The sequence below is a fragment of the Crinia signifera genome, chromosome 4, assembly GCF_055691185.1.
Source record: "Crinia signifera chromosome 4, ASM5569118v1, whole genome shotgun sequence".
In the NCBI taxonomy this organism is placed as follows: Eukaryota; Metazoa; Chordata; class Amphibia; order Anura; family Myobatrachidae; genus Crinia; species Crinia signifera.
Window position 1 is genome coordinate 312056355 of NC_139220.1, and position 70877 is coordinate 312127231.

A 70877-nucleotide genomic window follows, 5' to 3' on the forward strand; every position below is an offset into this window, starting at 1 on the left:
TCTGACTGTATGTGTGTGAATAACTGTGTATGAGACATGTGTTTGTGTGCTTTTGTGTAACTATTTATTTAAATTGTATATATGTATGACTGTATATCATATGTGTGTGTGACACTATGTAAGTTTATATTTGTGTACCTATGGGCAGAATCAGATGAACCAATAGCAAAATGTAATATTGCCAAATTAACCTTTTGAAAATAGAACAAACCTTTTCTTTGTAGCCCCTTCCCAATCCACGGACCCACGGACTAACATGGCTGGCTAACATGGGGGTGGGGCTTGGTGACATCAGCCTCATCCCGCCCCGAAACTACATAATGTGTAATGCGCATTACGGTGTTTGGGATAATGTGCTTGTATTGATGCTCAGTAGGCGGTGATAGACACGCCCAGTAGGCGTGATAAACACAACCCTCAAATGTTGCACCCCCTAATAAAATGGGCTGCGCACGCCTATGATTATAGCAAAGGACAGCTCTTGCGTTAAGAGCTGTCCTTTGCGGTGAGAGTCGCCGGGTCCCAGCAGGTCCCGGCGGCTCCCCCCTCCCTCACACACCCGGCGCTGCTGCTGCGACGGGCTCTCCTCCTCCCTGCACCCGGAAGAGGATCAGTGCATGGAGGAGGTCACAGGTCTGGGCAGCACAGCTCTGTGCTGCCCAGACACAGGTGAGGGGGGAGGGGGCGGGGCGGCGGGGGGTCCGTGCGGGGCAGCGGGGGGGGGTCGTTGCGGGGCGGCGGTGGGATGCGGTAGAAGCCTATTGGCTTCTATGGGGCATCGCCAGAAAAATCTTTTTTGGCGATGCCCCCCGCCGCGGTAACCTGGTGAGGGATGCTTACAGCATCCCAAAATGCGGTAAAAACCCCGATAACGGGGTTTTTACCACATTTTTAGCTTAGAGAATCTCCCCCTCTGTCTGGGAGGCAAATATCTAATCTCAGGGCTCCGCAACTTCGCACAGCAGCGATCAGCTCTGAATCAGGCCCAGTGTTGCATATGATGTGTGTGCAGAGTTATATAGGCACACGCCAGCAGATGAGTCAAACTATTAACAGCCCAGTTACTTAATCAGTGGTGCTGTCCCATCGATAGACAGGCGCAGCCGTACTCACTGTTACATGCACACTGGTAATGGAGCTCGAGCTGAGTGGGGAATCATACAGGTCACCCGCCAGTGAGTGTATACTGCAAACGGGCTGCAGTGCAGGATGTTGAAACAGAGTTATATACAGGATTGAATCAGGGCTCTCATAGGAACTAAGCAGGAGGCACACTTTGGCAGCCATCTTGGGATAGGGCATGAAGCCTCCCAGGAGATCAGGATGACTGGAATCTGTGCAGAGGATGTAGATAGATAGATAGATAGATAGATAGATGCGTAAAAAAGAAGTATTGTAGGTACCACAGGTGCTCTCCAAGCTCACATTTATAAAAGAACAAATGTATTAAAATGACAATGATAGGACCACGTGTCCAATAGACAATGAACAATGATGAATGGCCATGAACAATAAATAGTCAATAAAATGGTGTACCAGGGGTGCCCCTTACCCAAGCCTGATGGTGGAGCCACAGGTGGAACAGCGCAGAGTGCCTCTGGATGCACCCTGCTTGGCTCCAAAAGGTTGAGGCTGGGAAGGTTCTGGGTCCAAGCCACACTGCAGTACCCAACGCGTTTCGAGGTTGAATCCTCTTCCTCAAGGCTATGTGGAAGAGAATTCAACCTCGAAACGCGTTGGTGCTTTGTCTATTGTTCATTGTCTATTGGACACGTGGTCCTATCATTGTCATTTTAATAAATGTGATATTGGAGAGCGTCTGTGGTACCGACAATACTTCTTTATGCAAATCAAATCTTTTGGTGTGAGGGACACCAAGAAGGACCCCGGGGAAGCTCAACCAAGTGGAGGTGACACAAAACACCCATCCAGATATATACGTCAGTACATTCATACATACATAGCTATACAGGAAAGGGCCAGGGGAGTAGCAGGGGGTGATGGTGAACAGCAGAGAGAGAGAGAACGGCTTTGACTCCACCAACCCCCACCTTGGGAATGGTGGCCGTTCTCATGGGAACGCCCATAAAACACTGGGTGTTCCCATACGCAAATGGCCTGGCCTGCCGCCCCACGCCCCCCACCCTCACTCCAGTGAACACCCTGTTCGCCATGGCCACATACGCAGAAATGACCCTGCACATACGCAGAAATGACCCTGCACATACGCCCACCATCGGATCCCCTGTGAATATTCTGCTCCATGCGAACGGACCAATATAAGGCCCATTATTTATGAATACTACCCCACATGCTCGCTGCCTAGGTGTCATTCTTGACTCTGAACTTTCCTTTGTTACCCACATTCAGTCTGTCTCAAAATCATGCCACATGCACCTATAAAACATATTCAAATTCGCCCTTACCTTACACAGGACCCAGCTAATACTCTAATCCATTCTCTCATCATCTCACGCATTGATTATTGCAATAGTCTCCTTATTGGCCTTCCCCAATACAGACTCTCACCACTACAATCCATCATGAATGCAGCTGCGAGGCTAATCTTCCTAGCCAGACGTTCATCGTCTGCAAAGCTGCTCTGTCAGTCACTTCATTGGTTACCTGTATTCTACCGTACTCAATACAAAATTATTTTACTTACACACAAAGGCCCTTATTCAGATCTGATTGCAGTACAAATTTGTTCTCAAAATGGGCAAAACCATGTGCACTGCAGGTGGGGCAGATGTAACATGTGCAGAGAGAGTCAAATATGGGTGGGGTGTGTTGAAACTGAAATCTAAATTGCAGTGTAAAAATAAAGCAGCCAGTATTTACCCTGCACAGAAACAAATTAACTCACACAAATCAAACTCTATCTATATACTGTATGTTACATCTGCCCCACCTGCAGTGCACATGGTTTTGACCATTTTTATAACAAATTTGAACTGCGATCAGATCTGAATAAGGGCCAAAGCCATAAACCAAACTACACCAACATACATATCTTCTCTTATCTCAAAATATCATCCAACACAACCTCTACGCTCCTCCCAAGATCTGCGTCTCTCATCCACACTCATTACTCGCTCCCAATCCCGACTGCAGGACTTTCTTCGGGCTGCACCCACTCTGTGGAATCCTCTCCCAAGCACAATAAGACTCTCCTCCCGTCTCCAGACCTAGAAGCGTTCCCTGAAAACTCATCTCTTCGGGCAGCTTATCAAATTCCAGAACCAGCCACTTAACCTTCATATACCGTTCCGATCTAATCACATCCCCACTGTACAGGACCGGTGCAAGCTATCGTAGCACCCCAGGTGTGGGGGGGGGCGCCCCGGTGCTCACCCGGCCCACGGGGGGGGGGGGGACGGGGGGGGGACTTTGCGATGGGGGGTAGGGTTGCCTGGTGCGATGGGTTGGGGCTCCACAGGGGGGGTGGGGAGGGAGAGGTGGGGTTGCCCACATACTCTCTCTTTCTTTTTCACATTTTCCATCCTGGCCAAACTGCTGGGTCACCGTATCTTACACAGCACACCAGGAACCTTGCATTCTGGTGGAATTAATAATAATTCTGGTGCAATAAAGAATACTGTATCCTCATGTATCAATCAGGGCCGGCGCCACCACTAAGCAGCTCTAGGCATTTGCCTAGGGCGCCGGCACCTGGAGGATGGCAGTTCGCCCCTCACCCCCAGCGAACTGTGTAAAAAATGGCTGCCCCGGCGTCCCTGCAGTGCTGGGGCGGTCAGGGGTGTCCGTGCCGTAGGGGTACCTGCGGCGCCGTCATGTGTATATAGCTGGCTGCGGCCGGCGGGGTCCCTGTAGTGAATAATAGCAAATAACTAGCGCTATGCGCGCGGCGGACACCCCTGACCGCCCCAGCACTGCAGGGACGCGGGGGCAGCAATTTTTGTTACACAGGTACCACCCTCCCCCCGGCACCGGGGCGCCCCCACTCCGACTCGCCTGGGGCGCTCCGGTGCCTTGCACCGGCCCTGGTATCAATGCCTATTCCCTATAGATTTTAAGCTTGTGAGCAGGGCCCTCCTACCTTTCACTGTCTGTAAATACCCCGTTTGTTGTATCACTGTCTCCTATTGTAAAGCGCAATGGAATATGCTGCGCTATATAAGAAACCGCTAATAAATAAATAAAAAACAATACAGTAGCATAGGGGAACAGAGTGGGGGGGATCTAGGTCAGTGGAAGGAAATAAGAGGGGGGTGCATAATACTGAGAGTTGTGGTCACAGAAATTGTGTCCGGCCTGTAGGAGAGCGCAGAGGAAATGCGAAATGAGGAAATCTGTGGTACAATGTTAGATTAGACAGCAGATATGTCTTATAGCTTGTATGTACAATACTGGGTAGATGGGCAACTCGTTTGCATGTATGGTGTGTGTGTGTGGGGGGTTGGGACTTCTAACAATTACAAGCACACAATGGAACATGCTTAGTAATACAGCAAAATGCAGAACAAGGTGATTGCAGAATAGTTTGTAGAAATGTATATTTTCCCCGATATATTTCTATATAATATTAGTAACAATCTATTTTGGGGAAATTTTGAAAGTATTGATACTAACGTTACCGCCTACTATATGGGGTTTCTTGTTTAAAACGGTATATTCGCTGTGATTTTTTTTTTCACTCGGCACAATATAGATGATTAATGTGATGCCCATGCAATAAATTCCAAATGCAATTTCACCTTGTGTGAATTCATCCCTAAGCATATACATATGTTATTGGTGTATTAAATGTTATTTTATTGTGATTACTAGCAAAAGTTCTTACCCTAAAGTTGCCCACACATGGGGCCTTATTCTAGGTCACTCTTTCTGACAAAATCCTTCTTAGATGGACAAAAACATGTGCACTGCAGGTGGGGCAGATGTTACTTGTGCAGAGAGAATTAGATTTGGGTGGGGTTTTACTTCAAAGTGAGATCTATATTGCAGTGCAGGGCCGCCACTAGTAATGTTGGGGCCCGGACTGACCCCCCCTCACGCGCCGGCACCACCACCACACCTCGTGCGCCTGTACCCCACCACCGCCCCCCCAATTACTTACCAGCGGTGGTGTCAGCAACGCAGCAGCATCTTCTCCCTCCCGAACTCGGGCTCGGAGCACTCACTGCACAGTGCAGCCTGCAGAGCGCAGAGCCCCACTGTAACCTAGGCTCGGCGCTCTGCAGTCTGCACTGTGTATTGTGCGCGACTGGCCGCCGGATGGGGGGATTTGTGCGGGTGCAGGGGGGGTGGTGCCGTGCCACTGTGGGCAGCTGCCTGGGCCCCTCCAGAGGCCGGGGCCCGGGACAGCTGTACCCCTGGCACCCCCCTGTCGGCGGCCCTGTTGCAGTGTAAAAATAAAGCAGCCAGTATTTGCCCTACACAGAAACAAAATAACTCACCCAAATCTAAGAAGGATTTTGTCAGAAAGAGTGAACTAGAATAAGGCCCCATGGTGAGATGTGTGCTAGGTACGATTTGAGCCTACACAATGTATGCTATGATATTGAACGTTATACCCTGTACTCTCTCTTTCAACTACATAAGATTTGGACTAGACCACAATATGTGATTTCAATATGTAAAATACATATCGCGAATGTGATTCCCTAAACAGGGTGCGATTTGAACTAAACACAATGCAATGTATCACAAAACTACCTGCCTGCACATACTATTTTGCCATTCTATATGGACTACACGGGAGCATGCATCCCAAGGAAAAATAAACACGGTGTTGAAATCGCATGGGACAATCGCACCGTGTGTGGGCACTATTAGTCACTTACTAGCAGCAGAAGCAGCAGCTTGCTATGGATGAGTGCACACCAGCACAGAAGACCCTGTGTGATCATGTGTCTCTCTCCTGTCAGAGGATCCCACAAGGGAAGGTCGATGCGAGTTGTCAGCAGGGATTCCTGAGCCACTACAGCAAATCACTGGCCTTGCAAAGAAACTCCTTAGTGGCATCCCAGGCAGAATCTGAAGGGAGCCTCCTGCAGGATGTGGAAGGGTTGGCAACTATGGTGTGGGCCCCATAGAAAAAGTTTGATTGGGAAACCTCCCCTTAGCAGCTCAGAGAGGAAGACACCAGTCAAATTCTCTACACCTCTGAGCAGAATCTACTTCTGATGAAGTTGTAGAGCTAGGACCCAGTACTAAGCACTCTCTGATAGTGGGTCCTCCACCTAGTGTGGATGATCCCCCAGCAGGGATCTCACGCTGCAGTTCCTGCTGATGGTGGACATCGCCTTGGTTTCCTGTAAGCAGTCTCTGGAGCAGCTGACAGGTCTGCATGGGCCTATGGAGCAGCTGAAGGGTCGACTGCAAGGCCCCAATAAAATTCATAGTTGCCGACCCTCCTGCATCCTTCGGGAGACTCCCAATACAGTCATAAATCTCCTGCTGCTCTGTATTGTACTTCTAATCTCCCGGAATCTTCAAATTCTGCCAGGGGTGCCACTGAGGATTTTTCTACAGTAAATTGCTGTAATCACTGTGATTTTGCTGTAGTTGCTCAGGAGTTCAATGGGATGGGAAACACGCTTACATGCAATGCTACCTTAGGGTGTAAAGTGCGTACACAATGGCCAATATATTGGTTGTTCGATGGAACAACAAATATATTGATGCACCATCAGCCAGTGTGTACGAGCAATATATCTGTGAATGGCATCGTTCAAAGATATATCGCATTGGCTGTGTTGCTGTCCAATATATCTAAATATATATCGGCGCATCCTGCTTTGTGTATGGGCAATCCGCCGCCCGCCCGTACAGCTGCGTGAGGAGCCACCAGGGATTGACAGCTCAGTGGGCAGGCTCATGCTAACGCGCCCATACATTTGTGATGTCAATCCTGACAGATTGGGCAGCATGCATGGAGAACACACAGCCTGATCAGTCTGTAGATATATCTGCAGATCGATTGAGTATCTAGCTTTGGTTGCCTTCAAAATATTGAACATTTTTATATTTAGTTGCCACATTTGCACAGAGTGACCACAAGGTGGCGCTGATAATACAGCAAATGGAAACGAGAAATTCTTAACAGCTATTCTGCAAAATGTTGCATTATAAGCCCTGTGTGTGTGTCAACAGTTCTACCCCAAGAACACTGCATAGCAGAGGCAACTGACTGCCGACATCCTTACTATGTTCATAGAATACAATTGTGCAAAACAAATGTATTTATTTATTAACAGCTATGTATACAGAGAATATATCCCGGGGGGGAGGTACAATGTATATTCCCTAACACATAGACACACATACTCACTAGGGTTCATTTAAAAATCAAAAGCCAATTAACCCACAATTGTGCTTTTAGAATGTGGAAGGAATGTCACACAACAGGGAGAACATATAAACTCCACACAATTAGTGAATTGGGCAATAATTAAAAAAGGCTGTGAAACATTAACGCCAACCACTATACCTTGTGTAAAATGCTAGGCCCCAACATACATGTAAAAGTTTCTTGTGGCTGTTCTTGATCGTGCCACTAGTGGCCGCTCTTTCGGCAGACAACACTAGTAGACCCCTTGATCCTCCTCTGCAGGTGTAGAGGGGCCACAAATGACATGTCCTACCCAGACCCATCAGCAAATGCACCCCAGACCACATCATGGTCATCTTAAATCCTTGAGGATTGTCTGTCCCTGGGGGGAAATTATCCCAACTTTAGATAATTGCTCAACCCATGTAAAGGCAGTTATACATCTTAAGGTGCCCATACACTAGTAAGATTTATCTTCAGATCTTGCTGGTTGGAACAAAAACCTGGTTATGGATGAGAGCAAATGACAGTTGACCATGTGCTTGGAAATGCTGGAAAACTGACAAACTGTCACTCATCCATAACCAGGTTTTTGTTCCAACCAGCCAGATCTGAAGATAAATTTTACTATTGTAAGGGCACCTTTAGTGTGATGCCTGGTAATAATCAGATAATTCTCTCCCACAGTGGTAACTGCGGTTAGAATGTGACACTTTACACTTACTGGTTACTGTGGGGGAGATCTATCAAGCCTTGGATGGAGTGCAATGGGTGCCTGAAACATCCAATCAGCTCCAAGCTGCGAGTTTATAAACTGCACTAGATAAATGACAGAAGCTGGTTGCTGGCTTTGGGCGACTCCTCCCTCTCACCCCTCCCCAAGACTTGGTAGATTACCCCTGGAGGGCTGGTTTAAGATGCGGTGGCCTTGATGCTGGATAAGATAGGCAGGCGGGCTGGATCAATTACCCATTGATCCAGTTGAATCGGGGCAAGAAAGGGGGAGGAGCAATACCATCAAAAAAACTCACTCCCACTGGAGGTCAACATGGCTAAGGTTGAAACATGAAATATGCCGACATGCACAAGGTCGACATTGGCTAGGTCGACGTGAGTTTTTCACAATTTTTATTTTTTATTAACCGGCTTGTTCATACTTTACCATCCCGATGGGCACAGAGGAAGAATATAATAATGTGACGGGCACACCGTGCCAGCGGCATGGCGAGGGGACGCGGTACACCAATACGGTGTCTATGTCCACATAGAGTTGCCATAGACGCCAGAAAAAAAACAAAAACGAAAAATGTCATGTCAAAATTTTCCAAGGTCGACATTTTTTTTGTGTTGACCTTTTCGACAAAGGAGAGGTCAACAGTCAAACGGTCGACATGCGGTTTTCACAGTCTTTTGACCCGAATGTCGACGCAGTCGACATAGACTCCGCCTCCCCTCGCATGGCTCGCTGCGCTCAGCACACTGTTTTATTCTCCCACCACGCCGTAGTGGATGTTAGGGCATAAAATACCGCCTGTCGGCACATGTCGGCTCAGAAAACCCTTGAAAAACTCATGTCGACATATTGACTGTCGACCTCCCCATTGTCAACCTAATGATCGTGTTGACCTTTAGACCCCCTCTACCTATTTCAGATGTCGACCTAAGACCTTTCAATCTTCAGTGGTCAACACAGGGTCAACATAATGGTCATATATACCGACAGTTTTAGGCACGGCTGTTCTATATGAAAGACATCTGATTACAGAATAGAAAGAGACTCTACCCAAATCACAATGAGTTTAGGAAAGTCAATTAAAGTCGATTTAATTAAGACAGGGACTAGTAGGGGTCATGGATGCTGTGGCTGGCGAGCTGCAACAAGTGGCTAACACTGTTACTACAACCAAGACCAGGCTTGCAGTATATTACTATATATTGTAGATATGTTTCCATCTTTGTGATAGACTGCAGAATACAGTAATACTACATTATCTGTCTCTTGCATCATCATATATTAATCCATAGGTAATATATGTACAGTACAGATGCATTTCAGTTGCAGGCAGAAGTCAAAAAGTTTGTCAAGACAAGGTGGATTGCTCGGGATATAATGGATAATTGTTTGGATGACAATCCGATTCCCATCCTTTCCCACTGTGATACATGGGGTTAGCGGTGGAGAACGGAGACTCCGGTGTCCTTGGGACACATAATCGGGAAGGTTGCAATGATGCCATTTTTTCGGGAGAGTAGGACGCGTCACCACAAAGCCATGGAGATGAGGATGATGAGCGGTCTGGGGGTATGAATGGCGGCTGGTCCGAAACTACGTAAGGTAACTGATCAGGACGATGCGGGCGATGAACTGTTGGCCCATGTTGGAGACTGTTAAAATGAGGTACTTTCCGGTAGGGCTTGTTCAGACGGTTGACATTGCTATATATCTGACTTGGTGTTTGTGGGATTTTGGGTATCACGTGGCTCCTCAGGGGAAGGGCAATATGATAGGTGGGATCCGCTGCAGACGAATCATCATCAAACCATTGATTCCTCAGGGGCGGGGCTACTCGATACTGCTGGTTTCTCAGGGGTGGAGCCTCAGGAGGTAGTTGGTGTCTTGGAAGTTTCTGGCGTGGATAGGTCATCGCTGGGGGCATCTCAGTATGTAGTGGAGGCTCGTATGCAAGGTTTATCGATGGGCCAGGTATTCCGTGTGGGACATGGGATCCTGGATTCCTACTCCACGCTTGGTGGTTAGTAGTGGTTACTTTGAGTGCACTTTAAGAAATAACAGAGAAACACATTTATGCATTATATAAACTTAACTATACCATGACAGTGGTATGTATACACAAGTATTGATCACAGCATCACGTACAATAACATTGAGGTTGGGCATCTTTGAGATTTTATCAACGGTCACTTTAAGGTTCCTAAAACATATCATACATAGGACCAGATGTACTAAGCTTGAAAAGTGATAAAATGGAGAGTGATAAACCACCAATCAGCACCTGCCATGTCCCAGGCTGGATTTGAAAAATGGGGTGTGGTGCGTCGTCATCATCATACTGGGGGTGTGCCTGCAAAATCAGGCATTGTGAGGCAGAGGGCGGAGCAATGATGACTCGACTTGTTGCAAATCGAGTCATCTGCTCCCCCTCCCCCACTGCAGAAGGGTTGTGTGAGGATGCCGGTGGGGGGGGGGGGGGGAGCCACATATTGTTCTGGAACCTCTTGGCCATTCCTACCCATCAACTAGCCATGTTAGAGGCTGTCTGGCTGTCATCCCCACTTTATCACTCTCCAATGCTTAGTAAATACCAACCAATCAGCTCCCGTCATTTTGCAGGCTTTGTTTGATAAATGACAGGAGCTGAATGGTTGGTAATTTATCTCTTCCAAGCTTTGATAACTTGCCCCCATATGTGATAATACTGCAGCCGGTGTGAGCAGGTACAGGGTACACAGGATATGGAAATCAGTCTGCAGAAAGACACAGCATGTGGTTAATGCTGTCATAACTTGTTATCTGACAAACAGCCGTGTACTTTCCATCGCTGGCCTTCACATATGCAAATGCTTTGCATGCCATACGCGTCAGACTGTAACACAGAGAGCTGGTCTTAGTCACTGGCAATGCCACCTCCGGCTGTAACACAGAGAGCCGGTCTCAGTCACTGGGAATGCCGCCTCAGGCTGTAACACTGAGTGCCCACCTCAGTCACTGGGAATGCCGCCTCAGGCTGTAACACAGAGTGCCCCTCTCAGTCACTGGGAATGCCGCCTCAGGCTGTAAAACAGAGTGCCCGTCTCAGTCACTGGGAATGTCGCCTCAGGCTGTAACACAGAGTGCCCGTCTCAGTCACTGAGAATGCAGCCTCAGGCTGTAACACAGAGTGCCTGTCTCAGTCACTGGGAATGCCGCCTCAGGCTGTAACACAGAGTGCCTGTCTCAGTCACTGGGAATGCCGCCTCAGGCTGTAACACAGAGTGCCCATCTTAGTCACTGGGAAGTGCCGCCTCAGGCTGTAACACAGAGTGCCCATCTTAGTCACTGGGAAGTGCCGCCTCAGGCTGTAACACAGAGTGCCCATCTTAGTCACTGGGAAGTGCCGCCTCAGGCTGTAAAACAGAGTGCCCGTCTCAGTCACTGGGAATGCCGCCTCAGGCTGTAAAACAGAGTGCCCGTCTCAGTCACTGGGAATGCCGCCTCAGGCTGTAAAACAGAGTGCCCGTCTCAGTCACTGGGAATGCCGCCTCAGGCTGTAAAACAGAGTGCCCGTCTCAGTCACTGGGAATGCCGCCTCAGGCTGTAACACAGAGTGCCCCTCTCAGTCACTGGGAATGCCGCCTCAGGCTGTAAAACAGAGTGCCCGTCTCAGTCACTGGGAATGCCGCCTCAGGCTGTAACACAGAGTGCCCCTCTCAGTCACTGGGAATGCCGCCTCAGGCTGTAAAACAGAGTGCCCGTCTCAGTCACTGGGAATGTCGCCTCAGGCTGTAACACAGAGTGCCCGTCTCAGTCACTGAGAATGCAGCCTCAGGCTGTAACACAGAGTGCCTGTCTCAGTCACTGGGAATGCCGCCTCAGGCTGTAACACAGAGTGCCCATCTTAGTCACTGGGAAGTGCCGCCTCAGGCTGTAACACAGAGTGCCCATCTTAGTCACTGGGAAGTGCCGCCTCAGGCTGTAAAACAGAGTGCCCGTCTCAGTCACTGGGAATGCCGCCTCAGGCTGTAAAACAGAGTGCCCGTCTCAGTCACTGGGAATGTCGCCTCAGGCTGTAACACAGAGTGCCCGTCTCAGTCACTGAGAATGCAGCCTCAGGCTGTAACACAGAGTGCCTGTCTCAGTCACTGGGAATGCCGCCTCAGGCTGTAACACAGAGTGCCCATCTTAGTCACTGGGAAGTGCCGCCTCAGGCTGTAACACAGAGTGCCCATCTTAGTCACTGGGAAGTGCCGCCTCAGGCTGTAACACAGAGTGCCCATCTTAGTCACTGGGAAGTGCCGCCTCAGGCTGTAACACAGAGTGCCCATCTTAGTCACTGGGAAGTGCCGCCTCAGGCTGTAAAACAGAGTGCCGGTCTCAGTCACTGGGAATGCTGCTTCAGGCTGTAACACAGAGTGCCAGTCTCAGTCACTGGGAATGCCGCCTCAGGCTGTAACACTGAGTGCCGGTCTCAGTCACTGGGAATGCCGCCTCAGGCTGTAACACTGAGTGCCGGTCTCAGTCACTGGGAATGCCGCCTCAGGCTGTAACACTGAGTGCCCACCTCAGTCACTGGAAATGCTGCCTCAGGCTGTAACACAGAGTGCCCGTCTCAGTCACTGGGAATGCCGCCTCAGGCTGTAAAACAGAGTGCCCGTCTCAGTCACTGGGAATGTCGCCTCAGGCTGTAACACAGAGTGCCCGTCTCAGTCACTGAGAATGCCGCCTCAGGCTGTAACACAGAGTGCCTGTCTCAGTCACTGGGAATGCTGCTTCAGGCTGTAACACAGAGTGCCGGTCTCAGTCACTGGGAATGCCGCCTCAGGCTGTAACACAGAGTGCCCGTCTGAGTTACTGGGAATGCCGCCTCAGGCTGTAACACAGAGTGCTTACCCCAGGACACTTGCGCTCACAATACAGGGAGGTGACATGTTACGTTCTGCAGACTCACAAGAGTCCGATGGACCATGTAACTCTATGGACAGGTGCCAACCCAGCAAGAGTGTACTCTACAGGTCTTACATTGTCCACATGAACCCTGATTACGTATGCAAGGCCGGATTACCCTTAGCAGCGGCCAAGTGCGCTGGGATCTGTGGGCATCACAGAGTTTGTACAAAATGAAAGATGTCTGAAAAAAAAAGTTACTTGTGTATTATAGCGGCGCCCATCGCATCGCATACCATAAGGCATACGATGGTATGCGATATCGTGCGATGTTGTACAATGGCATACAATTTTTAAATTGTATGACATTGTATATGGCATACAATGCCATACAATGCGATGGGATGCGATTCAAAATTTTATAAGCACCCTAATGGGTGCTTACAATGTTGAATGCACCCCCACGTCACCCCCCACTATAAACGTGAATCCAAAGCGTTGTCGAGCGCAGCGAGCCCGCGAGGGGCGGCGGTACGCGTCCTACGACCTTTTCATACCCCCACTATCCACGTCGGCGTGGAGTTGATCTTGTAAAGTGTGGCGAGCGGCCGCGCATAACTTCACGCAACGCTTCGGGCTCGGTGGCTCGCTGTGCTCGCCACACTATATATAATCAACTCCACGCCGACGTGGATAGTGGGGGTATGAAAAGGTCGTAGGACGCGGACTGCCGCCCCTCGCGGGCTCGCAGCGTGGGGCTGCATTTTACATTGTAAGCACCCATTAGGGTGCTTAAAACCACCCATTAGGGTGCTTGTACAATTTTTAATCGAATAGTGGTGTAAAATCGCGTTGCATTGCATCGCATGCCATCGGGTGTATGGCATGCGATGCAATGCGATAAAAACATCGCACGACCAACATCGGGGGCGCCGCTATAATACACAAGTACCAAAAAAAACATACTTGTTGTACTTAATGCAGGTGGTGGCTGTGGATGCCACCTCCACACTTTCACTGGAGAGGCTTGAAAGTGGGTATTGGTGGCAACTGTAATTACAACTCTAGCCTAACGGGCCATCTCTATGTGTCTGATTTCCATGACTCATACACAGGCCTGAAATCATTGATGGTTTATGGCTGATGTCAAATACTTTTTTTTTTGGGGGGGGGGGGGGGGGTAGTTACGCCACTGCCTAAGGGGCTCTACCTGGCACAGTGTGTCTAAGGGGCTCTACCTGGCACAGTGTGTCTAAGGGGCTCTACCTGGCACAGTGTGTCTAAGAGGCTCTACCTGGCGTAGTGTGTCTAAGGGGCTCTACCTGGCACAGTGTGTCTAAGGGGCTCTACCTGGCACAGTGTGTCTAAGGGGCTCTACCTGGCACAATGTGTCTAAGGGGCTCTACCCGGCACAATGTGTCTAAGGGGCTCTACCCGGCGTAGTGTGTCTAAGGGGCTCTACCCGGCACAGTGTGTCTAAGGGGCTCTACCCGGCGTAGTGTGTCTAAGGGGCTCTACCCGGCACAGTGTGTCTAAGGGGCTCTACCCGGCGTAGTGTGTCTAAGGGGCTCTACCCGGCACAGTGTGTCTAAGGGGCTCTACCCGGCGTAGTGTGCCTAAGGGGCTCTACCTGGCACAGTGTGTCTAAGGGGCTCTACCTGGCACAGTGTGTCTAAGGGGCTCTACCTGGCACAGTGTGTCTAAGGGGCTCTACCTGGCACAGTGTGTCTAAGGGGCTCTACCTGGCGTAGTGTGTCTAAGGGGCTCTACCCGGCACAGTGTGTCTAAGGGGATCTACCTGGCACAATGTGTCTAAGGGGATCTACCTGGCGTAGTGTGTCTAAGGGGATCTACCTGGCGTAGTGTGTCTAAGGTGCTCTACCTGGCACAGTGTGTCTAAGGGGCTCTACCTGGCACAGTGTGTCTAAGGGGCTCTACCTGGCACAGTGTGTCTAAGGGGCTCTACCTGGCACAGTGTGTCTAAGGGGCTCTACCTGGCACAGTGTGTCTAAGGGGCTCTACCTGGCACAGTGTGTCTAAGGGGATCTACCTGGCACAATGTGTCTAAGAGGCTCTACCTGGCACAATGTGTCTAAGGGGCTCTACCTGGCACAGTGTGTCTAAGGGGCTCTACCTGGCACAGTGTGTCTAAGGGGCTCTACCTGGCACAGTGTGTCTAAGGGGCTCTACCTGGCACAGTGTGTCTAAGGGGCTCTACCTGGCACAGTGTGTCTAAGGGGATCTACCTGGCACAGTGTGTCTAAGGGGATCTACCTGGTGTAGTGTGTCTAAGGGGATCTACCTGGTGTAGTGTGTCTAAGGCAGTGGTTCCCAAACTGTGTGCCGTGGCTCCCTGGGGTGCCTCGGGACACATGCAGGGGTGCCGCGGCTTGGTGGTCAGGACCAACTCAAACTAATAATGGTTAATTATTTAGGAGCAAAACCAGTGCTGGTGGCTGCCAATCATAGAATGTGTACAAACAGAAGCAAATCCTGCCCTTTACCACATAACTGCCTCTAAGAATCAAATTAATTTTTTTTGGACCTAGGGGTGCCGAGAAAAAAATTCGGTACTTGTTTCCTAGCACGGCCACAATCGTAACTAATCGTGTCCCTTAATTAAGGGACACGATTAGCCCGATGGACCCGATTTCCTTTGAAATCAGGTCCATTTTGCCGGCTAGGAAACAAAAATCGGGGGCATCGCGTCGGTCGGGACCATTAACATTGGTCCCGACGCGACCGACGCGATGCCCCCGATATTTGCATTGACTTCAATGTTAAAAAAAATTTTAACATTGAAATCTTGTCGGGAACTGTAAAATATCGGGGGCATCGCGTCGGTCGGGACCATTAACATTGGTCCCGACGCGATGCGACGCGATGCACCCGATTTTTACATAGGATTCAATGTTAAAAAAAATTTTAACATTGAAATGGTGTAAAAATGTTAAAAAATGTGAAATGGGTCAATATGACCCATTTCACATTAAAAATGTCCCCGTCGTCGCCCCACGATAGACGGCAACCCGAAGCGTGGCGAGCGCAGCGAGCCCGCGAGGGGCGGCGGTACGCGTCCTCCGACCTTTTCATGCCCTACTATCCACTAGGGCGTGGAGTGAGAATAGAATAGTGTGGCGAGCGCAGCGAGCCACCGAGCCCGAAGCGTGGCGAGCGCAGCGAGCCCCGCGAGGGGACGCGGATACCTTCACAGGTAAACGCGTCCCTTCGCGGGCTTCACAGGTGTCCGTGGCGACGCCGACAACTGTGAAGCCCGCGAAGGGACGCGATTACCTGTGAAGGTATCCGCGTCCCCTCGCGGGGCTCGCTGCGCTCGCCACGCTTCGGGCTCGGTGGCTCGCTGCGCTCGCCACACTATTCTATTCTCACTCCACGCCCTAGTGGATAGTAGGGCATGAAAAGGTCGGAGGACGCGTACCGCCGCCCCTCGCGGGCTCGCTGCGCTCGCCACGCTTCGGGTTGCCGTCTATCGTGGGGCGCTGTGTACACGCTTCAATTTGGGGGGGTTTGGAATTTTTTTCATTCAATCCAATGTAAAATTGGGTCCCAGGGACCCAATTTACATTGGATTTAATGAAAAAATCGGGTCAAAAATCGGTCGGATCGGTCGATCGCATCGCATGCGACCAAATCGCATGCGATGCGATCGACCGATTTTTTTCAGCACGACCACCCCGATCTTAATCGGTGTGGCCGTGCTAGGAAACAAGTACCAAAAATTCTGATTCTCTAGGGTGCCGTGAATCAAAAAAGATTGGGAACCTCTGGGATCTACCTGGCGTAGTGTGTCTAAGGGGATCTACCTGGAGTAGTGTGTATAGGGGGCTCTAACCGCATAGTGTGTCTAAGGGGCTCTACCTGGTGTAGTGTGTCTAAGGGGCTCTACCTGGCATAGTGTGTCTAAGGGCCTCTACCTGGCATAGTGTGTCTAAGGGGCTCTACCTGGCGTAGTATGTCTAAGGGTCTCTACCTGGCGTAGTGTGTCTAAGGGGCACTACCTGGCACAGTGTGTCTAAGGGGCTCTACCTGGCACAGTGTGTCTAAGGGGCTCTACTTGGCGTAGTGTGTCTAAGGGGCTCTACCTGGCACAGTGCATCTAAGGGGCTCTACCTGGCGTAGTTGTCTAAGGGGCTCTACCTGGCGTAGTGTGTCTAAGGGGCTCTACCTGGCGTAGTGTGTCTAAGGGGCTCTACCTGGCACAGTGCATCTAAGGGGCTCTACCTGGCGTAGTTGTCTAAGGGGCTCTACCTGGCACAGTGTGTCTAAGGGGCTCTACCTGGCACAGTTTGTACAAGTGGCACTACTGTGCGGTGTAATGTGAATTGGTACTATTATGTGAGCATGTCCCTTCCCCCACGAAGCCATGCCCTCAAATTTTGGCATGTGCCTTCAGTGCACACTGTTCCTATTTTGAGTATGGGCGTGTCTAGTTACGGCACTTCTCATACATGACTGCGTAACCTGCGTGCTTAGGGTTTAGGAGCGGTTGAAAGTTTAGTAGATGTTTGGAACACATTTGAAGAAATGTAGTTGGTGGGACCACAATATAGGACAGGCTGGATGGGTCACTTGGTCACCAACGAAAGTCTCACGTGTGCAAGTAGCCCCTACCAAGTCTTCTTCTTCATCCAGCAGATGTGGAACAGGAGGACGAATGAGGCAAGGATGAAGAATGCCCCAACGAGTAATAACCCCAGCACTGCGTTCTGGATCTTATCGTCGTCTGAGAGGGAGAAAGAACAGGAGACGGTGACCATGTATAATCAGTGTATAGGGGAGACACACTGCAGTATACAAACCACAGTCTAAGGCAGGGATGGGGAACCTTCATCCCTCCCGCTGTTGTTGAACTACACATCCCAGAATGCTTTACTATCATTTTAGCCAAATAGCAAAAATGTAGCAATGCATGCTCGGATGTGTAGTTCAGCAACAGCTGGAGGGCCAAAGGTCCTCAAGGGATCATACCCGGACCTAATAGATTCATCAGGGATCCCACCAGCCCTGCCAGAGTGTAGAGAGTAGATTTACAGGCATGTCCAAACTGTGGCCCTCCAGCTGTTGTGAAACTACACATCCCAGCATGCCTTGCCGTAGTTTTAGCATTCCCGAATAGCAAAACTGTGGCAAGGCATGATGGGACTTGTAGTTTCACAATAGCTGGAGGGGCATAGTTTGGACATGCTTGGCGTAGAAGGTAGGTAAGTAGTAAGTACATGGTCCACCTCACCTGAGTCTTCTTTGATGGTAAGGCATCTCTCGTGGATCTTTCCTGATGGATAAGTGACCACTTCACAACACACCACGTCCTCCACCACGGTCATCTCCACAGCGTAGGTTGTGGAGTCCATTTTGTGCAGTTTCACCACCTCACGGTAAGGGAGCTGCGTGGCGTTCCCCCAGTGCGGGTTCTGTACAGCGATGACACTGTAGGTACCATCGTTGTGTCGCGCCTTCCAGTGCACCTGTGTCACCTTTTCTTCTGGTACCTGGGTGTGGCAGGAGATGAGGTAGGAGTCGGGGGATCTTTGGGTGTAGTTCAGGACAAGCAGAGAAGATGGCAGCTGCACTGCAGAGGGAGCGGATGACGAGATACAATCAACTTTATTTTTGCATGAACATTTTCACTTCAATCTACTAAAAATCTCTTGCCAGGAGACGGACACCGAGCCTACTATGTAACAATCCCACAGTGCAATAGTGCAATAGTGCCAGCCTCTGAGTCAGCAGTCAGACAGTTACATCTGCCCCCCTGCAGCACAGCACAGTGTTGCCAAAGTGTAAAAGTTACTTGCTCATATTTGCTTTGCCTCAGAATCAGCCTCTGGGTGAAGAGCAGGAGGTCTGTATTACTGGGTTATTAGATCAAGGTAAATGGGTCACGCAATAATACAGTACGTCAGTTACATGGAAGTACCGCTGGCTTGTCGTTAGACTCGGAGCTAATTATACACTGACAGGAAACCACATGTCGGTTTGCGCTTGATATCGTGTGATGCTGAACGCATCCCAGCTACTGTCGTGCAGTATATCTCTTCTTAATTGTAAGGGGAATAATGAATATGAGGAGATTAGACCCCTCCGAGTCCTGTCACCAGGCAACAGTTTTGCCTCAAGGGAATGGGTCATAGGCTCGACATACATTGAGTTGACCACTTAAAAAGGTCGACATGATTTTTTTTAAAAAAAATGACACGAATGTCGACATAGACACCGCTCGCCATACTATTCTATTCTCCCACCAAGCTGTAGTGGTAGGGTGTGAAATACCACCTGTCGGCACGTCAGCTCAAAAAACCCAGTGAAATACTCATGTCGACCTTTTTGACTGTCAACCTTCCCACTGTCGACCTTATGCTTGTGTCGATCTTCCAACCCTGTCGACCTAAGCCCTGTGACCCTCAGGGGTCAACTTTCATAGAGTTAATGGCGATAATGCAAACAGTCATCGATGGTTTCATATTATGTGATGTATGACCATCGATGGTTTTACCTATCGATGGCCATTGCTTTTCTTTGGCTGACCTGGGGCATAGCTTCACAGGCGTAGGGGGTGGAGCTATGTTCCGTGTCCCGTCACCTTGAAGGGGGGGTAGGGGTGGAAACAACCACAACTATTCGGTTATGCTGAGCCATCGATGGAGGGAAACCATCTATTCCATTCAGTCATAAACCATCGATGATTACAAATCATTGATGGTCGATGGCTATCCCTACGATAATTCCCCTACAGTGTATAATGTCACAGTATTACAGTCACATATAGGTCACCTGACCCAGTGATTGGACAAAACAGACATATCAGAGGCGTGATGGGACTGTCGCAGTGCCGTCTTTCCCATTGGGCACGATGGGCAGTTGCCCAGGGGCCCTAGGACCTAGGGGCCCAGCCCAATGGGAAAGATGGTGGCCGGGGTCCGGGAATCCGCTCACCCTCGCTGGGGGATCCGGGCAGGGGGATCAGGGCGGTGGCGGTAGCTAGAAGCCTGATTCGGCGAAGCTCTATTTGCCGGCGGGGCGGGAAGCGCTGTTGCATTTGAATAGACTGGCCGGACGCTGATTGGCTGAATTCAGAAAATCAGCATCCGGCCAGTCTTTGAAAAGGCAACAGCGCTTCCCACCCCGCCGGCAAATAGCGCTTCACCTCCTAGCTAGCAGTGAATTTAATTTCGGGGGTCCGTGTGCCGGGGTTCTGATCACCCTCACTGGGTGATCCGGCAGGGGGATCAGGGCATCGGTGGCGGTAGCTAGGAGCCCGAAGCGGCGAAGCGCTATTTGCCGGCAGGGGGGGCGAGAAGCGCTGCTGCATTTAAAATGACTGGCTGAATGCTGATTGGCTGAATTCAGCCAATCAGCATCCGGCCAGTCTTTTCAAATTCAACAGCGCTTCCCGCCCCCGCCGACAAATAGTGCTTCGCCGCTTCGGGCTCCTAGCTACCGCCACCGCCGCCCTGATCCCCTTCCCCAGCGAGGATGGTCGGATCCCCGCCACCCGGCCACCATCTTTCCCATTAGCGCTATTCTGAATTCAGCCAATCAGCATCTGGCCAGTCTTTTCAAATGCAACAGCGCTTCCCGCCCCGCCAGTTAATAGCGCTTTGCCACTTCAGGGCAGGCTCCTAGCTACCGCCGCTGCCCTGATCCCGCTGCCCGGATCCCCCAGCGAAGATGATCGGATCCCCGGCCGCCGGAAGCTGACTGGCTGCCGCACGGAGCCAGAGAGGTGAGGGTTGGGGAGGTGACTGTGGGCTCCTGGGCAAACTAATTGGGGGGGTCAAGTGAACTAGGTTGCCCAGGGGCCCTTCCTAATGTTAAGACGGCCCTGGACTGTCGCGTCTGCAATGTGGGTCTATGGTTCCATAGCTGCTATTCCTATACTGCCCAAATATCCTCTGCCACCCAACCATCCATCCAACCAATGTCCGTCACTTACCTGGACAAGTACCTCCAAGAAGGAAGACAACCGTAATCAGCAGCCTCACCATGCTGAGGCAGAGGAGGTACGAGGTCCTGTGAGCTGGAGAGGAAGTGCTGAGACAAAGTACAGAAGAACAGGAAAGAGGGGGAGAGAACGAGAGACAGCGACAGAGAGAGATAGACAGCGACGGGGAGAGAGAGGTGAACGAGGCCGAGCAGTCAGAGCGCTGTGAGGTCTGAGCTGCTGGACGCCTCAGCCATGATGTACCCAGACGTGGTCCCGTCTTTCCTCTGTAGCTTGAGGACCGACGTTTGGTTGGACTCTCCCACAGCACAAGGGACGGACGCGGTGCCCAGTAGAGTGTCCCTCGCCCACCGAGACAGCCAGACCTGAAACACCGGCACAAACACAGACATTTAGGGACCTCCTTCGTTTTCTTTAAACTGGGGAATGGCTGTCGTATGACGTTCCCTCTGTCAATAATAAATCCAGCCACACCACTTAGGGGGACATATATCAAAGCTTGGAGGGAGATGAATTGGAGATAAAGTACCAGCCAATCATCTCCAAGGCTGTGTTAGCCAGAGGGTCTGTTAGGGTCAGATTGGTTGGCACTTTGGTGAGCTGTGGATATGCATTGTCTCCTAATGTTTTAAAAGGTACTGTGATCTCACATCCAAGATAAATATTGGCGCACCCCTCGCCCCATATACATATAAAAAGGAACAATCATGAAATTATTTCTATATATCTTGTTACGTTGCACATATTTAGATAATCAATTATTTGAAATATATATTGTTTAGCAGTTATACCCAGGATTTGAACCTGCGACCTGTCTCACTGGAGTCAGACACCTCACTGATAGAGCTATTTGCTCCTGCACAGTAAGCATGCAGATTCTGACTATGTATAATTAATTGATATTTCAAAACCATTAGCAATAGGCCGAGCTCTGTAGTGTAGTAACTTCATATAAATATACTCTGGGTCCTGTGCTGGAGCAAATAGCTCAATCAGTAAGGTGTCTGCTTCTAATGGAACAGGTCATGGGTTCTAATACAGGAAAAAATTATGTTTAGAATAAAGAATCAGCCACTGAAGCGATATTGACGGCTTCCAATTAACAGATTCACACTCGCAGGGGAGGAGAGGTGCCCCCTTGGGAGCAGGAGCCCGGCGTCAGATGAATCCATTGTCTTCCAGAGTTACTGCTCTGACCCCACTGTCCATTCTGACCTGTACAACGATTGGTCGACTTTGCCGCTTTCGGTAGAATACCGCCTTCAGGTCAAACTCTGGGTTCCGGCCCTTCACAGTCCGTGATCTCGCCTTATGTCCCTCACAGTGAACGGTCACGTAGACACTGGGATCTAGGAGAAAGGACGTCAGAGTAACTCCATTCTATGTATCATACAGCCAACAGATCTCACGGCCCAATCACTTACCGCTGTCATTGCTGGGCACCGCCAGGCCGGACGCTGCGTGAACAGTGATGGAAGTGATAAGTCTTGGGACGCCAAGGCAGAACGATAGGCAGGAGGGCTCAGGAACATCTCGTGACAGCTCACTATGGGTAACGCAATGACATTTTCGGTCACCACTATTATTGAGCAGAAAGGCGTTATTTTAAATGTAGCTGCTGGTGTGGGCAGATGTTTCTGCGGTCATGTGATCACTCAGAACCAATGTAGTGAAAGCTGACAGTCTGATAACATAAGGTGAGATTTATCAAAGTGTGTAGAGATTAAATGAGGAGAGATAAATTGCACCCCCTGGTGGAAATCTATGCACATGGCAGAGCAATGGCTGCCAAAGTACTGCAAAGCAGCAGTTATGCCCTTCATACATGACCGGCCCCTGATGTGACACTGTAAGACATCTCTTTTTGGGTTTATACTGTATGTTTATACTGTATACTGCACCTGAGGTGGCTGGCCCGGTCTGTATACACCCGCAGGAGGAAGGAGCCGGTCTGGCCAGGCTGGAAGGTGGTAGGTAGGATTACATAGCGCCCACCCTGCAGCTCAGTGTGCACTAAGACGCTGCGGGAATTGATGTATGTCGAGGAGGCAGCCTTGACGGCCATGCAGTGTAGCCGATATTTGCGATTCACTTCCACCTGTCAGTAAGAGGGGACAAGAATTAAATGATGTCACTGGTTCCTAATATTATTATTATATGGATATGCTGCACTCTCAGTGATGTCACTGGTTCCTAGCATATAGATAGGCTGCATTCTCAGTGATGTCACTGGCCCGTGCATGGGGGTATGGATAGGCTGTATTCTCAGTGATGTCACTGGCCCATGCATGGGATATAAATAGGTTGTATTCGTAGTGATGCCAATGGTTCCTAACATATGGATAGGCGGCACTCTCAGTGATGTCACTGTTTTCTAGCTTATGCATAGGCTGCATTCTCAGTGATGTCACTGGTCCATGTATGGTGTATGGATAGGCTGCATTCTCAGTGATGTCACTGGTCCACGTATGGGATATGGATAGGATGTATTCAGAGTGATGCCACTGGTTCCTTACATATGGATACACAGCATAGGTAATGGGAGGGAAGATATTCCATAGCATGATCCTACTCTCGGTCACCTTAAAGACAAAGAATCCAATGGGCAGGTTATCCCCACCACCAGCGCTGCGCTGAGTCCTATGGTCTTCTTGCTCGAGAGAGATGAGGACTGAGTCATGGTCTAACGTCACATCAAAGCAGAACTGCAATTGAAAAAGGGAAATCTATATATGTCTATAGGATGTGCGGATATACAACTGCTATTGTGAAGCCAAGGTACCTAGCCAGAGAGTAGGTAGGTGTGTACCTGAGGGTTGTGCAGGTAGGTGGCCTTGTTATTAGGACAACCACCACTCCTATCCTTCAGAGGGTCTGGATTTTGCCTCCAGGCTGAAAAAGCCGTCTCCTCTTTCCACGTCTTGTGAGAACTCAGAAGATGAGTATTCACTCGGCGGCACACAGTCATATCGGTAAAGTGAGTGCAGAAGTCATCCCAACTCATCCTAGCAGGAGAAAACAAAATGAGTGAAGGAGTGATGGGTGAGCAGAAGGGAGGAGATAGGCGGAATTCAGCGGAAGAGAAACAAGAAGTCTGGGCCTACAACATAAAAAGACATATCTAATAAGGGTTGGTCTGGAAGCAAATAAAGAGGAAAATAAATAAAATGGGTAGATACAACTGTCAAACATAGACTGGTGGAGGAAAAACACAAGACTCTTCCTCAGTTTATATTTACCAAAATTCTCCATCGTCGTTGACAGTGACCCCCATCTTCTCTTTCTGCCTTCGGCTTACCTTCTTCCACTCTTCGGACCTACAGAAATAGACTCATCATTCATGTCCCCTTTAATTCTTGAAAAAGAGAGAGGAGAACACAAAGATTCTTTGTATTATCTGCTTATTGTGTCGTTATATATCTTACCCATCGCTCCATGGCCCCTTCCACTCTCCACTGCCCCATGGATTCTGCAGGCGAACAAGGCGCAGCTTGTGCGTTCGAAAAAGCGATAAGAGCCCCGAGTGAAGAGTGATACTTTTGATGGAGGTGACACTGTAAGCATGGCCGGTAACCAGGCCACTGGAAAGGACCTCTTCAAAACCTTGACTTGAACTTGGCTAAGGAGAAGCATGATCTGTCTTTATGAGATGTTCTTTTTTTCAGTAGAACTAGGACCTGTTTTATCGGTCAGTGAAGGTATAGCAAATGTGAAGAGAAATTATAAATTTACCCTAATGGAGGAGCAGATGAGGGATGCTCGCGAGTGTGCCTTCAACACAGCCTTGAATAGCTTCTTCTTTTCTTCCTCTGAGCCACAGTTCTTTTCAAGAAGATCGATGGCCTCAGAAACTCCTCCAGTGAAGTCAATGAGGGCTTCTGCAGTACTTCCCCCATCCAAGGACTCATAACTTCCGATGAGCCTACAAGGGAAAGACGAATGGGTGGAAGCAGAAGATGATGTTAGTTTAGAGAAGAGACAGAAGCCCAGGTAGACACTGGAGGACACTCAGTAGACGTCAAATGAACCTCACTTGGCGTAAGCTTTTTCAAGCAGTGGACACCAGAACACGCTTCCATCCCGGCCAGGTCTGCAGAAGATCAACTCTCCACAAGATGTGGGCAGACGGTCATCAATCACAACTTCCAGCCAGCGGCCAAAGCGCCAGAAGCGAAACCTGAAGATCCCAAGGTGAGGGGCACCACCCGGGTGAGGCCAGTCCTGGTCCTGGGGAGAAGGTATCACCTGGGAGTACATTGAGAAAATCAGTCTTTGTAATAGGAAGGTGGATCTTGAAGGACAGTAAATTTGCATACAACATATGTTTGATGGATTTTGTTCCAAAATAGTTGCTCTTTGTTCCTGTGTTGCTTTCTAGGGTCAATATCACTAAAGTGCTTTAGATGGTCTCCACTATTTATGCTAAACTAATCTCTGAACCTAGGTAAGCTCATAGAACAACAGCCATTGTAGGATCTTCTGCAACTGCTGAATTCCCATGCCACCCCTCTAAGCCAGCCAAACCATTATGCAAAACTGGGAGAGCACAACACTAATGGTATGGTCCACACCCCTTAGTCACTTAGATCAGTTCTGTGGATATTTATTTATTTACAGTTTCTTATATAGAAACTGGATGTGGAATAACACCTACAATACCACGGAACTGCACTTGTGAACCACATTTTTTGATTCTGCTGTGTTGAGTGTTAATTGATAGCATTTTGTTATACATAAATTACTGTTCCTTCAGGTAAAGGTACTTACCTTCTTCCAAATTGATGGATCCCCAGCCAGACAGGAAACAGCTGCCACAAACCAGCAATTGCCCAGGCTGCCTTGCTGTAGGTCCCGTGGACTGATACCCGTATCAGCGAAAAGACGGGGTGACTGGACGAGCTCCTGGGAGGAAGATTGGTAGGATTACGGTCAGGGGAATTTAAAGTTTCTCTGCCTACTGCCACATCTACCTCCCTACTGCCACATTCCTCTGCCTACTGCCACATCTACCCTTACTGACAAATTCCTCTGCCTACTGCCACATCTTCCTCCCTACTGCCATGTTCCTCTGCCTACTGCCACATCTACCTCCTTACTGCCTCATTCCTCTGCCTACTGCCACATCTACCTCCTTACTGCCATGTTTCTCTGCCTACTGCCACATCTTCCTCTCTACTGCCACAGTCCTCTGCCTACTGCCACATCTCCCTCACCACTACCACGTTGCGCTGCCTAGTGCCATGTTCCTCTGCCTACTGCCATATCTTCCACCTTACTGCCACATTTATCTGCCTACTGCCAGGTCCCTCTACCTACTGCCACATCTTACTGCCTACTGTCACGTTCCTCCACCTACTGCCATATGCTGCCACATCTTACTGCCTACTGTCACGTTCCTCCACCTACTGCCCCATCTTCCTCCATACTGCCAAATCCCTCTACCTACTGTCACGTTCCTCCACCTACTGCCCCATCTTCCTCCATACTGCCATATCATACTGCCAAATCCCTCTACCTACTGCCACATCTTACTGCCTACTGTCACGTTCCACCACTACTGCCCCATCTTCCTCCCTACTGCCATTTCATACTGCCAAATCCCTCTACCTACTGTCACATCTTACAGCCTTAAGCTGGGTACACATATATACAATCCAACCGTTTGGCCGACTGTACTCCCGTCGGACCGTCCACAAACAACAGCCGATCACGCGCGTACACACCTGTACTATTTTACTTGCGACGTCCGATGTACTCCCGTCCAAACAGTCGCAAGAAAAAGATTGTACCACCGTACACACTCTCTCGATTTGGGCTTTTGACACGATATATATGAACAAAATTATCATAATGGGCTGGGTTAAGGGCATACCAAAACAAAGAGGCGTGAGTACAGAACCTAAACAATAGTGACGGGGTACGCGTCTACTAAACTTCAGTATAGAAATGCCGGTCTGGTCCCGCAGTTAAATTTGAGAGGCACAAGCAGACAGACAATAGCCCTTAAAATGGCCAAGGATAATACAAGGCACAGTTGCTAATATTTCAATATGCATTACATAATGTGACACACACGGAGCACCAAACTTCTATAAAGCCGGGTATGCGACTACAGGGTGACTACCGCAACTGTAACTATTGTAGTTCATTATTTCTATAAAGCCGGGTATGCGACTTGTCAGTTTGCGGTAGTCACCCTGCCAAACTGCTATAAAGCCGGGTATGCGACTACAGGGTGACTACCGCAAACTGACTATACTCGCATACCCGGCTTTATAGCAGTTTGATGCTCCGTGTGTGTCACATTATGTAATGCATATTGTTTTGTAATAGCCACATTAACATTCACCATTTTCAGACATTATATGTGCACATACCCTTTTATTTAACATTGTTACATGTGTTGCTTCCAATTGTTACCATCTAGACTTGTTTTGACAACATTGTAACATTGCACTATTACTGATAAAATAAACTGTGTTCAGTATATTCACCTCATAAATCTCCCCTTCTTTTTATTTCTGATATCATTTGCTGCTACACATTTACATCTAATATGCATGTTCGTCCAGCCATTACAACTTCATGAACGGAATCTATGTACTTATTATAGTGTAACTATTGTAGTTCATTATTTCTATAAAGCCGGGTATGCGACTTGTCAGTTTGCGGTAGTCACCCTGCCAAACTGCTATAAAGCCGGGTATGTGACTACAGGGTGACTACCACAAACTGACTATACTCGCATACCCGGCTTTATAGCAGTTTGGCAGGGTGACTACCGCAAACTGACTAGTCGCATACCCGGCTTTATAGAATTTTGGTGATCCGTGTGTGTCACATTATGTACTGCATATTGAAATATTAGCAACTGTGCCTGCCATTTTAACGGCTATTGTCGGTCTGCTTGTGCCTCTCAAATTCCTTTATGTTGTGACAGCCTGATATACTCATGAGCAGCGGAGCCGCGGCTCCGTGAACTACATTAACCCTGTCACCTCCACACATGATTTATTCATGTGTGCGTTCTGAATGCAATGTACTTATTATAGTGTAACTATATCTGTAGGAGAGATCATGTAGCTATGGAACGCCCACATGGGCGTTCCAGCTTTGGCAGCATAGTCGCAAGGGCGGCAGCATATCGATCCAACGTGCGTACACACTGCACTTTTGTTCCGATATGGGGCCGTCCTGTCGGGTGAAAATTAAACTGCAAAGAACCATCGACCATATGGACGGTCAAGACAGTTTTTTGCCGTTTATCGCTCGTACGGGACAGTGTACACACATATACAATTGAACGGCTGTTCGACCCAGAACGGAAGAACGGCCCGACAATTGTATATATGTGTACCCAGCTTTACTCACATTCCCCTGCCTAATGCCATCTTCCTCCCTACTGCCATATCATCAGAATCAGATTTATTGGCCAGGTATACTTGTGTATACTAGGAATTTGTTTTCGGTTTGCTGTGCAGCAGCCAGGTGGGTAACAAGTAAACAGCATAAACAATAAACAATATAAACAGGAACGTACACTGCCCGAGTGAGTCTATAGTCACGCAGGAGGAACAAGTGCAATGATTAATCTCTTTCCCACCTGTGTGTGCATATATGGGTGTGATTATCATATATAACCCAAAGGTTCAGTAACCAGAAGTGTACCGCCCTCAGCCTGGGCATCCCTGTGTAATCGATCCAGATGGTTCTTACACTGAATATCCTGATCACAGCAGTGATTACTAGTAATAAGGGGATTATTCAGTCAGGATTTGAAAAGCAAAATTTTTTCTCTCAAGAGAAAAACCATGCTGCACTGCAGGTGGGCAGATGTAACATGTGCAGAGATAGTAAGATTTGGGTTGCATTTGTTCAAACGAAATCTAAATTGCAGTGTAAAAAAAATACAGCAGCCAATATTTACCCTGCACAGAAACAAAATAACTCATCCAAATCTCTCTCTGCACATGTTACATCTGCCCCACCTGCAGCGCAGCATTGTTTTTCCCATTAAAGAAAGATCTTGCTTTTGAGATCCTTACTGAATTACCCCCTAAGCCTGCGAGGGGCATAGAGTGTGTGTATGAGGTTCTAGGCTGATATACTGTAGGTCACTAGGAACCGGTGCCTCTGTGAGGTCACACAATACATGCTCCCACTATATGTAGCCAGCAGGTCTACTTAAATGCATATTAAAAAGGTATAAGATCACTCATATTAAAGAAAATTAAGATGAAATGATCCGATTGGCCCAGGAGATGCTTAACCAGATGGCCATTGCAGAATTCTGAATGACACCACTGCAACCATGTTGCGTGTGTGTATCAAGAGCTCTGATTGGATGGTTGTGCCTAGATCCAGTTCTTTGTTATGACCAGGATGTGACGTTAGGTGTGGGCGGAAGTTGTTAGATTCCCCTTACCAGGGGCGGATCCAGGATAAAATGACAGGGGGGGCACCATGATAAAAGGGTTTGGGTGGGGGAGGAGCGGTGTTAGTGGTGCCAGTGTACATGCTAAGAGAGCGGCAGGAGAGGGTGGGAATGGAATTAAAAATAGGCCCTGGCATTTAAAGTACGCAGACCCACCATGGCGACAAAAGTGAAGGATGTAGTCGTGCGCGAGCCAAAGGTGCGTTTCGGAAAAGGGTGTGTGGCCACTCAACAGGGGGCGTGTCAACACCATATACAACTTCTACACATTATGCAACAAAATATACTTGCTCCTTACACATGATGCCAAATGGAATGAGCCAAAATTGACATAATGCCACATGGATAGAGCCAAAATTAAAATAGTGCCAAATGGATTGTGTCAAAATTCACATAATGCCACACGGATTGAGCCAAATGCATAAAATGCCATACGGATTGAGCCAAAATTCACATAATGCCACATGGATTGAGCCAAAATTCACATAATGCCACACGGATTGAGCCAAAATTCACATAATGCCACACGGATTGGGAAAAAAATTCACATAATGCCACATGGAATGAGCCAAAATTCCCATAATGCCACATGGATTGAGCCAAAATTCACATAATGCCACACGGATTGAGACAAAATTCACATAATGCCACATGGATTGAGCCAGAATTCACATAATGCCACACAGATTAAGCCAAAATTCACAATACACTTCATAAACAGGGACATTGTCCACCAAAGGCACGCATTAAACATTTACACCATAATGTCCATTACACGTTAGGGGCCTTATTTTGGTTCATTCTTTCTGACAAAATCCTTCTTAGATGGGCAAAACCATGTGCACTGCAGGTGGGGCAGGTGTTACTTGTGCAGAGAGAATTAGATTTGGGTGGGGTTTTACTTCAAAGTGAGATCTATATATCAGTGTAAAAATAAAGCAGTCAGTATTTTCCCTGCACAGAAACATAATTACTCACCCAAATCTAATTCTCTCTGCACATGTTACTCTGCCCCCCCTGCAGTGCACATGGTTTTGTCCATCTAAGAAGGATTTTGTCAGAAAGAATGAACCAAAATAAGGCCCTAAGTTACACGCCATTATGTCCATTATGTGTTATGCCAAACACCATAATGCCTATTAAAAATTATGCTACATAAGTGCTGCTTCTCTACATGCTCATTGCCAAGGGTTCCATTCTCATTGCCAGAGGTTCCATGCTCGTTGCCATGTGGGATTACATGCTCATTGCCAAGGGGGAATAAATGCTCGTGGTTAATGGGGGACAGCCGCCGCCAGGCAGAAGTGATAGTCACTGACAGTGGCAGAGCCTGGCTGTATTCAGAGCACTGCAGGTCCCGGCTATTTGAAATAATACCCCTTTCACACCAGAAAATGCATTCCCAGGTTGGCCCCTTTTACACCAGCCTAGTCCCTGCATTTTCTGGTGTGAGGGGGGAGAGAAAACCACCACTCCCCCCTTTAACCAGTTATCTCATTTAACCGGCTATATCTTCGGAACCAACTGACCCATTTACATGAGACAAGTATCATATTGAAGAACTTGAGTGGGCTTTGAATGATTGTGGTTCAATGAAACTGGAACGTTTGTTTCCAGAGTAATCTGCCCTCAAAGAACATGATCAGCCATGAAATTACACTTCAAAAATAAAAAAATCGGTTTACACGCAATATCTCTGGAACAGATTGACCAATTTGGACCAGTCTGGTATCATATTGAAGGCCCAGCGATTTGGAATTGAATGAAATCAACCACAAGCTTCTGTGATGCTAGGGCGGGAACTGGCAGCCGTTGGAACCGGGTGGGGGTCGGAATTGACGGGTCCCATATTATCCTATGGGGAAAAAACGTTACAGGTTTGCCAGGCGATATCTCCGGTTCCCGGGGGGCTAGAGACACGGGGCTGGACTTGTTGGAAAGCCCTGGTCCTCAGCTACAAAATAAATGACAGGGGGGGCACGTGCCCGGGTGCCCCCCCCCTGAATCCGCCACTGCCCCTTACAGCATTTTTTATTTTATCTGTCATTTCCGTAGGTGTAGGCCAGGCATTCCCAACCACGGTCCTCAAGGCACACCAACAGTGCAGGTTTTGTAGATATCCAGGCTTGAGTACAGGTGACTTAATTAGTATCTGAGGGATTCTGATTAAACCATCTGTGCTGAAGCCTGGATATCACTAAAACCTGCACTGTTGGTGTGCCTTGAGGACCGTGGTTGGGAATGCCTGGTGTAGGCAGTGGCATAACAACACATTTTGCGTGCCCCCAGTTGAGAACCCAACCCCCCTCCCCTGCCTTACCCCTCCGCATCTGGTCTGCATCCCGGTGCTCCTCCTGGCTCCTTATGATAAATATCCCTCACAAAATGGCCGTCTCAGACGCTCCAGCAATGAGACGCATCTGAGTAGCTATTTCGGCAGGGTACAGCAACCCTGCTGACAGTGTTAGAGGTTCGGTAGCGCATGCGTCTCCTGTCCAAAGAGGGGGTGCGGACGCAAATGCATCTCATTCACAATTGAGAAGACATTTGCCAGTGCTCCATGTTCCATACTGGCAAATGCCTCCATTTGAAACCCACACTATCCATGGCAGCCCGAAGCGTGGCTTTTCATATCCCCACTATCCACGTCGGCGTGGAGTTGATTTTATATAGTGTGGCGAGTGCAGCAAGCCACCGAGCCCGAAGCGTGGCAAGCGCAGCGAGCCTGCGAGGAGACACGGATTACACGTGAGGTAATCCGCATCCGCTCGCCACGCTTCGGGCTCGGTGGCTCGCCCCACTATATAAAATCAACTCCACGCCGACGTGGATAGTGAGGGGTATGAAAAGGTCGGGAGGACGCATAACGCGTCCCCTCGCCACGCTTCAGGCTGGCGTGGATAGTGGGGGTGTTTCAGGAACACGTTCACACCTGGCATATCATTCACCAGAGACAGTAATGATGACACGTGTTAACTTGTAACTGGATTTTAGTTAATAATAATAAGAATTAAAGCAACTTAACACATTACAGTACAATCAGTACTTCTGACTGACTACACTGGATCTGACAGGGACGCTTAAGTGGCCGCGGGAACACTACGCTACTTCTGACTGACTACGCTAACTATGCTGGCCACGGGAACACTACGCTGATTCCGACAGGGGCGCTACTCTGACGGCGTAACTGCCGCCGTGAAACTACACAAGTACCAGATTCAAGAAACAGAAGTGGATCTAGTCACAACCCTGATTGGAGGGCTGACGTACACTCCCCTGACCAATCAAACCAATGTACAGTATAACACTCCATCTATTTTGCTTACACCGCCACGAACCTGTGGGCCACTCTTGAATGGAAATGTTACCTGAGGACGCTTCCACTCCACCACCCTGGGGGGCTGTCTGCTGTAGTATAGGGAGCTGTCACTGGCTGGGAACTTTGGGTCCTCGTAGAGCTGCTTCTGCTGGCGACACTGGCTTTTGAGTTGGTCATAACGCTGCTCCTGGTAATGGAGAACCATGTCGTGGAGATCCTACCACCCTGAAGGTCCTATCACCGTTACAGTCACAGAAATGTGTGGATGAAATGTCTTGGGCCAAGTCCACCTGTGGCCTTCTTTCACTCCCTGGGCCCTGCTGTAGTGCTGCCGCTATGCAAGCACACAGTACCAGTGCGTGTGTTTCCACCGTGCCATAGTGCAGCCGAGGCTTCCCCCTCGCCGGGCCTGTGTTACAGGCTGTGCAGCTCCGTGAGAGATCTCCCTGTGAGTAGGTGTGGGGACTGGAGGGAAAACCTGCCGTTCCTGTTCTTCTAATGAGTCCAGCAACACCCTGCAAGAGGAGAGAGGGACCAGTATTCACTAGCAACAAAGGGAGGAGAGGGTGGTAGGAAGTCACAGATTCTCAAACCCAGTCCTCAGGACCCCACACAGTGCAGGTTTTCCAGGTCTCCTCGCAGAATCGCAGCTGAAATAATTAGCTTCACCTGTGGGCCTGTAATGACTACAACTGTGGACCTGCAAGGTGACCTGGAAAACCTGGGCTGTTTGGGGTCATAAAGGCCAAGTTTGAGAACCTGTGGAGTAGAGGGACAAAAGGGAGAGATGTATCCAACCTTGGAGAGACATAGGGCCAGATTCTCTAAGCTTCAAAAGTGATAAAATGGAGAGTGCTAAACAGACAGCCAATCAGCTCCTACCTGCCATGTCACAGGCTGTGTTTGAAAAATGTCAGGTAGGAGCTGATTGGCTGGCTGTTTATCACTCTCCATTTTATCACTTTTTAAGCTTAGAGAATCTGGCCCAGTGAGTGGAAAGAGAGATACTGTACCAGCCAATCAGCTCTTAACTGCCGTGTTACAGGCTGTTTTGAATAAATAACAGTAGCTGATTGGTTGATAGTCTCCCCAAGGATTAGACCATACACACACCATAGACCACTTAGTGCAGGCATGTCCAAACTATGGCCCTCCAGCTGTTGTGAAACTACATGTCCCATCATGCCTTGCCACAGTTCTGCTATTAAAGAATGCTAAAACTTTGGCAAGGCATGCTGGGATGTCTAGTTTCACAACAGCAGGAGGGCCGCAGTTTGGACATGAATGACTTAGTGGCTTTGTCTGTATGTGTCTTTCATGGGGAGGTGTATCAAACCAGGAGAGAGCTAAAGTGCCAACCGAACGGCTAACTGTTTAAACACGGGGCAGTTAGGAGCACCATTGAACATCCGTAATGAGTGATAACAAGATCAGTTGGTGCTTTATCTCTCTCCAATGTTTGACAAATCTTCCCCTGGTCCAGATATATCAAGCTTCAAAAGGTGATAAAATGTAGAGTGATGAACAACCAGCCAATTAGCTCCTACCTTCTATGTTACAGGCCAATTTTGAAAAATGACAGTTAGGAGCTGTGTGGCTGGTTGTTTATCACTCTCCACATTATCAATTTTTGAAGCTTGATATATCTGGCCCCCTGAGTGGTACATACAGGAAGGAGAGAGTGGTAACATACAGGAAGGAGAGGAGTGAGTGGCACATACAGGAAGGACAGGAGTGAGAGGTACATACAGGAAGGAGAGGAGTGAGAGGTACATACAGGAAGGACAGGAGTGAGAGGTACATACAGGAAGGACAGGAGTGAGCGGTACATACAGGAAGGACAGGAGTGAGTGGTACATACAGGAAGGACAGGAGTGAGAGGTACATACAGGAAGGACAGGAGTGAGAGGTACATACAGGAAGGACAGGAGTGAGAGGTACACGCAGGAAGGACAGGAGTGAGAGGTACACACAGGAAGGACAGGAGTGAGTGGTACACACAGGAAGGACAGGAGTGAGAGGTACACACAGGAAGGACAGGAGTGAGAGGTACACACAGGAAGGACAGGAGTGAGAGGTACATACGGGAAGGAGAGGAGTGAGTGGTACATACGGGAAGGACAGGAGTGAGAGGTACATACAGGAAGGACAGGAGTGAGAGGTACATACAGGAAGGACAGGAGTGAGCGGACATACAGGAAGGACAGGAGTGAGCGGTACATACAGGAAGGACAGGAGTGAGAGATACATACAGGAAGGACAGGAGTGAGCGGTACATACGGGAAGGACAGGAGTGAGCGGTACATACGGGAAGGACAGGAGTGAGCGGTACATACGGGAAGGACAGGAGTGAGCGGTACATACGGGAAGGACAGGAGTGAGCGGTACATACGGGAAGGACAGGAGTGAGAGGTACATACGGGAAGGACAGGAGTGAGAGGTACATACGGGAAGGACAGGAGTGAGAGGTACATACGGGAAGGACAGGAGTGAGAGGTACATACGGGAAGGACAGGAGTGAGAGGTACATACGGGAAGGACAGGAGTGAGAGGTACATACAGGAAGGACAGGAGTGAGGTACATACAGGAAGGACAGGAGTGAGAGGTACATACAGGAAGGACAGGAGTGAGCGGTACATACGGGAAGGAGAGGAGTGAGAGGTACATACGGGAAGGACAGGAGTGAGAGGTACATACGGGAAGGACAGGAGTGAGAGGTACATACGGGAAGGACAGGAGTGAGAGGTACATACAGGAAGGACAGGAGTGAGAGGTACATACAGGAAGGACAGGAGTGAGTGGTACATACGGGAAGGACAGGAGTGAGTGGTACATACGGGAAGGACAGGAGTGAGAGGTACATACAGGAAGGAGAGGAGTGAGTGGTACATACAGGAAGGACAGGAGTGAGCGGTACATACAGGAAGGACAGGAGTGAGAGGTACATACAGGAAGGACAGGAGTGAGAGGTACATACAGGAAGGACAGGAGTGAGAGGTACATACGGGAAGGAGAGGAGTGAGAGGTACATACGGGAAGGAGAGGAGTGAGAGGTACATACAGGAAGGACAGGAGTGAGAGGTACATACAGGAAGGACAGGAGTGAGAGGTACATACAGGAAGGACAGGAGTGAGAGGTACGTACAGGAAGGACAGGAGTGAGAGGTACATACAGGAAGGACAGGAGTTAGAGGTACATACAGGAAGGACAGGAATGAGTGTCACACAGATTACACAGCAGTAGGAGGGGGGCAGGCTGATAGGACAGAGGGACAAAGAGCAGTGATATTGATCTCTGCAGTTAGTTATTGCAGGCAGGTAGATGAGGACGGTGCAGACAGCACAGAGTATGACAGCATAGAAAGCAGAGGCAGGCACTACACAGCAACACACATATTATACAGGTAAGGTGGTATGCGGTCATTAGGTCGACAGTGTCAAGGTCAATAGGTCGATCACTATTGGTCGACAGGCAGAAGGTCGACACATGGAAATGGTTGACGGTAGTTTTTCATGACGTCAGCCTAGCAAACACGTCTGAATCAGGCCCAGAGATAGCAACACAGAGATAGTAACATACACAGGACCGTAACAGAGATATTGCACGACAGCACAGAGGAATCAGGAACGCTTTGCCGGGCGGAAGCTCTCCTACTCACCCAGGGACAGACGCCCTACAAGGAAACGGTTTCCAAGAATGTGAGATCACACAGATCACGCCCATGTTTTTATCTAGTTAGGCAGCACAAATACAATTAATTTCTATGTTGGGGATGCAGTTAAAATCCCGGCGGTCGGGATCCTGGCGTTCAGAATCCCGACAGCCGAAATGCCGACACATTCTCCCTCCTGGAGGGAGAATAAATTAGTGTGCCGAGCCCGCTGCGTGGCGAGCGCAGCGAGCCCGCAAGGGGGGGCGATCCACGTCTCCCCCTTGTCGGCATTTCGGCTGTCGGGATTCCGGCGTCGGGATTCTGAACGCCGGGATCCCGACCACCGGGATTCAATACTGAATCCCTATGTTGTGCCTTCAGGGAAAAGGTTGAATCATTTCCCATCTAGCATAGAAATTCCAGTGAGTTTATTTTCCCTTATCAATTTTTAAGTATCATTGATGGATGACCTGGGATCTGCCCCTTTTCCGACATATAAAGCTGTCCACACATTCTCATTTTGGTAATGAAAACGTGTAATAGTACGTCTGACCAGGATTTATGCGAATCCAATCAGCTCGTACCTGTCATGTTACAGACTGAGTGTGAAAAATTACAGTTAGGAGCTGATTGGCTGGTTGTTTATCACTCTCCGCTTTATCACTTTTTGAAGCTTGATACAGCTGGCCAACACTCAGTCTCACAATCAGCTGTATGGACGCTTGTGTCAACACAATTGCGATGCAGTCATTGACTGGGACATTTCCATCCCTGGCTAGCCACCCCCTTACCAGCCAATAAAACTGCAGGTATATGTGTGCAATTCCAAAATGCATCTTTGTGCCATGAGTATGGGGGGTGTATCTGCCGTGGGACTCACTTGTGTCCAATGTCACCACAGCATCCACATCTGAGTCACACCCCTAGTCTTTTCCATTGTTGTTTTGGAGGGGGCGTGACCACATTTCCCTGATCTGGCCACACCCACCTTCAGTACCCAGGTCTGGTGAATGTCTAGATTGCCGTGGTAGAGATCAGTAACAGCAGCTGGGTAGGCAACACAGACACTTACCCGCACTCTATGCAAAACTTACCTGTAACAACTGTTTTTTATCAATTATGTGGACTGACATGGTATGATTATTATTATATGGCCTCGCTAGCCTGACGGCATTATGTCTGCTGCCAGAATACAGCACTGGACAAAGGTGACATGATAGATTCATTCCCATGATAGGCAGGCAGGTGGCAGTATAATAAGGCCTACATTATCTAGTAATAAAATAAGACAAGTGCATGGAAGTCAGACAGAAGGGCCAAAGCAGCCCACAATAGGGAGTCGCATTCAGGGCCGGCGCCACCACTAGGCAAACCTAGGCATTTGCTGTCTATTTCAATCTGGCGGCGGAGGCAGCGGGGGTCCCTGCAGTCTATTAAAAATCACGAGCGCTATCCGCCGGGCTATGCGGAAGCGCTTCTAGTGTGAAAACTCTGGCAGCACGGCGCATGCTGATCTCAGCCAATCAGCGTGCTGCCAGTGTTTTCACACTAGAAGAGCTTCCGCATAGCCCGGCGGATAGCGCTCGTGATTTTTAATAGACTGCAGGGACCCCCGCTGCCTCCGCCGCCAGATTGAAATAGACTGCGCCGAACGACAGGTACCACCCCACACACCCACCTCCACACCCCCCCCCCCCCCCCCGGCACCGGGGCGCCTTACAGATTACTAAGGGGTATACTATACTTGCCTAAAATTAGAATCCAGGAGATTACAGTGTGGGGTACCAAGGGGATACGGTCGTATTTTCGATACCACTTAGGTTGACAGTCATTAGGTCAACACCGTTGGGTCGACAGGTGTCTAGGTCAACATGGGTGAAGGTTGACAGGTATCAAGTTCGACATGGAACAAGGTCGACATGGTTTTAGGTCGACACATTTTTTTTTTACTGTATTTTGAGCCGACATGTGGCGACAGCCGGTATTTCATGCCCTACCATCCACTAGGGCGTGGTGGGAGAATAAAATAGTGTGCCGAAAAAGCATGTCCACCTTCCGACCTAACGCTGTGTCGACCTAAACCCATGTCAACCTTTTGCCACATGTCATTCTTCACCCATGTCGACCTTGCCACTGGTCGACCCAATACAATCCACACCCGTACCATCGAGGATGTGTGTCTAGCTTCACATATAGGCGCGTCTATGCTTAAATACTTGCTATCGCCAGATATTTCTACATAACTTTAGGGAATTGGTATGGAATCTCGGCGGTCAAAATCCCAATGCCGAAATCCTGACAAGGGGGGACGTGGATCGCTCCCCCATTCGGGCTTGCTACACTCGCCGGTGGGCTACGCTCAGAATACTAATTTATTCTCACCTCTATGGGTGTCGTGGACACCCACAGAGGGACAAAGTGCCGGGATTATTTTTGGATGTTTTGCAAGTATTGACACGAACATTGCTGCCTGCAATATGGTGTTTCTTGTTTACAATTATATATTCACTGTGATATTTTTTTTCTTCTCACCCAGCAGTGTACACGATTAATGTGATGCATACACAATATAATTGGATGTTGTGTGAATTCATCCCTAAACATGTATGATTTTGATGTATTAAATATTAATATATTGAGAACATTGGACTGTCTTGTAAGTTGTAGGCGCTACCCATATTAATTGAATGTGCTGTTTTTCGTACCATTACAGCATTAGCCCACTCATTATGGACACCATATACTTTAATTAAATGTTTAACTAAAAAAAAAAAAAAGGATTACTAAAAATAATTCTTACCCTAAATTACTCACAAGTAGAAGCAGCAGCAGGCTATGTGTCAGTGCACACCAGCACAGAAGACCCTGTGTGATCATGTGCTGCACTCTCTCTCACTTCCCACAAAGGGGAATAATTTGAGTTGTCAGCAAGGGGCACTGAGCAGCTAGAGTGAATCACTGTCCTTGAAAAGAAACTCCTTAGTGGCATCCCTTGTAAAATCTGAAGAATACAGGAGATTAGAAGTGCAATGCAGGACAGATTATTTAGGACAGAAATGGCAGCCTCCTGCAGGATTTGTGAGAGTCGGCAAATATGCTAAAGGAGGAGGTAATGGGAATGATGGCAAAAATGTTGACGTGTCATGGGCGTTTTCCAGTCGGGTAAATGCAGGCAAATGCATCGCTACTGATGCGTCCAGCCAGCCTGCGTAGCCGTACACCTACTTGATCAGTCAAAGTTCCTTGACCAGGCAAATGAAGCAATAGGCTAGTTTGGTATACAGATGTGTGACACTGGGCGAAGACCAAAGCAGAGAGCCCAGACAAGCCATTTGGATTGGGATTTTCTCTTACGGTCAGTAACAGACTACTGCACAATCGGCCACCACCAAGCTCCTCCAACCAGCACCTGAAACTGCTGATTTCTCTCAAGCTCCTGCCATCGACACCTGAAATTGCTTGCTGCTGTGCGCTTGGACACAGTGTTGACCCATCTCCTGGTTGACATCAGTTGACGCCCACTGTTCACTGACATGGACCAGGACTGACGGAGCTTGGAGACGCTGGGCTTAATCCAGAACCGGCAGAATCCGGGACTACCTGTTACATTCCTGTTGGTCGCAGGATGAAAGCAGTCTTCTTGAAGGCAAGATGTTTATTGCACAAATGTCTTAAAAAAGACCCGTTCTCTTTACATGTATTGCTCAGTGGGTACCACTAACACAATAAAGAAGAATGTATATAGTTTATACATCAATAATGTTTGCATTTCACTTGCTAAATATACAATGGTACAGGAAAACACATCGCTATATATGATATATATATATATTTATATTGTCTATATAACAAATGTACAGGAAATTCTTGACAACAAATTATTTTCATCCGGATCTTATTGACACACAACAAAGATACACACCGTAGTTTGTTTTCATTAAAACCTTCACTCAGGAAGCTGCAATTCCAGGATCACCACCAGGGTGCACTACACTGGCCAACATCAAAAGCTCTTATTTACCAGTCGTTACTGCTAGGAAATAGCAATTAGAATAACAATCCACTGCCACAAAACATAGGGCCTTATTCTAGTTCCCTCTAACAAAATCCTTCTTAGATGGACAAAACCATGTGCACTGCAGGTGGGGCAGATGTTACTTGTGCAGAGAGAATTAGATTTGGGTGGGGTTTACTTCAAAGTGAGATCTATATTGCAGTGTAAAAATAAAGCAGCCAGTATTTACACCCTGCACAGAAACAAAATAACTCACCCAAATCTAATTCTCTCTGCACATGTTACATCTGCCCCCCTGCAGTGCACATGGTTTTGTCCATCTAAGAAGGATTTTGTCAGAAACAGTGAACTAGAATAAGGCCCATAGTGATTCCTTATCGTCATACACAGAGTAAGTACATGTCTACTTTATAGTGGTCATTCTAGCACCCACTATCTTTGGAAACCCATGCCGTTCCTCTTCCCTGCCTGCTGTAGTGATTCTAGCACAGTGTGGTCTGTAGATCAGCACTGATATGCAAACCAGACCTGTGCTAGAAACACCACAGCAGACAGTGACACCCCAGGCAGGGAAGAGGAACGGCATGGGTTTCCAAAGATAGTGGGTGCTAGAATGAACACTACCTTTATAATACATTCAAACACACCTTAGATATCAATACATTGAAACATGTCAGACTGCTAACTATACTCTGCTGTATACAGCGATGCATTGCACATTAGCTGCTGTGCTTTACAGCAACAGTTAATTATACCAATACCACAAATATATCAGCAATGACTGCTGAATATCATGTTTGTTTTAAGTTCTATACGAATGAACTCTGCCCCTCAATAAAGATCTAATCGCAAGGGCATAAAGCCGTTCGCCAAGCAGATGGCAGCTGTTCCCCAGCTTGGGAAGGTGAAAAATTAACTGTTATGCTGCCCACACACTTGTGAGATATTGCATGCAATCGTTCGATTTCGACCATACGTGGCCGATAAATCGAATGATTGTATGCATTTTTAAAGGGGCCATTGGACACGATGCCCGGGCACGCCGTAGAATGTCGGGTCTACAGTTAGTATGAACTGCACTTAGTATCTATCGAATTGCAGGAGCGATCGCATGTGGTTAAAAACCACAATGTGTGGGTGGGGGGCGGAAGGGACACTTTCGGTAACGTGGGGATTGGGGGCCGGAGGGACCGCTGTAACCGGGCAGCCGTCTGATTGGCTGAGAGAGCTCAGGCAATCAAAGGGCTGCCCAGTGTTTTAATCAATTCTGCCAACACCGCTGACCCCTGCCGTCCTCTTCCAGCACCAAGATGGCATGTAGCATCAGGTGCTGAAAGGGGGCAAGTTATGCAGCCTAAGATGCGATCGGATTCGATGGACATTGCACTTCGATGACTCATAGAATCCAATCGCATAAGTGTATGGGTAACATTAGTTATGCAGGCTTACACACTGTAACACCATGAGCCAAAACAACAAAAGTTACCCTGCTTCTTGTACTCCCTGACCTCCCTATTTACAGGTCACATGCAGCCCTGTCCCCACTGACACATCCCTCATCCTCCCGATACAATCTGTGCTGCTGGGGACCCTGCTCCTCCCACTATATAACTCCAAGTCTGTGGCTTCCTGCTGCTTCCATTCCCCTCCTCACATCATGTCACTGCCCCTGTCACATACAGCCCTGTCCTCACTGACACATCCCTCATCTCCTGATATACTCTGTGCTGCTGGGAACCCTGCTCCTCCCACTATATAACTCTCAGTCTGTGGCTTCCTGCTGCCTCCATTCCCCTCCTCACATCATGTCACTGCCCCTGTCACATGCAGCCCTGTCCTCACTGACACATCCCTCATCCTCCTGATACAATCTGTGCTGCTGGGGACCCTGCACCTCCCACTATATAACTCCAAGTCTGTGGCTTCCTGCTGCTCCTATTCCCCTCCTCACATCATGTCACTGCCTCTGATGTGGCTGTAGTCCTTGAAAAGTATAGGTCACAGTCGCATTACACATCCAAAACCCACATCTCCTGAAATACACTGTACTCCTGTGAACCACTAATTGATCTGATTTGCTTGGTGCCTTTCTATAACTGGCCCCTTAAAAACTGATCCGCAAAAAGTTGTTCCAGTGCGTCATGTAAAGCAGTTTAAAGATGATTATTTTGCAGCGCAATTCAGAAATGAACGGAAAACATTCTATTTATGTAATGTCAGAATTCATCAAAATCTCTAGCTTGACATTTGATGTTGTAAAATAAATCTTAAAAACCATTAAAAAAAAAAAAAAAAATACTGAAAGACTTCAAAGCCACTTTTGAAAACATACGATAATAAAATCCTGATAAACTTGTGTGACCCAAATACAAGTACGAAGTTTCCATGATATAATTTATAACCTGCGTCAGCAGCTGGCACAGGTCGACCTTACGGTCATTATACACCGCTACATAGGATTATGTCTCCTTGCATATACACACCGGGTACACTGTATCTGACTTTAATGGACTTACTACGGCTTTCCCGCAGAACGGTTATGCCAACCAAACCCGGTGTCACCTTCACATTACCACCTCTGTTGTTATACCATTTTACAAGACGGAAACCAGTATTTTCTGTATTTTATTATTAAAATGTTTATATTTACCATTTAACACACGGACACATTCGAACACACACACACACACACGGACACATTCGCACTTGCACACAAACCACTTGCACACATCACAGGAGTCTCTGTCACAACTTGGAGGCGTCTGTAGAGGGTGGCGATGGCTGCGGTGTCTTGCTTTCTCCAGTGGGTGGAAGCGATACAACAATGTATTTTTGCATCCCGCCGCTGCCCCCGGCTGTGGTCGCCCCCACACCGGTGGTCTGACCGCCGGACACAAGCTTCACGATGGGCTGGACACCTGGGGGGCAGGGAGTGGAAGAGGAAGGGCCTCCGGTGGGTGTGAGGACCTAGAAGAACAGAGAGGGAGAGGTCAAGGTAATGAGAAGTGGGTGCATATGGCAGACCAATAGGAGAAGGGCGCCAAGGGCAAATGAGATCAGGGCGTAAGCCAAGGAAGGGTGAGGTCCACACAAAATGCTTAATTGAATGGCGATTTTGAGGTGAAAGCTATATGACAAAAGGTTCCCAAACCCGCTCCTCAAGGGACCCTCAACAGTCCAGGTTTTAAATATATCCATTGTTCAGCACAGATGGTTGACGAAGTACTAATTAAGTCACCTGTAACCAAGCATGGATATGCGTAAACCTGAACCATTGGGGAGTCTTGAGGACCGCGTTTGGAAACCTCTACTATAAGAGAACAACAGAAGAGGAGGATTATGGGAGAGAAGTAGGAGAGGTTTGTAATGACACAGAGCAGTTTATAGAGGAGAACACATAGCGTTACCTGGGTTCCGGTGCTCCCAGCTGACGATACCACAATGTACTTGGTGGGTGGCGGTGAAGGCTGGGTTGGCGTTGCAGGACGGGCACTTACTAATGTCTGTACTGGCAAAGTTAAGGACCCAGTCACCTTAATTATTCCCGACGGACGAGGCGATGGTGTCATGGAGCCGGAGGTTGGCTGGGAGAGGGTGAGAGTGGGGCGAGGCTGGGAGAGGAGAAACAGAGGACATGATGAGAAAGAGAGAGGGAGGGGGGGGGATTGAGAACAGACAGAATTATATACATCACGACCTATAACACAGCCGTTGCGGTTACACTACATGTACTATACCGCGAAGATGGCTACCTGTGTGACCGTCAGCGTTGTCCGGTTCACCTGCGGCCCTTGCAGAGCGCTCTGTGCTCTGGCCTTTAGCACGTGAGAGCAGAGTGTAGGGCCCAGAAAACCGTAATCCGTCCGGTACGCTTCCGGTACGTCTGGGGGAGAGCGCTGTTTGACGAGCACCGGAGCCGTGTGTTTCTACAGCAAGAGAAGAACACAATCACACATCACTTATGGACACCCAACATAGTGCCTAATTCAGCTGCAATTGCTTCTATGTTCCAATGCGCGGTTCCCGATAGAGGGGGAACTACGCGTGTGCGGGGTTGGTCCTGCGACTGCACTGCAAAACTGCCCCCCACCCACTCTGCTGCAGTGGCCAGGCCAATGATGGCGCCGCGAGTCGCAATTTCCTTGGCCTCGCAAGCTGGGCTGGAACAGGCAACTTGAGTAAGGCTAGACCGACAGTTGCGTTCTTATACTGCGATTGCAGTTTGATGTAATCACAAATTCAAGCAGGGGGCGGGGTGCAAGCAACAGGTGAATTAGCCCCATAACCCTTCTAACAACTATGGTATATTCTTATAATCCGGAACACTTGCAAATTACACAGGTTCTTTCTTTTATTAAAAACAAGGAGCAATGCACGCTTAAAGGTAGACAGCCCCAGATCCTGTGCCCCGGATTATGAGGGTTATACTGGTTGATTCACTCGGATGCGAGTCCACCAGATCCCGCCTTGCCTCACGTGCAAAGAGAAAACATTGTGCGAACGAACCTGAATAAGGTCCTAAAAGGATATTCTAGCAAGCCTGAGTACTATATACTGACACAAACATACACAACCACTATCACACAGATACACACGGAAGCTCCTTGGCCATATTTGATCCCTTTCACATTGCAAAAGATTATATTGCATCATTACAAGATTATAATAACTGCAGATTACAGACTTTGCTCCCTTTATACAGTGCTTCTTCATAATGCAAGTCCTTGAAACAGGCACCCAAACATATGTGGCCACTTCCTCCCCGCAATTGCGCACACAGTGAGAGCCCGCATAAAAGATGACACAAACACGGTGCAGTGCAGGACATTACCAGCAGGAGGCTCTGTACGTGGTCAGCTCCGATCTTATCAATGTTGGAGATCACCGGCCCCTCCAGGATGGCCCTCAGCCGCTCTCCCTCCACTGCCAAGTGCGGAACGATCACAGTTTTGATCACCTTCAAGAAGGGAAAACACCGGTGTCAGCCGTAACCGCATACGCACAAGCCATTTTCATTCCAAAACCTTCCCCGCTGCCAAAACTCACATCCGCTCCGAGTTCTGCGAGGCCGGCGATGGATCCGTATCGTGTGGTCCAAGGAGTGCGGTCATCAACCCAACTCTGTGGTGAAAAGACAGCAAGCGATATTATTGATGGAGGAGGAAGAAGCAGAGGATACAGTAATGAGTATCTGGCGGTTTTTAAGTTTCCTGTTAGAAACAGGAGAACATCTTCTTAGTCAGGTTGAAGCGTAGGAGGAATTTTCGTCCTCTTGTAGGCGAGAGCAATAAAGCTCTGAAGATGCTGCGTTCCGCGTCTATCTGCTCTCATTTGACATGATCTCCGCCACAGCAACTACTAAGCGCCAATTATTAGTGATTATGGCGACTCACCTACATCAGAAGACCTATGGGTTGGAGCACATCAAAGGAGGAGATTCCAGAGTGAGCCTCCCCCTGCCCTTATATACAACCCCGGCCTCCAAGTCTCTTCCTGGAGACCAAGTCCTAACAACAATTATCGTAACAATGGAGGTCCCACGTGCTGGCCGTCCACCCACCTAATTTCCCTGACTTCCACTGTATGATAAAGAGTTTTCTGTTTTTCAAAGAACATACGCTACTGTTGGATTTTTTTTGTTTCGTTTGAGAACAGGATGAGACAAGCTATGAAGGTGTTCCCACCAGCCTAACCTTGGTGAAAGTCTTGGTTATCCGGGACTGGATGTTGTTGGTCGTGGTGCTGAAGTTCTTGCAGATCTGTGCGATGAGCCGGGCAGCGAAGTCCCTCAAAGCCCAGTGGTTGTCCACGTCGGGCCGGAGGCAGAGCTGACGGCTGACGATGCAGGTCATCACCGCTGGGATCAGCTCGTGTAGCTGGAGGGAAGGTGAGGTCGTTAGTATTAAAGAGTTTGGCCTATTCAGCAGCGCTGTACGATCAGAGGTTTCCTCTAACACGTGTGAGAGGGCGGCACTTACGTATTTCTCCAGGTAGAGGGTAGGGTTGTCCATGAGAGCCTTCACCATGCGCATGAGATAAATGAGCAGAGCCAGGTTGTTCTGCACAACATTCACTCGTACCTGACAGGAGATAAATTAAAAAACATTCAGGAGACAGGACAACAACAACAACAACGAAAAATCTATGCTACTGAAATAAAGAAGAGCAGATCGGAAGGTTTTATTGAATAACAGGATACACATGCTAGTCAACAAAATCAACTATCAGCCTCTCTTGGGCCCAGTACTGCACAGTCATATATTACTCCAATAACACAGTGACAGACTTGAGCACATGCAGATACTTTTTTAGAGGCATGAATACAAGTCCAGCACCTGGAGTCTAGACTGTTTGACCTTTAAGGTTGGTGTGTGATATATACGCAGATGTGTGATGTCATTTGGACAGAGGAGTCACAGTTAAGAGACAGCACGTAGCTATTAACCATTTAACTACATATTAATAGTATATAATCATGTCTTTATTTACTTAAAGGGGCTTATGCAATAGTCCACAAACTGAAGGCTGTGTGGGAATTCTAAAAATAAATAATATTGAAAAAATAAAATGACAATTCCTCTTTTTTGAATTACACCATTTATGCCACCAGGGCATTTGGATTAAATGATGCCCAGAAATCCCTCTCGTCCTACTCACCCCCTCGGATATGAAAGTGCTAAACCGTGGCAGCATCTGGTACAGGCCCGGGTCAGTAGCGATACTCTGCAGAGCTTCCTGTAAGAAACAGAAGGGTCAGTGTATGAGGCTGTGCAATGATGCAGCACACGCGCGTTTCGGTGCAGGTTTCCATGTATACATACGGCTCTTTTGGCTTCGCAGGAGCCGACGCACGCCTCCGTAATCTCCTTGTAGTACAGCTGCTGCTCCACAGACAGCTCATGGATGCTGCGTGGCTTCAGTTTTAGTGGGGCTCCCTCTAGAATAGAGTTCTTCTTCTCTTTGCCTGGGCAGTGGAGTAGACAAACATCATAATTGATCTACTCACATATGCGATATCAGTGTTGTTACGTTTAAAGGTGATGCTGACCTTTGACCTCCACTGAATTTGCTCCTTGTCCTTTCCCTTTCAGCCCACCTTCCTCCTGTCCCGGTTTCACGGCCTTCAGCGGTTCGGTGGCTTCAATCTTCTGCTGCTCCTTGGGGACTAGATAGAAAAAAAGAGGAACGGGTGAACGAGGGAGCAGAGGCAGGCTGCACATTTCCCAAATCATTTTCTATATTATTCAAAACAGACCAGAGTAAAGATAAGAGCACGTTACCTGGCGGAGGGTTTTCTGGGATGGCCGGTTGCACTCCTTCAATACTCAACCAGTGAGCTAAATGTAAAGAAAAACATATCAATAAAGTTACAAAAGTAACATGACACAATACAGTGCGCATCCCACCAGAAGCTCTCTCTAAACGTACCGCTAGCAGATGCCACAATACAGTGCGCATCTCCCCGGCAGCTATCTCTGATTGCCACAGCAGTTACTGCCCAAATGTGCTGGCTTTTCTCCGTTCATGATGCAGCATCAGTAAGAAATGTTTTCCAAAGCCATTAGCATGTTGAAGTACATCTAGTAAAACGAGATCCGCTCAAACCGAAAACCCCTACAAACATTTAGACAACTCACCTTTCAGGGACACATCTAGAGGCACACGTGGCAGTGGGGTGCTGATTATATCACATAGATCTACCTCCTTTTCCTCATAGAAATGCAGTTCCCGTCCCCCACCGCTAGCGTAACGGAAGGGCAGAAACTCCTTGGCGTGGAAACCATATATAGGCTGCGGGAAGAGAGAGTAGTATTTCATGGAACATGCACGCAGGCAGAGAGTCAAATACTCTGTTCTAGATGAACAGAACCTATACACAGGCCCCTTGCCAATCTGTGGACGTGTTCGTATGCTTCATAGGTATGAATACATGTTACCGGTAGCCAAAGGACAGATACAGACTTTACCATGCGGAGGATCCCAACAGGGGAAAGTCGGTATCTGTCCTTTGACCACCGGTAACATGTACTCCATCTAACCCTCTGGGGTTTCAGCCTGACCCTACCTTAGTCCTCCTACCCTGCTGTTTAAACCTACCGCCTCATCCTCCAGCCCCGCAGACTGACCTTAACCCCTCCTTCTAATGCAGGGCTCAGGGAACTTTTTATCTTTTACCCCAAAACATATTTAGATACGCCGATGTTACCCTTTGATTTGAAAGGAAGGAAACCATATCATTTGAATTCACACTGTACTTTCAGAAACTGAGGATATATCCTGCTAGTACAGTACACAGCCTGGCAGCGTGTGGTACAAAATTTGGTAATCATCATCATCAATGGCTGCCAGGCTGTGTGTGGTATATGGTAATCATCATCATCAATGGCTGCCAGGCTTTGTGTGGTATATGGTAATCATCATCATCAATGGCTGCCAGGCAGTGTGTGGTATAGCCATTGATAATGTGACGTCCAGGCAACTATTAGTGTCAGTATTACAAGATGATAATGTGACAGTCTGTACAATGTTTCCCCTAGACTAGAGATACCTTGATAGGAGCCTATAACCAGGTAAAGAAACTTGGTGCCGCAGCGGCAGTACAGACTGCGCGCTGCTGAGATGGCGCAGTAACTACTCGACTCTACTGAAGAAGCGGATGGACTTCGAGGCGGGGCCCGGGGCATCAAGCAGGGAAGCGTGTTATACACAAGGGCCTGACGCACTGCACCAGATTCTTGTATACTACAGTACTGTAACACACACAGCCCGCACTGCACTGCAGCAGGCCCTTGTACACTACAGTACTGTAACACACACACACTGCCTACAGTGCACTAGGTCCTTGTACACTACAGTACTGTAACACACACAGCCCGCACTGCACTGCGTCAGGTCCTTGTACACTACAGTACTGTAACACACACACTGCCTACACTGCACTAGGTCCTTGTACACTACAGTAAAATAACACACACAGCCTGCACTGCACTGAGTCAGGTCCTTGTACAGTACTAAAACACACACAGCTCACACTGTACTGCGCCAGGTCCTTGTACACTACAGTACTGTAACACACACAGCCAGACATGCATATAGAATCTATATATCAATGAAATGAAATTCCTGGGGGTAATGGACGGTCACGCTGCCGATAGATTTATGTGCATGCCCGGCTGTGTCTAGACAGCACGACTGTCCATAACCCCCAGGAATTTCATTTTTATCCCATTTGGGGTAATATACCCCTGTTCCCTGACCACTGTTCTAATGTGACATCTAGACAGAATCTGACTCTTCATTTTTTAGACGCTTTAGTAAATGTACCCTTAAGTGCCTAACCCAAACCCTCCCTGCAGTCTAACCTTCCCCTCCCAAACCCCACCCTAGTGCCTTAACCTAAAACCATGTGCGGAACACAATCCTGGCACATCTGTGTATCACGCATCCAATTTTTTAAAAACATCCCGTACTGTTATCCAGCATTTCCACTCCATATCCTGCTTCCTTACCTCCACATTCTTCAGCTTCAGGGCAGCATCAATGTCATTGGTGGTAAGTTTCTGTCTTTTACCCACGTGCATGAACTTCAGAGCATCCTGGAGAAGAAGAGAGTCCAAGAGCGTGGTCAAAGGAACACAAGAGGAACAAAACACTATGGTAGTTACACCCCCCCCCCCCCACCTTGGAGAAGCTCACTGACCTGTGTGACCTCCTTTATTCGGAAGCTGACTTCTTGTGCAAGCAGCTGGCAGGTTTCCTCCGATATTTGGGACACCCCGATAGACTCAGCGATCACTTTCATGGACTCAGTGGGGAGGAAGACATTGCCAATCTTCTTGCCCTCCGCCATGACAGAGCAGCGCGTAAGGAGAGCTTCAGTGACACAGACACAGGCTTTAGACATTAAATGGGTTTAGCAAATACTATCATCGTGGGATGCATGAATGAAAGTAGGATAATAATGGAGGCATTTCCCATTATTTGTACCTAGCTCACAGCAAATAACAGGCACAGATAGTGGCTACATGGACTTTCTATACTGTCATGATCCGCAAAGACAATGTCCTAGCTCTCTGCCGGCAAATATATACCTATATACACGAGCCTCGCTGGGACTTTATTTATTAACAGTTTTTTTTACATAGTGCAGCAAACTCTGTTTCACTTTAGAATTGTATTCAGTGATAAAACAAACTGGATGTCATACGCTGGAAACCACTGTCAAAGACCCTTGTTCCTGTCTTGTCATTCACCGTCCCTATGATCCTTGTCCATATATTGTCATTCCACATCCCAAAAACCCATGTCCCTGACTTGTCACGTCCCATAGACCCTTGTCCCTGTCTTGTCATTCACTGTCCTTAAGATCCATTTCCAGTCTCCATCCTGAAGATATCTGTCCTTGTCTAGTCATTCCCCATCTCAAGGTGTTATCCCTCACCACTGCACCAATGCCCCCCACTCCTGACGATTCACCCCAAATATACCTATCCACGCCATGTTATGCCTCACAACTGCACCAGGGACCTCCAGCTCCTGTGCCGTGATGCCACGTCTCATCACTCCCCTGTCTTAAAGACCCCGCCAAGCTTCTCCCTGCACCACTGTCCCAACAGGTCTCTACAGACCGCCATCTATGCCCAATTGCCAACAGCCTCACCCCTGGTCACCGCGCTGCCCAATCACCACCAATCCCTGCCACAGAAAACACTAGCCCAGCTATGTGACCACAATCCCTGCTCCCATAACTCTGAGGACCACTGCCTTAGCCCCCAGTCACAGTGCCCCTCCCTGGCACTGCCATACTCCCCCCATCCCTGCCTATCACACACTATTCCCCCCCCCCCAAACCACACGACCATATCACAGTATACCCGGATTCCCTACAGCACCTACCCCAGCTCTCCCGTACACAGCTGTTGCTCCTGGTGCTAGTGTTGTTTCCTGTACTACTTCCTGTTCGAATCTCAGGGCAACTTCCGGCTGTCGCTAACACTATGCCGTCCTGGAAGGGCGATAATCATGGCCGATAGTCCTGCGGGAAACATACCGCTGCCAGCTAGCAGAGTCCTGAGCTTACTAACAGCATATCATTTATAATACAACATATACTAAATATCCTCGTAATGATTTTATCGCCAGCCCATGGAGGAATGTTAAACAGCCATGGTTCGTCTTCCAGGACCTGGCGTGGAACGCAGCGTGACGGAGACGGACGTCTTCCGCATTTCTACCGTATACGCATGCGCAGTGTCTACCTTTGGAATCCCGCGCTCTAGGAAGGGAGAGCCTGGCTGCGGCGCACGCGCAATCACACGTTCGCGGAATCCTGTCAAATATTAAATAGTAACACGCTGAGAACCCTTTATCCCGGAGACTTTAAACTCAGGCTCATTAATATTTCTAATTATTTTCAGTTGGCGCGGGGGCTTCTGGGAGTTGTAGTCCTGCAGTTGCTGCTTGGTCATGTGACGTCCTCAATGGCTGCTGCCTGCTTCTGCTAGCTCTCTCCAGGGTAGTAATGGCGGTGGTCCAGGTGAGATGTAGATATATAACATGGTGATACAGTATTACTGTATATAGAGAAGAGTGTAGTGGTCAATGTGATTCTGGCAAGGCTTATGTATTATTATTATTATTAGTTGCTTAATTGGCAAAGACTACTGGGTGGGGGAGGAGGAGATGGCGCTTGTGTTGGCATTGTGTTGCCCATTAAATCTGGTGTTATTTATGTATTGTTATAATTGGGCACTCTTGCCGTACGGCCCAATTCCCGGTATTATCTTCCCGTCTTATCCACTAGAACTTATTTTTATCATCCTTTATTTATATAGTGCCACGGCCCACGAGGGATCTGTAGCGCCCAATTACAGAGTACATAAATGAATAAGCGAAACAGGAACAGTGACAAAAGCTGGGTACACACTAACAGATATATCTGCAGATCAATTGATCGGGCAGCGTGTTCTTCATTCACACTGCCTGATCCGTCGAAACTGACATCACAAGTGGGCGGGTGCATTTGCATGTGCCCGCCCACTGAGCTATCAATCAGTGGCACCCAACGCAGCTATACAGGTGGTCGGCGGATTACCTGTACACACAGCAAAATGCGCCGATATATGGGGCGTTGGCTATGTTGCAGAGCCGGCGCGATATATCTGTGAACAATACTGTAAACAGATATATCGCTTGTAACACACTGGCCGATTGTGCATCGATATATCGTCATTCAATCAATATCCTTAATGGAAATGCCTCATCGTACTGTTTAAATGACATCCCCCACCCACTCTAACTCTTTCCCATCCACCAGGTTCCTGCAATGCGACATACGCCCTGTGTGCTATGTTGGAGCATGCTTCTCCTGTAAATCGGTACAAACTTCCTTACGAACAAATCCCAGTGTAATTCATCACACATCCGTGGGCACATGGCCACTTATGTAGTCCTCTGTGCTCTGTAGTGACAACCATTTTGTCGTAGCCCCTAGTAACATTGTATAAATTCATCCTATCAATAATTGATGGAAAGAAACTTTTTTTTTTTAAGCTTGATTGTTCATGATTTAATACATAAACGCAAACACAGGAGGGCTTGGAAAATATCAATTCCATAACTTTGCTGCTTTCTTTCCTCAAACTACTTTCAAAGTACATTTCCTCAAAAGAGGGCAAATTGTCACTGTTTTTATCCACGGTATGTCTTCCAGGGTTGGTAGAGACTGGTGAGTGTTGATGTACTCACTGTGTTGTGACCACCTGATCCAGCCTCACAGAGATTGCTAGACTCTCCATAGAGTCAGAGTAAGTGGTGGAGCTGCCCGAGAGTAGAAGGCTACTGGAATGATGTTTTCACGTTAACCCAGAGTATAATAAATGCAGAAATACCAAGAGACCCTGCTTTCTGGCTGCTCAACCAAACACAGATATCCCTACAGGATTTTAAGAAATCCCTGTTGAGACACATAGGTAATGCAGCGCGAGCAGCAATACCTGTAAAATGGAAATCAACAAACCCTCCAACACGCAAAGATTGGTTTGCGAGACCGGACTACTATATGCTGATGGAGGAAATGCAGGCTGATTCTATAGAGGGAAAAAATACCTTCACAAGGAAATGGCATAGATGGAAGGAATATAGAAATTCTGAGGAGTATAAAACATATATGATAATCAATCCAGAATAAAGAATAAAGTGAAGTAAAAAGAGCGGATTCCTAATCTCTCCCCCCCCCCCTCTCTGTCATCTCGATTCCCCCCCCCCCCCTCCCCTCCCTTTACCTATCCCCTTCTGCTCCTCTTCTCCCTTTTCTGGGCCTACTCCCTTTACTGGCCCTCTAACCTTCTAAATAGGAGGAATGGCAAGCGGAATAGAGTAAGAAGGGAATAGGGGCCCTTGTCTCTTCTCTAGGAGGTTTTATCTTTTTGTCTTATTGTTAAATGAATGTATGAAATGTACGTAATGTTCTCTTTTTGTTTCGTATGTAATTAACTCAATAAAAATTTGAATACAAAAAAAAAAAAAAGTCAGAGTAAGTGGCCATCGATGGTTATCAACTGAGCAATTCTTTGACTGGTTTATCAGCTTCTGAGTTATAAGTAATCTGTACATGCTTCACAGTAACATTTATGAAATAACCAACCCCTATACTTAATATATGTTGCTTTATATAAAATCCTCTGCATCCTCCTTTTCCCTCTCTCCCACAGTATGTGACGTCACCCCTCTCATCCCATGATATTCCCGGCACCCCCCATTCTGTACATATTCTGCTAGAAGGTTACTGCAGGGATGTGGGTGTTGATCGTTTCCAGGCCGATGGCTCCGTCACCCTCATCCGTGGCCCTCTGACTGTATTGGTGGATACTGCCGGGCCTTGGTCCCGTGATTTCATCCTCCATGCCCTGCAGAGCCGAGGCGTGTCTCCCGATGATGTGACAAATGTTATCTGCACCCATGGACACTCTGACCACGTGGGCAACCTGAACCTTTTCCCCAAGGCTGAGATTCTGGTGTCATATGATCTATGGCGGGACGGTTCCTATGTCTCTCACAACTTCCGTGGTGGAGACCCCTACTTGTTGCCCAATGGAGAAGGATTGAGAGTGGTGGCAACACCAGGCCACACGGGTAGTGACATAACCCTCATTGTTCCTGGCACAACACATGGCACAGTGGCGGTAGCCGGGGATGTGTTTGAAAGAGAAGGAGATGATGACACCTGGAGAGAACTTAGCGAGAACCCGGAAGTACAAGAGAAGAGCCGAAGGACTCTACTGGAGTTGGCCGATGTCATTGTGCCAGGACATGGGCCACCATTCAGGGTAGTTCGGCCAGGACAGGAACCTGGTCCTCATAAACTCCATTAACATACTGTACATGGATTATATGTATTTGTCAACATTTATTTCTGTCTTTAACCCCAAGTTACCAGGCGGCTTATGTACATATAACTGGTGGTTAATCTAGTGGTGGCAACTTCTTCATCGTTTCAAATTATATTTCTAAACATTATGCTATGAAAAACCATTTGGTCAAAATATTCTGGCTCGGACCCTTAATGTGTATAAATTGGCTACTAATTACTTACAGTTTTCAGAATAAAGTGAGAAAAAAATTTGATACTGTATGATGTGTTTTCTTTTCATAATTGGAATAAAGAAAAAACTGTTCTACATCATATATTATGTTTACATCTGACCAGCCAAGTGTGCCATGACTGAGATGATGACACATTGGCCGTTTTGCCCCAACCACCCCATTATGTGACCCTCTTTGGCATGTATTACACACTATTGAGGAACTGGAGAAGGGAGTTGGTGCCATACAAGGTGCTTTAGATGGAGGACTGTCCTCCATCCTGGGTGGTGGTCTGCCTGTTTCCTCCCAGGAATCCCCCTTTCTCTGCCATCTCCTGCAGGTCCGTGGCCTCCTACTCCACAGTGCTGAGAGACGATCTCCACCTGGCAGCAATATACTCCCCGCTACTTCTATCTGCTACCTCTAACCCTTAGAACTGTTTGTAAACTGTGGGGAGGTGGATGACGGAAGGGACCAGACACTACCCATTTGGAATTGATTTCTGGATGGTACAAAGGGAGCCTGGATGTGTGATAACCCAACTCAAACCATTCCACTGTGGCCACACTAAAGGACATCTTCAGCATGGGTGACACGCGTTTCGCCTGGCTGATCTGCAACCGGTCATAATGGAAGATCTGCTTCAGTTTTTGCATACTGTAGATTAGAACTACCTAGATCACAGCAACTACTTCTGCAAATTGCTGAATGTTTTCTAAATGCAAAGTGGCATCCCAGTTTTGCAAGCCAATCTCATTTGCGTGCAAGTCCGTAAGCAGAATTAACAGCCAATGAGCCATTGTTTGTTATTGTGAAGCCGAATTTGGCTCATCCAGTGTAACACAAAAGATGAGCCACCCGGATAGACCAGCGACTGTGGTTCCCACATGGAAACAATCTGTAAGAACTGACCTGTGGACTCCTTGTCATGTGCGCGGCCCTATCTTAATGTCACAGAAACATTAATCTATCTATATCTCTGGGATTCCTGTTGCCAAGGACCTAACCCCTGCCTACGTCTTTCTGTACAAGGTCATCCCACGGTCTATTTTGTAGGTATCATTGCTAAATTGGCAGAATGGGTTACTTAAGATGTGATTGGATAGATAGGCAACCTACCATGATTGGATTCTCCCTCCCTTCCACTAAGTGCATCATGGAATGTTCTGTTAATGATTTCTTTCTGAATAAAAGATTAATACATCTTTAAGCTTTATCTGTTGGAATTTGTGATGTTAGGAAAATTGATCTTCCTCATACCGTCAATTGTTCTACTACGTCTTCAGAGGCAAAGTCCAATAGACGGAGGGGAACAGTTAATCAGGAACCAGAGACCTTAACTGTAACCTCTGATCTTATCGATACAACTAAATATAGTTCTTCCTGTTATGATTGTGTGATTTGATTCATGTACACCGATTATTTCCTATTCAGCTGTTGGTGTTCTACATGGGGAACTGGGTTTGTGTCATTTAAGGTGTCTATTTACAAAGCCTTGGAGAGAGAGACCCTAACCATCATTTTCTAACAAAGCCCATGACATGACAGCTAGGAGCTGATTGGCTGCTAATCTATCTCAGTCCACTTTATCTCTCCCAAGTCTTAATAAATAGCCACCTAAATACGAGTACATTTCTCACATCAAACAAAGGTATAGAACACTTTTCAGGAGGGAGGCCATTAACATTTTAGCTAGGATGCTCAATCCCGGGATCGGCAGAATCCCGGGATTTGGCCCGGATTGGAGTCTCCAATCCTGGGATTTCGGGATTAGACTGCGCATGCAGTTTAATGCTTGTCAGCGTCTGAGCACTCGGCTGTCCCGACCCGGCGCGTGATGCTAAAGGTCATGCTGTGCAGGCCACACCCCAACACCACCTGCCCTGCTCGCTCCTCTGGCCGGCCGCTGATTGTGGCACCACCCACCCCCGCTCACCGGCTGCTCCGTCTGGCCCGCTCCCCAGTCGCGCCGCCCGATGCACCAAGTAAATTTGCGCGGTGATCGGTTGGGGGGCGTTGGAGGTGTTCTTTTAAATTAGGGATTGAAAAAATGCCCCAGGATTGACATCCCTAATTTTAGCACAGTGCAGATTGGTGTACATACTTTTAAGTGAATAAGAATATATTTAAAATGTTAGTGAAATGCATTAGGTCGACAGGTAAAGGGTAGACAGCGCTTAAGATAGATGGGTACAAAAAGTCAACATGACAGTGATCAACACACATAGCATTGAAACGCGTTTTTTTTTGTTGTTGTTTCCAGTTTCCCAACTTTTGTTTGTTTGATTGAGCCCTCGAGAGTACACGTGTACACTGATTATGGCCACATGTGGTAAAACGTACAAAACGATACCCCAAAAAAAAGTTAAAAGTGGGTCAACCATTTTTTTTTTTTTTTTTTTTTTTGTGTCGACCATTGATTTTAGAGTTTTTATGTGAAATTCCAAAAGGGAAGGAAGGATTCTACCAAGTGGAAAGGTTCATAAACGACAATGTGCAGCAATAGCTTCAAATGACACAACAGCGATCAGATAACAACAAAGATAATCCAGTGATGAGAACCGGAAGTAATGCAGCATTAGAACAAAAACCAACATAAACTTATCATAGAATGTAGGATTTGAGGGAAGGATTTGTGGGGGGAAAAAACAAAAATGGTCAATGACAGAACCCAAGTAGGACCCTGAAAATAGTAAGAGATGTGACGTTATCAGGACAAAGGTTCCAACATTCCGCAATTAGAGTAAGACTCAGGAGGAGGCATTATGAATGTAATGCTATGGACACCAGGTGCTAGATTTAAGAGGGTGCAAGCTTACATGGGCGGGGCTTTATGTTCCTGTATTTTTAAAAAGGCAATGATTTTCAAGGTGAAACCAGGTTGTTTTTGCCTGGAATATGATTGCTGCCTTAAAAAAAAACTGGAAGACTCGCACAAAATTATTTGAATACATTTGTGGGATGTGCTTTTCCGTACCCGCGAAGGATGCTAAAGGAGGCATATTTGGATATTTTCACGCTGACCTTTTCCCTGTCAACCTCGTGTTGACCCTTTGGACATGTCGACCTAATGTCTTTTTCATGTGTCGACCTTCTGCTCGTCGAACAATAGTGGTTTACCTTTTGAATGTCGACCTAGACACTGTCCCCCTAATGATACACACACTTTTAAAATGTGACCTTTGGTTATACACAGCGCTCCTGCCTTGTGACCCTGTGTGAGGTCCTGAGGACCGAGTTTGTGGTAAGTGTACTTTGAATTGTGCCTGTCCCGGATTGCATCCTTGGACGTCTATTGCCGTTTTCTCAAACACAGAGATTTACTAAAGTCTAACACGGGAGTAAAATCACTATTTGAACGGCGGAACGCAGCCAAACACGTAAATAGAAGTCAATGCACCATCGAACTTACATGCAAGTACGTACCATAGAATAGGATACAACATGGAAATCGCGTCTATAAACCAGGAGCAAACTACACTTATTGGTGTCGGTGCTAATAAACAAAGAAAAAATGGTGTGAAAATTGCTATCTGAGTGGCTTCACCCTTATAGCCTAGTAGAGCTTTGGTTTTTAAAAAATGTTTTTTGAAGCCACGCCCTGGAGCATCAAAAACTTTCAAAGTGCCCCTAGGCAAAACGTTTCTTACTGAGAAATTCATTCAACGCTTTAGGTGGACATGGTGAAGAGGTCGGCATGATCAAAAGGTTGACATGAGGTCTTCATGTGTTTTTGTTTGGTCGACCTATATGAACATAGATATTTGGGAACCACTGGCCTAGAGGATTAGGTGTTGTTCTTCCGGTATAGAGGATATAGTATAGTAATAGTGACGAAATAAACCACATATCATTTTCGGCCTCTGGATAAATATATATTGAAAATGGTGGACGGCGGATCTGCTGACAGGGACGTGCGAGCGGCTCACTCGCGCGTCCCCGTCAGCAAGGTGGCGGGGAGCGGGACTAAAGGCTTCCCTGCTGGTCTCCGCTTCAGGGAGCAGGGAGGGCTGCTACAGCCTCCGACAGAACGGGCTGCGTGAGCCCTGTTCTGTCGGAGGACGGCGGCTGGCGGGGGACGACGCATGGCGATTCTGTCACCAGGAGCTGCCCTAATGAGAGCGGCTCCATCTGTATATTTTCCCTTCTCTATTTGTCCTGGTTAGATACCAACGCTAAGTTTGTATCTCCTAGCATACAGATGTAGCGTCTCTCTCATCCAGGGCTGGGAATCGCCAGATTCCCACTGCTGGCCAGGCTGGCGGAGAGGCGCTGCATCTGACGGGGACGCGCGTTTCACACGCGCACATGTCCCCTTCATTCGACGGCGGGGAGCGGAGACGGGCAGGGTTAGTGCGGGCAGCTACGGATGGCAGCGGGCTCCGTCAGAACGGGGCGCGTGAGCGTCTCATGCGCTTGTGCCCCCTTCTGGTGGATGGCGAGCGGTGGCGGATGGCGATAGAATCTGTTGAGAACTGCTCCATCTGTAGATAGACTGTGCAGGCAAGGCAACGTTGACTAGGTCATAGACTATCATTAGTCAAAATTACTCTTGCGCATCTAGCCAAACTTGACCATTAGCCAATATCTCACCATGGGCCTAATTCAGACCCTGTTTTCTAGGCTGCGTATGTTCCAAGCCCAGCGAACAAGTAAACGCCATCCGCCGAACACTTGACCCCCACGCGAATCCCCTCACTAGCATGCGAGGAGATGTGTACGCTCACACATCCCCTCGCATGCGGCCGCACAGGTACAAAAAATAATTGATGGTCGCTGTCCGTCGAGTTTCCCCCCCCCCCCACCCGTTTATATCTTGGCCGGAGATGGGCGGGTGCTGTTGTCATGTGATGTCAGCCGCCCGCAAGTCATTGACACACCTGCATGTGCAGGGGCACACTTATAAAATGCTGGGCATCCCCCTGAATGCCTCTCCTGGAGTGAACGGCCCGTTCCGCGCATGTGCGAACGCTGACCATAGGGCACGAGTTCGGCCCACTACGAGCTGGCCTTAATTGGGCCCCTGTGTGTGTACAGGGCTTTTGTGCAGCAGCCTATGTGTGTGTATAGCTGTAAAACACATCACTGTGTATACTGCTAAGTGCCCTTATAGGCTGTTTGGAGCGATTTACGACATAGATAACTGGGGAATTGGCAGCTAATCCGAGACAGTCTGTAACTGGTACTAGCAGCATGTGACTCTTATACAGGTGTGACTGTATCGTATGGATACCCCGGGGCTAGCCCAGCCTATACAACCTGCAGGTCAATGCCGGCTGATTCACAGAGCTTACAACTACCTGTAATACAAGCCCATGTGCGTTCAGTCCATAGTGTCTGAGTCATCAGACTTCTCAGATATTTAGCAGTTGGGGCAGCACGAACGGTGTAGTGGTTAGCATTACTGCCTCACAGAGCTCATGGGTTCAATCCCCACCATGGCTCTAACTGTGTGGAGTTTGTGTATTCTCCCCATGCTTGCGTGGGTTTCCTCCGGGTACTCCGGTTTCCTCCCACATTCCTAAAATATACTGGTAGGTTAATTGGCTCCCAACAAAATTAACCCTAGAATGTCTGTGTGCATGTACATGTGGTAGGGAATATAGATTGTCCACTATACTCTGTAAAGCTGTATTAGATAGACAGAGGTAAATTTACTAGGATGTTGCTATGGGCAACCAATCAGTATCTACTTCGTATTTATTTAGCGCCCTCTAGAAGATAATAGATCGCATCTGATTGGTTTCCCATAGCAACGCCCCATGTGAACTAGAACTCCCATCTTAGTAAATTTCCCCCACAGTGTCTAGATCGACACTCAATAGGTCGACACATGAAAAGGTCAACATGCATTTCAAAAAAAGTGTCATTGCCGACAACTGTCAACATGGATCCCCCAATTAATATATCTCGCGTGGCTCATGTCGATCATGTCATTTGTCTACCCTTTTCATGTCGCCATTTCCCCCGTCGACCTATTGCATGTCGACCTATTGCATGTCGACCTTCTGGGGTAGACCTATTGACTGTAGATCTATCAACCGGAACCAAACCGGTCGGCTATAAATGATCGACAGGAACAGGTTCGGCGTGGAGAAAAGGTCGACATGCACTAGGTCGACATTGATAAAAGGTCAACGCGAGCAACAGGCTGACATGTAAAGGTTGATCTAGACGTTGTCGACCTACACATGCATTCCTCCGCCAGGAGGTGATTGCTCTCTGTTATCAGCCTGTTTCCGGCTATTGGCATGCCCGCGTTGTTTGAGTATGACAATAGAAGATGTGTGGTCAGCGTCTGACGGCGCCTCTTCCCAGAGATGCATGCCAGGATTACAGGTCTGCCAGCGCGCCCTCCAACATTTATCTTATGTAGATGCAATCAGAGTGCCTATGACTGTGCCTCACCCACAAGTATTAGGTCGACAATAGGAAGGTAGACATGAGTTTTTTCAAAAAAAATTTTTAGACGACGTGTGCCGCCAGGCGGTATTTCATGTTCAGCCATCCAATACGGCGTGGTGGGAGAATAAAATAGTGTGTCGAGAGCAGCGAGGCCCCGGCCCGAAGCATGGCGAACCATGCGAGCGGACGCAGTACACGGTATCCATGTCAACATTCGGACAAAAAGAAAAAGTCATGTCAATCTTTTGACTGTCGACCATCCCATAGTCGACCTAATGGTTGTGTTATCCTTCCGACCCTGGCGACCTATTTCAGGTGTTGACCTAAGGCCTGACCTTCAGTGGTCGATCAATGCATGTCGTCCAAAATGACCCATACCCCATACCCCATTGGCCGTACGATCAACCCTCAGTTTGCTCAGAAAATCCTGGGGGGGGGGAGCCCATACACACACACACATTGACGACGATGAACATTATATTTCACCACCCTGAAGGACCCTGAGCGAGTTGGCCAGGCCATGAATCGTTTTACATCGTCTAGTGTGTCTGTTTTTAACGACGGGGGATGGCCAATGTTGCGCGTACCCGCGGATCGTTAACAACCTAAGCCATCGTCCATGCGTGCGGGTCAATTTAGCTATGGTCGTTAGCATCGTACAGGGAGAATGACGGCAAACGACGTCTGACGGTGGACGACTAACGACGGCGGACGATCTAGCCACTCCCAGGCACCATTTCCTGGACAAACACCATGCCGCAGGGCAGCATCACACAGCGTGGATACCAGGACACGGCAGGGGATTTCCCACAAATAATTTGGTGGGTGGGGCGGCGGGTGCAGGGCGGTATATTCATTTTAATGGTGTGATGGCTGGCTGGTGATTTATGTTTCCTGGGGGGGGGGGGGGGGGGGGGGGCTGCGGCCTTGTGCAGTGGGGATGCTGGATGGGTGGCTGGCTGTGGGAATATATGTGTACTCAGTGGTGTGGTGGGGTTGGCTGGCTGTTTGAGTGGGGATATATGTTTTTGGGGGGAGTGGGTGGTGGGAGGGCGTGTGCTGGTGAGGGAGATTTGCAAGGCTGAATCTACTTATTTATGTAGCACCTTCTAGAAGATAAGATAGTACATACTGTAGTTGCCACATTTGCTTTCTCCTCTCCAGGAGAAGCCTGGAGAGGAGACCTGGTGGTAGTATAGTGGGGGGAGGCGGACATCATCAAGCCCGCCCCCATGGCAGGGAAACACCGCAATTCGCGGGTCCACTGGTTGGGGGAGGGGCTAAAATTATGCGATTCACGTCATTTTAGCCCCTCGCCGTGGACCCACGAAAACCGGTATTTCGGTCAGAACGAAGGGGGATTGCGGGGGCTGCATTGCCAATGCGGGAGGATTGCCCACCTTCCCAGGGGGCCGGGAGAGGTACCCGATTTTCGGGAGCCTCCCGGCCATTCCGGGAGGGTAGGCAAGCCTGAGATAGTATCTGATTGGTTGCCCATAGCAACATCTCATGTGAAACAGATCTCCAACTTGGTCAATTTTACCCCACAGTGTCTAGATCGGTGGTGTCAAACTCGTGGCCCTCCAGCTGTTGTCGAACTACACACCCTGCCACATATTTTATATAAAGGATTGCTAAAACTGTGGCAGGGCATGCTCGGACGTGTAGTTCCACAACAGCTGGAGGGCCATCAGTTTGAAACCACTGGTCTAGATAGACACTCAATAGTTCGACACATAAAAGGTCGACATGCATTAAAAAAAATTGGGTGTCATTGTTGACAACTGTCAACAGGGATCCCCCAATTAATGTATCTCGCATGGCTCATGTCGATCATGTGATTTGTTTACCTTTTTCATATCGCCATTTACCCCGTCGACCTAGTGCATGTCGACCTATTGACCTATTGCACGTCGACCTTCTGGGGTAGACCTATTGACTGTAGATCTATAAACCGGAACCAAACCGGTCGGCTATAAATGATCGACAGGAACAGGTTCGGCGTGGAGAAAAGGTCGACATGCACTAGGTCGACATTGATAAAAGGTCAACACAAGCAACAGGCTGACATGTAAAGGTTGATCTAGACGTTGTGGACCTACACATGCATTCCTCCGCCAGGAGGTGATTGCTCTCTGTTATCAGCCTGTGTCCGGCTATTGGCATGCCCGCGTTGTTTGAGTATGACAATAGAAGATGTGTGGTCAGCGTCTGACGGCGCCTCTTCCCAGAGATGCATGGCAGGATTACAGGTCTGCCAGCGCGCCCTCCGACATTTATCTTACAGAGTGCCTATGACTGTGCCTCGCCCACAAGTATTAGGTCGACAATAGGGGGAGGGGGGGGGGGGGGGTGCTGGACTGTGCACCCTAATTCTAAACAATGCTGAGACTTGTAGTGATTTACAAACAAATAAGAGAATCAACTGAATTTTACCCTGGAGTACTATTAAGGTACTTAGCATACTTTTTGGGCAAATAATATGGACCCACCTACCATGGCCAGGTGACCTCATCCAGTGGGTCCCTATCATTCTTCAGGTCAACTCCTTCAAGAAAACCTGGAGCCCCTGGTAGGTACATTGCAGTATTTTTATAATCGCTCCACTTGTATACAGTCCTTCTGGCACAGAACAGAGGGCCTTATTTTGGTTCACTCCTTCTGGCAAATTCCGTATTAAACGGACAAAACCATGTGCACTGCAGGTGGGGTAGATGTTACTTGTGCAGAGAGTTAAGGCCCATACACACACATTGACGACGATGAACATTATATTTCACCACCCTGAAGGACCCTGAGCGAGTTGGACAGGCCATGAATCGTTTTACATCGTCTAGTGTGTCTGTTTTTAACGACGGGGGATGGCCGATGTTGCGCGTACCCGCGGATCGTTAACAACCTAAGCCATCGTCCATGCGTGCGGGTCAATTTAGCTATGGTCGTTAGCATCGTACAGGGAGAATGACGGCAAACGACGTCTGACGGTGGACGACTAACGACGGCGGACGATCTAGCCACTCCCAGGCACCATTTCCTGGACAAACACCATGCCGCAGGGCAGCATCACACAGCGGGGATACCAGGACACGGCAGGGGATTTCCCACAAATAATTTGGTGGGTGGGGCGGCTGGTGCAGGGCGGTATATTCATTTTAATGGTGTGATGGCTGGCTGGTGATTCCTGGGGGGGGGCTGCGGCCTTGTGCAGTGGGGATGCCGTATGGGTGGCTGCGAATATATGTGTACTCAGTGGTGTGGTGGGGATGGCTGGCTGTTTGAGTGGGGATATATGTTTTTGGGGGGTGTGGGTGGTGGGAGGGTGGAAGGCTAGGTGTTTAGTGGGGGGGGGGGGTGCTGGTGAGGGAGCTTTGCAAGGCTGAATCTACTTTATTATTTAGCACCTTCTAGAAGATAAGATAGTACATAGTTGCCGACATTTGCTTTCTCCTCTCCGGGAGAAGCCCGGAGAGGAGACCTGATGGCAGTATAGCGTGGGGAGGCGGGCATCATCAAGCCCCACCCCCATGGCAGGGAAACACCGCAATTTGCGGGTCCGTTAATTGGGGGAGGGGCTAAAATGACACGATTAAAGTCATTTTAGCCCCGCCCTTCGCCGCGGACCCACGAAAACCGGTATTTCGGTCAGAACGAAGGGGGTTGCGGGGGCTGCATTGTCAATGCAGGAGGATTGCCCACCTTCTGGTGTGAAACAGATCTCCCATCTTGGTCAATATCCCCCACAGTGTCTAGACCAGTGGTGTCAAATTCGTGGCTCTCCAGCTGTTGTGGACTACACATCCCAGCATGCCCTGCCACATATTTTATATAAAGGATTGCTAAAACTGTGGCAGGGCTTGCTGGGACGTGTAGTTCCACAACAGCTGGAGGGCCATGAGTTTGACACCACTGGTCTAGATAGACACTCAATAGGTTGACACATAAAAGGTCGACATGCATTAAAAAAAATTGGGTGTCATTGTCGACAACTGTCAACAGGGATCCCCCAATTAATGTATCTCGCATGGCTCATGTCGATCATGTGATTTGTTTACCTTTTTTTATATCGGCATGGCGACCTATTGCATGATGACCTTTCGACCCTATTGACCTATTGCATGGTGACCTTCTCGGGTAGACCTATTGACTGTAGATCTATCTATGGGCCGCCCGGCGCAGTTTATGTGTTCTGCTATGGAACGGTGAGTCCCAGCAAGCCTCCCCCGCATACTGGGACTTGAAGAACCACAAGTACCAGCATGTGGGGCATTAATGGCCATGCTGGGACTCTTAGTTCCACAGCAGAACCAGTAGCCCAATAAATACACTGACACAGACGAAAAATAAAACTTTAATACACACGGAGCCCCCTCACACTGACACTTACCTACCTTGACCGAAGCATCTGTCCCCTTGTCCAGTCGAATCCATGTTTCGGTACCTGTGAAAAGAAATTGAGCTTACCACCTCCTCCGGTAAAGATCGCGTCCTCTTGGGTCCATGTAGGCATCCACGTACTTGGCAAAACAAAACACCAGCAAATGATGCCAGCATGGACCGGGATAAGCGCAGAATGCGTTTGTTTACATTTTGCGCTTCTCCCCCTGAAGTGTGCTATTGGCCGCCTAGCAGCCAATCATGAGCCGAGTTACGGAAAACCTTTTAAGGTAGACACTGTTGACCTACTATACCGCACCCTTGCATAGAGATTGACGACGCAGTGTCCACATCAGCTGCATCTTCGGACGCAACTACTGTGCCATTAATGAATCTTGCGGGAGACGGGTTGTGCGCGTAGAAGCATCCTGACACCTTCACTGATCCACTGCTGCATATGAAGACCTGGCATTGGATCATCTGCATGAACGTTGGCCGTCTGGGTCACCCTACGGTTACTCCGATCAGCCCGCGGTATCACGATGCCTGGATCAGTGAAGCGAGCTCTTAAGACCCAGACACTTGCCTCTTTGTTGACGTCCCTTCATCAATTTTCATCTTGTGGGTGTACTATGGGAGTGTCTTGGGCGTGCTGGTGTAGTGGTTGTGTGCACAAGCCCCCTATTGTGCCCAGTGGAGGTCATACTCCTGATGGACATAATGAACCTGCCATAGGGTAGAGGGTGCAGATTGGACCTCGGGACGGAGCACTCGTACATTCATACATAATGAGCGTGGCTTGCAGTCCACAGGAAAGCAGATGTTCTCCACCAGTAAGTAGATCTGCAGGTGACATTGCATCACCGTTCCTCCTTTGTGTGATAGATGAATTGTGTCATTGTGTGATACTGCAGCCCAGTGCGTCACGGCCTCCTCTATCTCCCTGTGTGAGAGATGAGGTCCAAACTCCACTGTCCTATGACTCAGACCCTGTTATCAGCAGGGTTGGGTCCGGGGATATAAGGAGCCCACATCAGACTCCTCTGTACAGTTCCTCAGTCTCCTTCTCTCTTCCACCGGCTCTACCACCAAGCTCTCACCATGTGTACTGGGAAATGCGCAAAGTTCATTGGCGTCTCGCTGTTCCCCCTCTCCGTCATCTCCATCATCGCCAATATCATCCAGTTCTTCCCGGGATGGGAAACTGATCCGATTACCAATCCTAAAGACCAGATGACACCAGAAGTTGTGTACCTGGGAGGGGTCATAGGAGGCGGGATACTGGTAAGAATATATATTTATTGTGTCCCCTCGAGGAACTGCAAAATAATTCTTAATTTTCCTTTATTCCCTCTGATAACGGATAACTTATCTCCTCACCCTAGGTCCTGATTCCAGCCATCCACATCCAAGCCACGGGGCGAGAGGGCTGCTGCAATAACCGATGCGGGGTAAGATGCAGATGTAATATGACTGTAAGAACCATAGATGCATCTGTCTATCTGGTTCTCGAATCGCAGTTTTAAGAGAAGTTTTTCCAGTGACCAAATTCAGTTTTTTTGAACGTAAAATCTTTATCAGTCTAAGGACAGACCGGTGGGTCCCGTTCTCTGGACTTGAATTTGAGGAATGTTAGGCCCCTTCTGATGAGATCACCTGGCTGTAGTAGCTGGACACATATTTTTTGGCCATAGATTTTACCTTAATTTTACCCCATGCAATGTTCTGATTACCAGTGTTGGATTGTGGATCTGCAATTCTTTATTTTTTTGTGTTGCACTACAAGTCTCAGCATCTTTTTATTTCCGACGGAGATGGCCGAATTCGGGCAGGCGCTGACTTCATCTGATGTCAGCAGCCCGCCCACGCAGGCATTGACACGTCTGCGTTCCTATGGGAACGGCCAGAGTTTTTTTTTTTATGAAACTGTGGGCGTTCCCCTACTTCAGGCCCCTGCCCGCCCCCTTCTATATAATAATAAGTGATTCAACACGGGCATTGGTCTCTTCTATAATATGAGGCTGACAGACCTTGTAGGTACTGAGGATAAAGGTTATACTGTAGTAGTACATTGCAACAGATAGAGTGATTTCATGTGATGGTCCGTCGGGCTTGACCACAATACATCCAGCCATGGGGGCAAATTAACTACAGGTCAATTATTGATGGACTTAAAATCGATCAGCATCAATGTCCTGCCTCAGGGTAGCACATTTAACCCTTTTGAGTGCCGGCGTTGCTGTGAGAGACGTGCAAAATATCCGCTAAATAATGCCAGGGTCGAAGTCGAGGAATATGAATCGCTTTTAATTATTGCCGGCAAATGATAAGAACAGTCGCTGTGAGCGGCGCCGGCGCTTTTTAGCGGATATTTTGCCCATCTCTCACAGCAACGGTGGCGCTCAACGGGTTAATAACGGACGATTTCGGACGGATTTCAAAAACAGTGTCAAAAAGCGTCAGTTAAATATGTGATTTTAAACCCTGTAAAAAAAAAAAAAAAAAATGACATTTGATCTTTAGTAGATTTTACCCCCAGGTCTTGACTTACAAGACATCAGACCATGGGGTCAATGCAATGGGGTCCAATAATACAGAGGTGCGTCAATTTGTCTGCGGATGGCCCTATTTTTAAAGCGGCAATCATTTTGAAGGCGAAACCAACTTGGTTTTGCCGTGAAAATGAATCCCGCTTTAAAAATACGGCCATTGCCAGACAAGCTCCTGCACCTTCTTAATCTCGGACACTATTAGATTAACCCATATGTAACAGAAATGAACACTGTTTTGAAAACCTGTTCCACTTTTTATATGCGCCGCATTCGCAAAGTTTTGAACGGATTCGTGGGGGTCAGAGTTTACCCTTTAAAATGTCCAGTCCCATCCTGACTACAACATGCAGCAGAATAAGCGGTGGATCGCTGTCCCAGCTCCCCATCAATGTGTGCACAGTGTGGAATGGTGTTGTGTAGTCCACACAACACCATTCCGCACTGTGCACACATTGATGGGGAGCTGGGACAGCGATCCACCGCTTATTCTGCTGCATGTGAAAACGAAACGCGTCGATGATGTTTACCATGTGATCGATACCGTTTGGCATTTTGTCTCCTGTGCGAAGCCTAATGTTTAACCCCTTCACTTCTGCAGATGTTCCTGTCCATCCTGTTCGCTCTGATTGGGGTTGCGGGATCCGTGTATGGCTTTGCCGTGTCTATCGTGGGCATGGTGGACGGACCTCAGTGTCAGTATTCGACAAACTCCACCTCTGCAGCTTCCGTTATCTGGGGCCGGCCCTTTAAGACAGGCCTTGAAAATCTAAGGTGAGCCTTTTATATTATCTTTATATTAAAGCCCCCAAATACCCAAACCCCCCCCGGGTGCACTTTGTTTTTGTTACTATTGAAATCACTAAGCTGTGGCGTTAGGACAAGTGCCTCCATAACTTAAGCTGCAGAAGCACAATGCAAATGCGCGCCCAACTGTCCACTTGACGCGTTTCGCCGTACGCTCTTGCTTCCTGCTTCCCTGGGTTGTCAATGCTGCAGAGTGTCTTTTCCTCCTCATATCATGCCTATGGCAGTCTCCTTTGTGACTTGAAGAGGCAACCCTGCTGTGTTTATTGAATGCAACCTTTTTATTGAATTGGGCAAAATGCGCAGAAGCACAGCTAGAAGGCGTAAACTGCGACCCAATAAAAGTTAGACAGGATCCCACCTCTGTGGTGCCCCCATTTATCTCATTGGTGTAACCCGTCCCCCGTAGCATGTCATTTCTGCATTTTGTTGCTTGCAACTGAACACGTTGTCTCCTCTTCTGCAGTGACAAAAATTACCTGTTCAACCAGGATACGTGGGAAACATGTCTGTACCCCAAAGACGTGGTGTTATTCAACATAGTCCTGTTTTCTATTGTCCTCTCTGTAACCGGCATCTCTCTGATCCTGTGCACCATCCAGGTGCTCAACGGCCTGTTTGGCTGCTTGTGCGGTACCTGCCGGAAGGAGAAAGAGTAACGGGTAAGTTCCTGTATCCCTCATACGTATAGCTAGCTCCGGCACTATCTGTAGACTGCAGGAGGTGGAACACACCTCGGGGAGAGTTACGTTACCAACCAACCAGCTCCTCTCATTTTTCAAACACAACATCTAGCGTTCTGATTGGCTGGCACTTTATCTCTCTTTAAGCTTTCATAGTTCTTCCACAGGGGGAAATGTACTAAGCCTTGGAGTGATATAGCCAATTGGCTCCCAACTGTCATTTTTCAAACATACTGTGATGTGACAGTTACGAGCCTATTGGGGGATACTTTATCTCTCTCCGAGCTTAGAGTGTAGAGAGATAAAGTATCACCCAGTCGGCCCCTGTCATGTTACAGGATGAGTTTGAAAGATGGCAGTTGGGAGCTTACTGGCTGCTACTTTATCTCTCTCCATGCGTATCAGCCAGCTGGCTCATAAACGCCATGTTACAGGGTGTGTTTGACAATTTACTGGAAGGAATAACATACACCCAGCGCCTCTCGTAGTATATGGCTGTATTTTCAGCCCGGTGGCACAGTGGTTAGCATTACCCCCTCAGCACTGGGGTCATGGGTTACATCCTAACCAGGGCTCAATATGTGGCGGCAGACTCTGCCAGAGGGAGAGCCTATAGTATAGGGGGTTCTCAGTTCCAGTCCTTGGGTACTGAATGCAACATGTCATGTTTTATCGATTTCTCTGATCGAGCCAGATCAGTTCATCTATGTTGCTGGGCCAGTAATTACCCCACCTTCTGCCACAGACAGAAATCCTGAAAACATGACCTGTTGAGGAATGAAGTTGAGAGCCACGGCTATCGTACATTGCCCTGTCAAACATCGTATTATCCCTGTATTTTTCGAGTCATTGAGTAGAACATATTTCTGCTTTTCGATCCCTTATTTGTCAAACTTTTTATCTTTTAGGCTTTTTCACTGCTGCCTCATCCATCTGTAAAAAGTCCCACCTCCACCATTCCCGCCCCATCCCATTTCAAAGGCTGGCTCCTTTGGCAATGTTGTCACAGCCGACCCTCTCTGGCCGAGCACAACGGATATTAACCCCTGAGTGCATTGAAGATAGAAGGGAGAGGTGATCCGTACCCCCAGCGAGACAGAAGGAAGGGTCCCACCAGACTGACTCGTCCTCGCAGCAGAGAGGATTCTGGGAGCGGCACCGGATGTGTACATAAGACGTCATATTTGTATTT

General features: G+C 48.2%; 5 protein-coding genes across 8 annotated transcripts in view; 2 read left to right on the plus strand and 3 right to left on the minus strand.

The window, feature by feature from the left end:
- Positions 1 to 7901: 7901 nt before the first annotated feature.
- Positions 7902 to 20982, minus strand: LOC146075832 (uncharacterized). Of its 2 annotated transcripts, none has more exons than XM_083185471.1 (4): positions 20854 to 20982; positions 18151 to 18489; positions 17532 to 17643; positions 7902 to 10075 (listed from the first exon to the last, which is right to left on the minus strand). In XM_083185471.1, exons 1-4 carry the CDS (start codon positions 20903 to 20905, stop codon positions 9379 to 9381), a joined length of 1200 nt encoding a protein of 399 aa, XP_083041597.1. In that variant the 5' UTR covers positions 20906 to 20982; the 3' UTR covers positions 7902 to 9378. The 2 variants fall into 2 exon arrangements, with proteins under 2 accessions (XP_083041597.1, XP_083041599.1); XM_083185473.1 differs by having other exon boundaries at positions 9946 to 10075; positions 17513 to 17643.
- Positions 20983 to 21054: 72 nt separating this feature from the next.
- LOC146075830 (calpain-5-like) lies at positions 21055 to 40599 on the minus strand. 3 transcript variants are annotated; one of them, XM_083185469.1, is made up of 13 exons: positions 39084 to 40599; positions 32665 to 33130; positions 25630 to 25764; positions 24896 to 25107; positions 24595 to 24784; positions 24288 to 24481; positions 24102 to 24179; positions 23672 to 23867; positions 23445 to 23567; positions 22764 to 22960; positions 22287 to 22408; positions 22078 to 22211; positions 21055 to 21227 (listed from the first exon to the last, which is right to left on the minus strand). In XM_083185469.1, exons 2-13 carry the CDS (start codon positions 32818 to 32820, stop codon positions 21057 to 21059), a joined length of 1908 nt encoding a protein of 635 aa, XP_083041595.1. In that variant the 5' UTR covers positions 32821 to 33130; positions 39084 to 40599; the 3' UTR covers positions 21055 to 21056. The 3 variants fall into 3 exon arrangements, with proteins under 3 accessions (XP_083041595.1, XP_083041593.1, XP_083041594.1); XM_083185467.1 differs by having other exon boundaries at positions 39070 to 40599; XM_083185468.1 differs by lacking the exon at positions 39084 to 40599 and having other exon boundaries at positions 32665 to 33524.
- Positions 40600 to 42891: 2292 nt separating this feature from the next.
- On the minus strand, positions 42892 to 51330 carry TAF6 (TATA-box binding protein associated factor 6). The gene is made up of 15 exons (XM_083185470.1): positions 51181 to 51330; positions 49985 to 50157; positions 49794 to 49880; positions 47922 to 48075; positions 47565 to 47621; positions 47333 to 47449; positions 47106 to 47248; positions 46942 to 47019; positions 46263 to 46364; positions 45978 to 46160; positions 45331 to 45405; positions 45116 to 45241; positions 44037 to 44210; positions 43692 to 43895; positions 42892 to 43251 (listed from the first exon to the last, which is right to left on the minus strand). The coding sequence occupies exons 2-15, from the start codon at positions 50132 to 50134 to the stop codon at positions 43030 to 43032; spliced, it is 1872 nt and encodes a 623-aa protein (XP_083041596.1). The 5' UTR covers positions 50135 to 50157; positions 51181 to 51330; the 3' UTR covers positions 42892 to 43029.
- Positions 51331 to 51558: 228 nt separating this feature from the next.
- MBLAC1 (metallo-beta-lactamase domain containing 1) lies at positions 51559 to 54907 on the plus strand. Its single transcript, XM_083185474.1, has 2 exons — positions 51559 to 51820; positions 53997 to 54907. Exons 1-2 carry the CDS (start codon positions 51806 to 51808, stop codon positions 54654 to 54656), a joined length of 675 nt encoding a protein of 224 aa, XP_083041600.1. The 5' UTR covers positions 51559 to 51805; the 3' UTR covers positions 54657 to 54907.
- A 10190-nt stretch (positions 54908 to 65097) lies between these two features.
- Positions 65098 to 70877, plus strand: part of LOC146075835 (transmembrane 4 L6 family member 4-like) — a 5800-nt gene continuing 20 nt past the window's right edge. Inside the window, exons 1-5 of the mRNA XM_083185475.1 lie at positions 65098 to 66930; positions 67032 to 67097; positions 68797 to 68969; positions 69469 to 69664; positions 70594 to 70877. The exon at positions 70594 to 70877 is cut by the window's right edge and continues 20 nt beyond it. Coding sequence (XP_083041601.1) covers positions 66748 to 66930; positions 67032 to 67097; positions 68797 to 68969; positions 69469 to 69661 — 615 coding nt within the window. The 5' untranslated portion in view covers positions 65098 to 66747 and the 3' untranslated portion in view covers positions 69662 to 69664; positions 70594 to 70877. The remainder of the gene's footprint in view (positions 66931 to 67031; positions 67098 to 68796; positions 68970 to 69468; positions 69665 to 70593) is intronic.

Excerpts from the sequence above, each read along its gene's own strand:
- LOC146075832 (XM_083185471.1), bottom strand. The coding sequence starts at position 20,905 with ATGGTGAGGCTGCTGATTACGGTTGTCTTCCTTCTTGGAGGTACTTGT. Across the intron at positions 18,490-20,853 it reads TCTTGGAGGTACTTGTCCAG|TGCAGCTGCCATCTTCTCTG; the intron begins GTAAGTGACGGA and ends CTCCCTCTGCAG. Across the intron at positions 10,076-17,531 it reads TGGATGAAGAAGAAGACTTG|TGCACTCAAAGTAACCACTA; the intron begins GTAGGGGCTACT and ends TATTTCTTAAAG.
- LOC146075830 (XM_083185469.1), bottom strand. The coding sequence starts at position 32,820 with ATGGTTCTCCATTACCAGGAGCAGCGTTATGACCAACTCAAAAGCCAG. Across the intron at positions 22,961-23,444 it reads TTGGATTCTTTGTCTTTAAG|GTGGAAGTGAATCGCAAATA; the intron begins GTGACCGAGAGT and ends TCTTACTGACAG. Across the intron at positions 22,409-22,763 it reads GACCGGGCCAGCCACCTCAG|TGAGCTGTCACGAGATGTTC; the intron begins GTGCAGTATACA and ends CGTTACCCATAG.
- TAF6 (XM_083185470.1), bottom strand. The coding sequence starts at position 50,134 with ATGGCGGAGGGCAAGAAGATTGGCAATGTCTTCCTCCCCACTGAGTCC. Across the intron at positions 44,211-45,115 it reads ACGTACAGAGCCTCCTGCTG|AAACACACGGCTCCGGTGCT; the intron begins GTAATGTCCTGC and ends CTCTTGCTGTAG. Across the intron at positions 43,252-43,691 it reads CTGGGAGCACCGGAACCCAG|GTCCTCACACCCACCGGAGG; the intron begins GTAACGCTATGT and ends CTGTTCTTCTAG.